This window comes from Drosophila kikkawai, chromosome 2L (assembly GCF_030179895.1).
Source record: "Drosophila kikkawai strain 14028-0561.14 chromosome 2L, DkikHiC1v2, whole genome shotgun sequence".
NCBI lineage: Eukaryota > Metazoa > Arthropoda > Insecta > Diptera > Drosophilidae > Drosophila > Drosophila kikkawai.
In genome coordinates, this window is record NC_091728.1 from 29,060,590 (window position 1) to 29,132,678 (window position 72,089).

The 72,089-nt window shown below is 42.6% G+C and overlaps 7 protein-coding genes and 1 pseudogene across 7 annotated transcripts; 3 read left to right on the forward strand and 5 right to left on the reverse strand.

The window, feature by feature from the left end:
* Nucleotides 1-34,310: 34,310 nt before the first annotated feature.
* Nucleotides 34,311-35,093, reverse strand: LOC121502795 (histone H1-like). Its single transcript, XM_041776526.2, has one exon. The coding sequence runs from the start codon at nucleotides 35,058-35,060 to the stop codon at nucleotides 34,311-34,313; it is 750 nt and encodes a 249-aa protein (XP_041632460.1). The 5' UTR covers nucleotides 35,061-35,093.
* A 1,787-nt stretch (nucleotides 35,094-36,880) lies between these two features.
* LOC138928596 (histone H3) lies at nucleotides 36,881-37,291 on the reverse strand. Its single transcript, XM_070285873.1, has one exon. It carries the CDS (start codon nucleotides 37,289-37,291, stop codon nucleotides 36,881-36,883), a length of 411 nt encoding a protein of 136 aa, XP_070141974.1.
* A 261-nt stretch (nucleotides 37,292-37,552) lies between these two features.
* LOC138927929 (histone H4-like) lies at nucleotides 37,553-37,893 on the forward strand. Its single transcript, XM_070283397.1, has one exon. The coding sequence runs from the start codon at nucleotides 37,582-37,584 to the stop codon at nucleotides 37,891-37,893; it is 312 nt and encodes a 103-aa protein (XP_070139498.1). The 5' UTR covers nucleotides 37,553-37,581.
* A 740-nt stretch (nucleotides 37,894-38,633) lies between these two features.
* Nucleotides 38,634-39,008, reverse strand: LOC121502796 (histone H2A). The gene has a single exon (XM_041776527.2). The coding sequence runs from the start codon at nucleotides 39,006-39,008 to the stop codon at nucleotides 38,634-38,636; it is 375 nt and encodes a 124-aa protein (XP_041632461.1).
* A 224-nt stretch (nucleotides 39,009-39,232) lies between these two features.
* Nucleotides 39,233-39,604, forward strand: LOC138928598 (histone H2B). The gene has a single exon (XM_070285882.1). It carries the CDS (start codon nucleotides 39,233-39,235, stop codon nucleotides 39,602-39,604), a length of 372 nt encoding a protein of 123 aa, XP_070141983.1.
* Nucleotides 39,605-40,051: 447 nt separating this feature from the next.
* LOC108081056 (histone H1-like) lies at nucleotides 40,052-40,908 on the reverse strand (annotated as a pseudogene).
* A 1,421-nt stretch (nucleotides 40,909-42,329) lies between these two features.
* Nucleotides 42,330-42,704, reverse strand: LOC138928599 (histone H3-like). The gene has a single exon (XM_070285886.1). It carries the CDS (start codon nucleotides 42,702-42,704, stop codon nucleotides 42,330-42,332), a length of 375 nt encoding a protein of 124 aa, XP_070141987.1.
* Nucleotides 42,705-42,779: 75 nt separating this feature from the next.
* Nucleotides 42,780-43,064, forward strand: LOC108081051 (histone H4-like). Its single transcript, XM_017176023.1, has one exon. The coding sequence runs from the start codon at nucleotides 42,780-42,782 to the stop codon at nucleotides 43,062-43,064; it is 285 nt and encodes a 94-aa protein (XP_017031512.1).
* The last annotated feature ends 29,025 nt before the right edge of the window (nucleotides 43,065-72,089 follow it).

Sequence of the window (72,089 nt, forward strand, 5' to 3'; positions counted from 1 at the left end):
CTCGCTAGAAATTTCTTGGCACAAGCTACACACAAGCATAAGAACATTTCCCATCCACCACCACCACACGAGTCGGCCAGGTACAAACCGTTCAGGCACAAGCCACACGATCTCACAAATTCATAGATCAACAGGTAAGCAAGTCTCACAACAACCCTCGCTAGAAATTTCTTGGCACAAGCATGAGAACTCACCCCATCTACCACCACACGATCTCACAAATTCTCACGCATGACAACAGAAACAAAACCGTTACAAGGTATTACACGTTTATACAAGTTAAATAACTGGGGTGACTTACACACACACCTGCTATCCTAATTGAATCACATTAACACAAGCCGGATACGCACAATAACTAACCCTAATAAATTCTTACGCATTATGTCTCATCCCTCCCTCCTTCACAAATTCTCACAAATTCCTTATGTCTCATCCCTCCCTCCTTCACAAAATCCCACAAATTCCCATGCTTGAACACACACACCTTATCCCTTTAACCCCTCCCAATCAGTTTCTCACGCTTAACAACACACAAAACTGCACATGATCATGCATGCGTAAAATAATGAGGGGGAGGATCTTACCCTAAACCCCTTCCCCCTAATAATTAATTGATTTTTTATGCTAATTAGGACACCTGCGCCCCCCTCGCGCGCAGTCATGCGTGACTAATGACCCCCCACCCCGTGTGCAGTCATGCGTAGCTGTGCTCAAATCAGCATTTCCTTTCTACTAATTCCTGCACCCATCCAAAGAATTTCCTCGTTCTCCACACGAGTGACCACTTCTGCCGATTCCAATTACTGGGTTCCGTACGACGACAGCAAGAGCAGACGTTCCCGAGGTATTTTATCCTTCCAATGCCGAGTCTGCCAAGGGAACCATCCTCTTCGGAAGTGCCACCGTTTTCTCCGGCTTGATGCGAAGAAACGGCTCCAGACAGTCATCGACAGGAAGTACTGCGTCAACTGCCTGGCCCACCACCATTCCGGAGGATCCTGTCGAAGTAGCGACCGATGCCAGTCGTGTGGACAGGATCACCACACCCTTCTACATGCCGACGAACGCTCAGCGTTATCCTACGCTTTCCAGAGCTGATACTTCCTGGTACCTTTGCTGCGTATCCTCGCAAGGGGGGGGGGAGAATGTTCACGAACGCTCTCATTTTCTCTCCCTCTTCCTCCGGACTTCCAGTCCAAAGAGCTTCCAATCCGCTCTTCCTAGCTATAGTTTCTTTTGTATAGTTAGTTGTTAGTTGTTGTTATAGTTGTATAGACATCGACGCACGTCGCGCAAAACCCCGAAAAGTTCTACGTGTTATTATTTATCGAGTGCATTTCAGACTTAAAGCCGCCCCCCTCCAACACAAATATATAAAACTAAAATCAAAATCACATATGTAAATTTCCCCATGTAAATATAGTAGTAAAATTATAGCCCGTCGACTTATGTGGTACGTAACACGGAATAACCTAATTTCTCAGAACCAAGTTGCATTTAAACAAAAACACAGCACTATGGACGCCTTGTTGCGTATTCAACACTTCGCGTCGAACGCTCTTTCATCTAAAAATCACGTCTCCATATTGGCGACGGATTTTGAAAGAGCCTTCGACCGCGTGGGGACTCATGCCGTGCTTTGCCAGCTTGAGCGCTGGGGCGTTGGTCCAAGGCTTTATAACCTTATAAAGGCCTTCATGACCAATCGTACTTTCAGAGTTCGGGTCAATAACAACACCTCCAACACCCACAGCCTCTACAATGGCATTCCACAAGGCTCCCCACTCTCAGTAGTGCTTTTCATTATAGCTTTTCATAAATGATATTGTAAAAAGACATAAGGATATACATGTATCAATATATGCAGATGACGCTATCTTTTTCACTAAACTAAAAAATGTAAACACTGTTAAAGATAAATTTTTAGATATTTTAAGTGATATAGATTCCTGGGGAGCTGTTTCTGGGGCTTCTCTAGCTATAGAAAAATGTAAAATACTTCATATTTGTCGTAAGCACAGATGTTCCCTCCCTGATATAGACTTGGAAAATAATAGAATAGAAAATGTAACAAATCTAACCATTTTAGGCATAACTTTTGACACCAAACTGCTCTTCAATGTACATTGTATCAATCATCGAAATACACTAGGATTCACATAAACACACTTATAGGAATAACTCGGGCCCTGATGCTCTCTGTTTACGCCAGGAGGCCCCTGCTCCCCCTCTGCCCACCGAGCGTCCAAAAGCTTAAGCGCTCCCAGCTTAGCAACGCTCGCCCGCTCTCCGCTCCTCGGTATTACCGATCGCACGCTCCCGTGTTCCCGATCGTCGCTCGCTTCTAGGGACGGCTACGCCGCTCTAGTTCACGGTTCTCCCGCTCTCGCGCCGTTAAGCTAGGCTTCTCGGCCGGCAGCGGGCCCTTAGGCTAAGCTACGTTTAGTTCCAATACGAATGTCAATAAATGCATGCAAAGGGCGCTCCATGCCAACGTCATTTTTCGACCCCCGAATTTCTGGACCTTTTTTCTGCGTTTCTTCTTCGTGGGACGGATTTTTCTACTGATCCTTTTGCGGAGGATATCCTAGCCACCCCACTCCTAAACATGGTCCTTCGAGCCGGATAAGGATATCGTCCTGGAATCCTTTTTTTCCATCAGCTTTGGTGGTGCCGCCGCAGAAAAGATAAGTAAAAAGTTTCCTCCCGTCTCTAATTGCCGGTCGTTTTTTTTTTTAATTTATTGGTAAATAAATTCCTAACGCTACAAGTTAAAAACTTATAAATTAGTGCGATAGTCACAACGGGTCAATTATAAAATTTTCATATCTGTCTTAAAACTACACAAGATTGAAATACATGTATATCTTATTCTAACAATTTGAATGTCCTTATGTTATAATTGAAGATTTATTTTATTATGTCTAGTATACGTATGCATTTCTATAAAACTTTATTAAATTATTCTTAAATTGCGGTGTGCTTCTTATTGATTTTAAATTTTGAGGAAGTTCATTTCACAAGCGAATAGTGTGAATAAAAAAGTGGCGTTCAGAAGACGAAAGATTATGACGAAAATTAATGAGATTATTGGTTCTTGCTGATGTTCCAAATTTTAGTTTTTCAAATAGATAACTGGGCTCTCTGGTATTTATTACCTTATGCAAAAGAATTAGATTTCTGCTATTAATTAATAATGGGATCACCTCGTTTAATATTGAATATGTATCTTGCAATGTTGTTAAATGCAACGTTTAATTTGTGTTGGGAGGCAGCATCACAGTTCCCGAAAATTTCTATCCCATAACTTAGGGAAGGTATGAGATACGCCTTTGCAATCATAAGCCGCATATCAGCCGATAGGTACTTTTGTGTCATGTAGAGTTGCCTAAGTAGGCCGTATATTTTCCCTGATACCCTTATGACGTCACTCGGCACACTTTCATGTGCACTCCATGAAAGGTTATTAGTCATGGTAATACCTAGATTAACAACTTGCTCAACATACTCAATACAGCCATTATTAATACGAAGACTAGGAAGATTCGGAATATTTGACGATCTTTTACTAACAATTAAACATTTACATTTTGACGGATTAAGGGAGAGTCCATTCATGTTTGCCCACTTACTAATATTTGACAATTCAAGGTTACATACATCTACACAGTCAAAAATTCTAGCAACAGGACAACTAACATACATTTGAACATCGTCAGCAAGAGAACCATTGGTTAATACACTCGGGAGGTCATTCACGTACATAGAAAACAGTAGAGGACCAAGAACAGAGCCTTGAGGTACACCTCGCGTCAAGATCATATCGTCAGATGGTCCAGTGTCAGTGATCACAGTTTGCGATCTGCCATATAAATATGATGAAATTAATTTAACAGCAGTGTCCGCGAATGAGAAGAACTTTGAAAGCTTCGTACATAAAATTTCGTGGTTAACCGTGTCAAAGGCTTTGCTAAAGTCCAAAAGAGTCAATAACGTCACATGTTTGTCATCAAGTTTTTGTCTAATGCTCTCAGTTATATCTATTATTGCAGTGGTACAGCTTCTAAATTGTCTAAAGCCAGATTGGTTATTGCACATTAGGGTGTTTTGTCTCAGAAACCAGTTGATCTGTTTGGCCAATAGTTGCTCAAAGACTTTGGATAAAAATGGCAGTATGGATATCGGCCTATATTCGCCGTTAGTTTTTGGGACAGGAACAATTTTGGCTGATTTCCAGCAGGTAGGGAAACTAGACAAACAAACTAGTCAAAACGGAATTGAACACATATGTTATTTGGTCTAAAATCTTTGGCAATATAATTTTTATAAATTTGGGATGAACATTATCAAGCCCAACCGCACTCGATTTTACAGAAAGGACTGATTCTAGTACGTCACTCGGCGAAACACACATAAAACTAAAGCTATTATCACAGATATTATTCACAGTCATGTCCAAATAAGGGTTAGTCAATGTTTCAGGTACGTTTGATTGCAGGAATTTTCTGTTGAGATCATTGGGGTCTATGTCTAATTTGCTATTGTGGTTTGATTTTCCGATTCCCAACATTTTAAGTTCTCTTCATTTTTGTTTCATTGTTATTGTACTGGTAAATTTTTGAGCGAAATAATTGCTCTTTGCATTGGCAATCATCAAGTTAGCAGTCATTCTCAAAGACTTAAATTCGTCATAGTAACTTGCAATTTTGTATCTTTTCCAGCGTCTATAGGCAATATCGCGTCGATTGATCATTGCAGCAATACCATTATTGAACCACAGATTATCTTTGGCTTTAAGAACCTTTTGCTTAAGTGGCACAAACCTTTCGTACATTGAGTCAATGCAGTACGTTAAATAATGCAGTTGGGAGTTAACGTCACTAAAAAAGTATCCAATTCATGACTTAGAAGTTCAAAGTCAATGTTCCTAAAGTCCCTATAGAAAAGTGTATGGTCAGTACAGTTAAGGTTAAATGCGTACGTCATATATATTAGGTCATGTTTTGAGAAAGCCGGCACTGAGACCTGGTCATAAAGAAGAATTTTGTCTGTATTGCTGACAAAGAAGACATCTAGAAGTGTATTTGAATTCGTCGTAAAATGTGTTGGGAGAGTCTTATTTACTAGTTGTAGTCCAAGGCTTTCCATTTCAGAGTTTAATTGTCGTTCCCTTAGCATATTACTATTCAGGTCCCCAGTTATTAAAACGTCAGTGTATTCGGAACATAAAGAAGATACCTCGTCAATAAATTCACTACAGTCAATCGTTCTGTTTGGCCTGTAGACACATCCAAGGAGCATATTCGATAAGTTTCCACGCCCATGCACTTCCAGGAAGAGATATTCTATTGAACTGCCAGAGGGTTGTTTGATTACTAATTTGGTTTTTAAAGTTTTCTTAATATAGATGACAACCCTTCCAGCATGCGGTCAGATCTATAAAGGTCATAACCATCACATTCAACTAGGACATCACTAAGTTGAGGGACAAACCAAGTTTCACTAACACACACAACATCAACATTAGATTTAATAAACAAATACCGGAACTCATCAATTTTTTTGCATAAGCTTTGAGCGTTAATATTGCATATACGCAACCCTTCTTTTTGTTTTGCAAGAACCCTAATTATTGCACTACTACTCGTTCTGGATGCTGTTAAATCAAAGCTATTGAATTAAAATAATAAATTAAGCACACACGCAATTTAAGAACTATCAAAATAATTACAAAAAAAGAATTCTATTAAACTGATCTCTCTTAAAGAACTTAGCCTATTAAACCTACATAAGAGACAAATACTAACGAAAAAGAGTTCCCTCTCTTAGTTGCTCTTCAGCATTTCCAGCAGACGAGATATCCAGAGATAGCGATGTATTAGCTTGCAGGTCGTGGAGCTTCTGCATGCTATCAATACGCATTATCTCTGCGTCGGCTCCCTCGTATTGGGTGACATGGACGACCGCCCGTCGTGTAAACACCCAGTGCAGACGCTTAAGCTTTTTTAAGCGCATGGCCTCTTTGAAGATAGCGTAGTTCTCTCTTGAAAGCTGCTCATTTAAGTAGAGGGCTGCTGGGGAATTGATACCCAAAAGTTTTAGGTTTAGTGGCTGCTTAAATTCTTTTCGGTATGCACCAGCCGCACGCAGCATCGCGGCCTTATCTCGCACGTGTTCAAATTTAATAATAATGGCCGGATCCACGGCTGGATTAGATCTCCGCGGCTTTATCCGGAAAATATCGCGGATCCTAGGTGGTGGCGTGAGTTTCAGGCTGAAGCATAGGGAGTGGATCAGAGTTTTTAAATTTTCGCCTTCACCCACCCAAATGTTGAGCCTCCTTAGCAGAGGCCTCCAGCTGCAACAACCGCTTCTTCAGCTGCTCCACACCGGCGACTTCTCTTTGAGTGAGTTTTTCAATGGTCTCACTCATCACATTTACCTTTTCGCCCAGCTCTTGTAGTATGCGGCTTTCGGATGCTTGAACCGCATCAGTTAATGTGGCTGATATACTGGCTGTTTTCTCGGCTAGCTTGTTCTCGATGATGTCCAGTAATTTAGGACACGGCACATCAGAGGGTCGATCCTTCTTTAAGTCCGTGGACGTAGCTTCACGCTGGCGCTTGGATGCTGGAGCCATTTGTTTGTGTGCGTGCGACGGATTATGCTTTGTCTTCTGTGTTCTGATAATAGTTGTCCGAAATTTAAATTTCGGTCAACCTACATACGATTTTTTGTCAACTCCTAGTCCGAGTTTTCCGACACAACGGCAATTAAACAACGTAAAAATCTACATACATATATCAAGTCCAATTTTCCCCACTTCCATTTGCCTGCACTTCGTTCTGCAACGGCATAATTATCGCCGTTTTTTTTCTTCCACTTCTTCGGCCCGTTGTACATTTCTCCGTACATACATACATACGTCCTTATATTCGGCCGTACATCAACGACTAAAACGGTCTTGATATACGCACATACATACGGCGCGCATTACTCCGCGAGTTGGTTGGTCATTTACTTACAGTGGTAATTGACATCCGCAAACTGCAGCCGAACAATATATTAAAAAAAAGGAATATACATAACTAGTGAACGTGTGTTTCAAGTCGAGCGCCGCGGCAGTGAAAATTCTACAGTGAATATTTCGTGTTGCCGAATTCGGCCCCCTACCCGAGATTTTATTCTTATATGTATATTCGGTCACTGTGTGTTTCTCGCCGCCTCGATATTTTCTTGAACACAATTCCTTCAACTTCAAATAATACAGTCCACTTCTCGACGCTCTACTGTACTTATGCCAATATATAAATATATTTTCGGCCTCCAATATTTTTGTACGCCCTCACAACTCCAGTCCAGTTATCGGGTTTCCACTGTACAAAATAAAGACAACTTTTCCATACATATTTTGCATGCTCATACAATTAAATACGTATTTATATTTTCTTCCCTTACATACAGGAATTAAATAACCATCAACAATAACAAACAACCAAGATTTTATTTCTCCACATCCGCACAACCGCCGCAGCAGGTGTGTTGTTATTGTTGTTGTTCCTTGAGTTCCGTTTTGTTCTCTCTCCTGAGCTCTTCACTTAGGCTGTGTTTTGCCGACGGCTTTTCTTAAACCAAACTTCGATTTATGGTTGTTTTCGGACCCCCGCACTAACCGCCGTATCAGCCGTGCTGTTGTTGTTGTTGTTTCGGTTTCTGTGCCTTTGCGCCTCATTTATGCACTGCTTTGCCGACGGCATAGCCCAGTGAGTTTTCCCCGAGTCAAAGCCAAGGTTTATTTTTTAATTCCGCCTTTCCGGCTCCGTAATAATTACGTGCAAGTACTTAATTAATTCACAACAAGCTCCACTTCCGAGCCACGGAATATATATAGACATCTCTGCTTCCTAATCCACCACCATCACGGACATTCCGGTCTACGTTCGGGTTCCCGACTCTGCTTTCCACTTCGAATCAGGCATCCTTCGCCTGCAGCAGCTGTCGCCGTGTCTCTTGTCCGTCCTTATTGAGTTTTCTTTGCGCCTCTCGACTCACGCTGTGCGTTTCCAAAATGGCTCAAAATGCAGTGGACATCGCCTTAAGAAAGTTTAGTGCCACGATAGCCCGTGTTAGCCAATTCGAAGCTAACATTCACACTCCGAGCGGTCCTGACACTGAGAGATTTTCCCCTGCCATGTGCCGGATCCATCGGGACCAAATTCGGGCCCTGTGGGAAAAGGTGGAGAACAGCTATGAAAGCTGCTCCGATCTTCTTTCCGTGTCCGCCGACAATACCGCCGCCTCGACAGTCCTCGAATCAAAATATAGCGACTGTTACTCCATCTATTCGGGGTGTGTTGTCCAACTTCAGGACGTTCTTGACAAGGCCGCCTCCCAGGCCAATCACGCTTCCGTCAGTGTCCAACCAATTCCTTCTACGGGTTGTCGCCTGCCACCAGTGGACACCGCGGTCTTCACAGGCGATTATCTTCGGTGGCCCACCTTCCGGGACCTCTTCACGGCGATTTACATTAATAATTCCCGACTCACGCCTGTGGAGAGGTTGTTCCACCTACTTTCGAAGACAAGCGGCGATGCGCATGCCATCGTTTCAAAGGCCTCTCTGACCAACGAGGGTTTCGTCTCAGCATGGAGAAGCCTTTCCGACCGCTTTGAAAATAAGCGATTGTTAGTCAACAGTCAGTTAAAGATTCTTTTTAACATCCAGGCTGTTCCTCAAGAATCCGGAGTCGCTCTAAGAGAGCTGCAAGGTACAATTCAAAGTTGTTTGACCGCCTTACAAATGTCCTCCATTGAAGTCGAGGCGTGGGACTGTCTTCTTGTGTTTATGGTCTCCTCAAAGCTTCCCAAAATTACGCTTTCCTTGTGGGAGCAATCAATTCGCAATAAAGCAGAAATTCCAACCTGGAAGGAGTTGGACGCATTTCTGACTGAGCGCCATTGCACTTTGGAGGCCATCGACGACGTCAGGCCTAGCGGCTCTGGGCATCTTCCGCCAAGGTCATCAAATGCTAATCCACTGGTGCGAAGGCTCAATTCACACGAAGTTAGGGTGGCTCCAACACCGAGAAGGTGTAATCTATGTTCCAGAGAAGACCACCCTATCCGTATATGTCCGCTTTTCCTAGACATGAATGAAAATGAGCGGTCAGACTTCATCCGAAAAAAGCAACTCTGCTTGAATTGTTTTTCCCGAGGGCACCAGCAACGGGACTGTACTAGTGCCCATTCCAGCTTTACGTGCCACAGCCGGCATCACACTCTGCTGCACCGCGACAATCCTACTACTAATGTTCCAAGACCCTCCGCTCCATCTAGTCCTCGACTTGCACCCACCCAAAGAATTTCCTCGTTCTCCACACGAGTGACCACTTCTGCCGATTCCTCCAAGTACTGGGTTCCGTACGACGATAGCAAGAGCAGACGTGCCCGAGGTATTTTATCCTACCAATGCCGAGTCTGCCAAGGGAACCATCCGCTCCGGAAGTGCCAACAGTTCTTCAAACTCTGCGCTGAGAAGAGGCTCCGAGCGGTTCTCGAGCACCGATATTGTTCCAACTGTTTGGCCCACGAGCATTCCGAGGGAACCTGCCGCAGCGGTGACCGATGCAAGACGTGCAATCAGCACCACCATACTCTCCTGCATCCGCATGACCGTCCAGAGCATTCTCTCCGCTCGCAGCATCGGTCACCCCCATACTTCTAGTTCGCATTTACTTGACCATCACTCATCTCAATGTCATCTTCTTTCATCCAGATCACATACGAGGGCTTCATTTCCACACACCGCGATCGCTCTGGAAAACAGACGTACACGAGGTACTTAGTCCTACCGTAGCCGAGTCTGCCAACGTTCGTCCGCTACGGAAAGTTCGACGTCTTCTAGCGCACAGTGATGCGTCCTGGTCACGGCATTCGACGGCTCCGCCTTGTTCAGCAAGCTCCTTGCGACAAGCTCCCGCCTCTCCATGGCAATCAGCCGCCTCTCCTTGGCACTCATCCGTCCTTCATCGCTACTCGTCGCTCCAGCATCAACGATCTACGCAGCGCTCTGACGCCCCTTCATACCATCGTCCTGTACGGGTTTATTGCAACCCGAGTGATTGCAAGGGGGGGGGAGAATGTTTACGCCAGGAGGCCCCTGCTCCCCCTCTGCCCACCGAGCGTCCAAAAGCTTAAGCGCTCCCAGCTTAGCAACGCTCGCCCGCTCTCCGCTCCTCGGTATTACCGATCGCACGCTCCCGTGTTCCCGATCGTCGCTCGCTTCTAGAACGGCTACGCCGCTCTAGTTCACGGTTCTCCCGCTCTCCAGCTCTCGCGCCGTTAAGCTAGGCTTCTCGGCCGGCAGCGGGCCCTTAGGCTAAGCTACGTTTAGTTCCAATACGAATGTCAATAAATGCATGCAAAGGGCGCTCCATGCCAACGTCATTTTTCGACCCCCGAATTTCTGGACCTTTTTTCTGCGTTTCTTCTTCGTGGGACGGATTTTTCTACTGATCCTTTTGCGGAGGATATCCTAGCCACCCCACTCCTAAACACTCTCTAAAATTGATTACGGCCTTCCAGTCTACGGTTGGTGTGCAAAATCCCACTTGGACAAGTTGCAGGCTCCATACCATGGCGCAATCCGACGAGCTATAAACGCCTTTCCCACTTCTCCCACTGCATGCATATTAGCCGAGTCTGGCTTACCGAGCATTCAGTCCCGGGGGGAAGATAATGACTATGCAGCTCATTTCCAAAATACACTCAACAGATAACCTCCTGTTATGGAAAGAGTACACAGCAATCTTCAAGCAAAAGCGAAGATACAAATGCACTTCTGCGCTAAGGCGATGTGCAAACTACACAACCCAACTTGGCTTAGCTCTGCCCAAGCCAAGTACAATGTCTAAGCCACCTGCATATTGGGATTGTAATAAGCCCAATGTGAATTTTGAGATGTATAATTACTCAAATGCGCAGAAAGCGGAAGCTTTTGCTATCAGCTTGGAGGAGAGGTTCAAACCTTTTGACCTTACAACGCCAGATATACAAAGAGCAGTTGAAATGAGAATGGAAGAGCCATTTCAAATGTGTCTGCCAGCACAGCCAGTAACGCTTCCAGAAGTTGCGGAGTTAATAAAGAAGCTAAAAACCAAATGAAAGAGCTCATAAATGAGAACTCTTCATCTGCTGAGTTTTTGTAAGAAACTGATTTTATTTCATTCAAACCCTAGCTTATATAGCTAACATGAGAATGTACATTGTAGATCTTAGTTCTAGACCCACGCATCGGACAGTTCCCGATCGTGAGAAATATTCTAAGCGATAAGGGTGCACATGTCAACCCGATCGTACATATCTTAAACAAACCCAGACCGCTCACAGGAGGTCATATTTCGGGTTACTTGTTACATAGGCCCAAGTGGCAGTTTCAAATAGCTATGCACACAAGTGCTAGACAGTGCACTGTGGCCGGGACTTAATCGCTAACAGATGCGTTCTTATTTATAACCGTGTTCATGTTTGAACATTCTGCCAAGGGCCAGCAAGGTGTAGGTGTACATTTAAATTAGTTGCAATAAAACATAAGTGGACTGTATTTATTTATTCGATATTATCAATTTTGCAACTAATATTTTACAACGGCCTCTGTATCATGGCTTAATAAACAATTACAATTTCATTTCTTTTAATTCATGTTCCTGTGTGAACATTCTGCTAAGGGCCAGCAAGCTGTAGAATTTTAGCTTATCAATTTCTCAAACAAATACAATACAATTCAAAACGATTTTTTACGAATTACAAATTTTAAGATTTTGTTTACGGACATCGAAAGCATCAGCTTGTAATTGCCTGCTTACGAAATTATAATAATTTTTTATTATTATTAGCGGAGTGCCTTTAGTACTCCCAGATACCTCCAAAGTGAGGTCCTGCCGGCGGAATAGGTGGAATAAAATGCCACTCAATTCCTTCTTTTAATGGCCTTTGCCAACTTTCTAGCTGCGCCTACAAAATTTGTTCCGCTTATCGTAATAAATAATTAGTAGCGCATTTTCCTCTTCTTGCGACAAACCTTCTTAATGCTGCTGTAGTCAGTGTGGAATGCGTAGAGGTGCCGCCTGAATCCTCGCTGCTGCTGTCGTCGCTGCCGCCTGTGTCGTCGCTGCGACTGTAGTGGTTGTTGCAGACTTATTTGTAGTTGCTGCCGTGCGTTCGTCCCTCCTTCTCCTTATTCTCCGTCAAGGGCTGGGTAACTTCCACACAAAATTTGTTTATATTTTGTCGTTTACTCGACAATAAAAAATTTTTCATTTTTATTCTCTTAAAAAACCAACCAATGGCGATGGAACAATTGGCAATTTCGAATACCACAAAATAATTTTATTTATTATTTTCCAATTTAATGCACTTTTTTTTTTTAGTACATTCACTACTGATGTTTTTTATATTTTTCTCATAAAAAGGCCTCAGTACGCCTCCAAACCAAATATTTTTTTCATAAAAAGGCCTCAGTACGCCTCCAAACCATATATTTCAATGGTATTACAGCAACCTTTAGCTATGTCAAGCCTAAATGGTGCTTCAATTTAAACATAAAAAACTCTTTTGTGTTTTTTTGTTTTATAATATTATTCTCTGTTCCTTACCACGGGTGGGGGGAAACAAGAGATCTTTTTTTTGCAGCCTTAATCTTTTAAGGTGCTAGTTTAAAACTCTGAACCTCTTACCACAGGGGGGAAAGTTGCAGAGCGGTCGAAGGACCAAAATGAAAACTGTAAACCTCTTACCACAAGGGGGAATGTTACAGAGCGGTCGAAGGACCAAAATGAAAGACCCCAAATAATTGAGAAGTCTTCATCTGCTGAGTTTTTGTAAGAAACTGATTTTATTTCATTCAAACCCTAGCTTATATAGCTAACATGAGAATGTACATTGTAGATCTTAGTTCTAGACCCACGCATCGGACAGTTCCCGATCGTGAGAAATATTCTAAGCGATAAGGGTGCACATGTCAACCCGATCGTACATATCTTAAACAAACCCAGACCGCTCACAGGAGGTCATATTTCGGGTTACTTGTTACATAGGCTCAAGTGGCAGTTTCAAATAGCAATGCACACAAGTGCTAGACAGTGCACTGTGGCCGGGACTTAATCGCTAACAGATGCGTTCTTATTTATAACCGTGTTCATGTTTGAACACCAAAAAAGCTCCTGGAGAAGATGGCCTGGACAATAGAACATTAAAGGTTCTACCTAAGAAAGCAGTCCTTTTCTTGATACTATTGTTCAACAGCGTTTCGCACTCGACCTTCATCGAGTGCAGACGTGCTTACGGACGACCGCTACGCGGGGTTTATTCTCGAAGTGTTTTTTCATGGTGAAAAAGTAAATTCGGAACTCTAAACTACGTACTGTCAGCTAGGCCAAGCCCTACAGTGCGTATGACATACGGACACTAGTTCGTGAGACGTGTTTTTGAGCTGCAAAGTTCATTTATATGGTGCCACGCGTAACAAGCTCAAACTAATGAGCGGCGATCAAAAGAATGAGCGTAGAACCTCTGTAAACCAAAGAAACGGTGTTTTCACTTATTTCTCAACTCGCGATAACGAAGCAGAAAAAACGTCTACCAAGCCCAACCCGACTCTACTGACCGCCGACGGCACGAGAGCGCGCTCTTGCTCACCCGCCCTACTTATTCCAGCTCCTACATCTTGGAGCTCCCAATGCCAAACCCCACCACCACCGGCTTCGATGGAAGACGCACCAACAACAAGCAGAGCTGCAATTTCAGCAAACGCAACGAAAGCAACAGCAACAACTAAACCAACAAACAATATTGCGAAATCGGTGCCAACGGCCGCAGCGCAAAATACAATGGTAACAAAAACCGTGAGCTCCGATAAGCAACAAGCGGCCATACAGACTGGCATGGATCGCTACATCCAAATTAAGCGTAAGCTTAGCCCCCATAACACGGTTGGTAACAAACCTAAGATCAACTGTGTCACCAAAAGCTACGACCCAAACAACTCCAACAGATTTTCTCCGCTAGCAGCTGGTGAGAATAATGAAGCAGAGCTGGAGCAGGAGACTCAAAAACAGCCAAAGCCCCCACCTATATATATAAGGGAGAAAAGTTCAAACGCCCTGGTCAACAAAATTGTTGCGGTGGTCGGGGACAGAAACTTTCATGTTGTTCCGATTATTAAAGGGAACATCTGCGAAACCAAAGTTCAAACCAAAACAGAAGAACACTTTCGAGCTGTGTCTGACTACCTGCAGGAAGCAAAAAAGAGCTTTTACACCTATCAACTAAAAAGCAGCAAGGGACTGCAAGTCGTGCTGAAAGGAATTGAACCAGATGTCGCCCCCTCCGAGATACTAGAAGCCCTGAAAGGCAAGGGTTTCTTTGCCAAGAATGTTAGCAACATTATCAACAAAAACAAAAAGCCGCAACCTCCCTTCAAAGTCGAACTTGAGCCAGACAGTAAAGCCCTAAAGAAGAATGAAGTTCACCCGATCTACAAGTTGCAGTTCCTACTGCATCGAAGAATCACCGTGGAAGAACCTCACAAACGCAACGGTCCTGTGCAATGCACAAATTGCCGGAGTATGGTCATACAAGGACATACTGCACCCTTCGGTCAGTCTGCGTAGTCTGTGGAGACTTCCACAACTCCGCACACTGCCCTGCGAACAAAGAAGACCCCAACACGAAAAAATTTGGAAACTGCGGAGGAAACCATACAGCTAACTACAGAGGCTGTATGGTCTACAAGGAGCTGAAGAGTCGCATGCGAAGAGCGACAGCAACACGCCAACAAAATACACAAAATGTGTATTTTAATTCAAAAACTACTCCAGATGTATTTTTTGCCAAAGCAGCCAGATCTTCTTTTGGTCCGCTAAATGCCCCCACGGGCATCTCCTACGCCGAAGCTCTAAGGACAGGTATGCAAAATCCACTCCCCTCAAACTCAGTAAATGCTCAGCAGGCCCCAGAGCAGCCACAAAACAACATGGAATCCATGATGGTGACCATGCAACAAAGCATGATGGAACTCATGTCATTTATGAAAACGACCATGCAAACGCTCGTCCAGAATCAGAATATGGTGATACAGCTGCTCGTAGCACAACAGTCAAAATAATCAATGTCCAATCTACGTATATCCACGTGGAATGCCAACGGCGTCTCACGGCATAAACTTGAACTAACACAATTTCTAAACGAAAACCACATCGACGCCATGCTACTGGTTGAAACGCACCTCACAAGCAGATACAACTTTCATATAAGAGGTTATACCTTCTACCGCACAGATCATCCAGATGGTAAAGCCCACGGCGGGACCGGCATCCTTATCAGAGAACGCATCAAACACCACTTCCACCAAAGGTTTGCAACAAATTACTTGCAAGCTACGTCCATAAAAGTGCAGTCAGGTGACGGCAACCTTTGCATTGCTGCTGTCTACTGCCCACCTCGCTTTACAATCTCTGAAGGTCAATTCATGGATTTTTACAACTCACTTGGAGATCGATTTATAGCTGCAGGAGATTACAACGCCAAGCATACGCATTGGGGATCCCGCCTCGTGACCCCCAAGGGAAGACAACTGTACAACGCTCTCATCAATGTGAGAAATAAGCTGGACTACGTTTCCCCTGGTAGCCCCACATATTGGCCAGCAGACCCCAGAAAGATACCCGATCTAATTGACTTCGCGGTGACAAAAAATATCCCACGAAATCAAAGCCCAGAAACTACGGATCGCCCCTATAGGCTGACGTCGCACAGAACCAATTGGACAAAATACAAAAAGTATGTGAGTTCCCACATTGAGCTTGCCCCCCAGCTCAATACTGAAACCGACATCGACTCCTCCACCTCCGCACTGGAAGAGGTTGTAAGGAAGTTCGACGGCTGGGGTAAGCCTCAGTCACGTCCAAGGTCCTCTTTAACAGAAAAATTTGTAAAGATGTGGGACAAAGTGTTTTGACGCGCGGTAAACTGACGTGAGATGGTGGCTGTCAGTTACCGGGATACGAAGCCAGAGAAATGACTTGTCCGGTCTTTGCAATAAAGCGAAATAATCGTCGGAGCGCGTTTTGGGTCGGGCCCATAGCAATCGCTAGAAGGAGACCGAGAGAGGGGTCGATTTTGGGGACCACCGTTTCCTCGATGCATGTCTCGGTTGGCAAAACTTGGCGTAGGTCAGGGCAATTGGTTGAGCGACAGCGAGGGGAGTTTTAGTTTTTTTTAAATCGAAGTGTAAAGATATACGAGTTTATGTTCAAGTTTTATTTGAGTAATTTCAGTTTTCTTTGTTGAGTTTTCTTTATTTAATGAAGTTGTATTTTTCCTTTCAGAATTTCCTTTTCCATTCCCCGCAAGCACCAAAGAAGAAAATATAAATACGTACGAGTTTAGGTTTAATTAGTTTTCAGTTTTTCTTTGAGTTTTCTTTATTTAATCAAGTTGTAGTTTTCTTTCAGAGTTTTCTTTCGCTTTCGTTTGTTTTACTTAGTAAAATTTTCAGGGATTTTTAACAAAAAAATAAGGTTAGATTTCGGGGCATTATTTCTAGCCTACTCTAGCGAAAACCGCATCTCGGCCATCGAGAAATTTCTATGCACACGTGTACCCGCTGGCCAAAATGCGATCCTCCCTATACACTCACCCGTCTCCGTATTTCCGCACACACACACGTGCCTGCCGGTGGCTGCTGCTTCCGCCACGTCCTCGCCGTCCGTTTTCCAAAAGAAATTTGCCTCCTTGGCCGTCGAAGGAAAGTAAAGCTCCTCTGCTCTTCACTGGTCACCGTCACGATCGTTGGGCACTTGGTTTTAAATTGTCACTGTCAATATGCACTTTCTGCCCTCGTTGGTCGCAGAAAAAAATAAAGAATTCCGTCGCGTGAAAATCACTCCCGTTTTGGCTTCGATGAAAAAACTACGTTGTCGTCCGCTCGCACGTCTCTTCGATTTCGTCGCCTCCGCAAAAGTAAAACAGACCACGCGGCTTTGCCAAATTTTCGGCCGCGCCGGTAACTTTCCGTTGCTCATTGCATTGCGGTGCATCAGCTTCCCTCTCGCTCTCTCCCGTTGGCGCGTGCCAATTTTCGGGGGTTGCTTTGCGCTCGATCGTATGCTCGCTCTCCGTTGCTCTCGTACGGCGCTAACTCCGTGGCCACTTGTTCGTGGTGAATAACTCTCTCTGCTCTCCGAGTGTAGGTGTGTGTGTGTGTGTGTGCGGGATCTAGAGATGTGAGAACGGGGAACCAAAGATAACTACTAATTCTTGACTACGCTTAAATTCTGTACAACTAGAAGATGATTATAGTGCGAAACTTGGCTGCTTAAATATACAGAGCTTATTTTACAAAAACAATAGAGAATGATTATATACAAAGCTTATGTTTACAAAGTGCGAAGTGATTAAAGTATTATACGAAATTATTTTATAATTTGGGCGTTTGCCGGTTTGTTTTTTTTTTGATTTCGCTGCTGGCTGCTGCGGCTCTCCATGAGCGTTGGCGGCAGTGGTTATTGCCGTCGGCTACTGTTGTTGTCGCTGCCGGCTCCTGACCGCCGTTGTTGTTGTTTTTGGGCGCTGCTGACGCTGTTGTTGTTGGCTGCTGATGCTGTTGTTGCTGTCGGCGGCTGGCGCGGTTGGCCGGTGTTAAGGCTGATGTTGGTGCCGCCGCCAGTATTGGTGGGGAGTCAGACGACTCCTCACATCCTCCCCTTACTTCGGGGTGCGCTGTGAGATGGTGATCACGTTCCCCTTGCTGAAGTGGACCCTGAATTCCACTGTGCCTGCGTAATACAGGAACTTCCTGCTCACCCGCCTGTTCGCTGCCTCCTGGGGTTGGACGCGCTCGACCACAGAGCGTGGGATTCGTCCTCCCGGAATCCGGATCCGCCAGTGGCGCGGCGGTAGGACCCAGTCCTCATCGGCAGGGGGATATTCCTCCTTCTCGACTGCGGGGGTGGCAGGCGGGCCCTTGCTCGGCACCGGTGTAGGGCGGTTGCGTTGTTCCGCTCGCTCTCGGCGGGCCTTAGCGACACAGTCCTTGTCGTACTGCACACACCAGGGATCAGGGGGCAGCTCGTTCGCGCTGCGCTTGGGCTTCGGCTTCGGCTTCAGGCCGCAGATCACCCCGGACGCGGAGAAAATGGTGCGTCGGGCAACGTCGGCCGGGTCGAAGTCCGACATGCTGCTGGCCCGCCGGTGTCTCGCGTAGATGGGGCCCACGTCGTCGTCCTCCTGACTGCCGTCGTCGTCGGCTGCGCTGCCGTTGCTGCCCCTGCGGCGAGGGCCTGTGGCGACTACGTCGTCGCTGTTGCTGCTCCCGTCCGGTCGACCGTGGCGGTTCTCCTCGGGTGTCGCCGACCTCGAGGTCCCCACGGCCGACGCGAACACCACCCGGCGACGTGCGACTGGCACCCTGTTGGGCACCGCCGCGGCTGCGCCGGCGTGGCTAACTGCGCGCTGGAGATCGGGCAGTGGTCTACGGCCCGCTAAAATCTCGTCAGCGTGCTCCATCGCCTCGCTGAAGGCCTCCCAATCGATGTCCTTGGGCAGGAATCCCTCGGCTGGATATCCCAGCACCACGTCATCCGGGCGGGGAACTTCCACGGTGGCCGCGGCTGATGTCGCTGCGCGCCACAAACGGCCAGGCTGGTTCGATGCCATTGTCTCTGTAGAGGGAGAAAACAAAGGTTTATTAGCTCGCGGCTGTGATGCTTACTAACTAAGGTTTTAAGGAAAGTTAGTAATAAGAGCAAAGATTCGCTGTGCTGGCACTGGGAGCGTTGAGTTTCCACTAGGGAAAGTGGGACGTTGGGAAGGCGCACCCTCCAGCAAGTGGCCCCACTGACTCAATTGTTGGCTCCTGTATCAGTGTTCCTAGGTGGCTCTTGCCTCGGCCGGATCGAGCGTGACTCGTCGGCTTCTTTGGCGCAAGTTGGTTGCTGTTTTGCCGTCTTCATACGGACTTCCGTGACTGCTGCTGCGTGGCTGTCGCCGTGTGTTCTCCCGCTGTCCGCGGGTATCCTTGTCTTCTGCGTCTCTGCTGCTGCTGCTCCGCTGCTCAGGGGTTTAGCGCTCCTCGATCGCTAAACTTGCTCCGTAATCGGTGTGTCTTCTACGTGGTCCAGTCTGCTGGGCACCAGATTCTGTGTTTCTGGCTCGTTGACTGCTTCCTTCAAGTCTCCAAGGGCTGCTGTTCGACGTTGCCGGCTGTGAAGATGCTGCAAGCGCACTATGGTGGGAGAGAAAAATTTGATTACTTTGTAAGGGCCTTCATATTTGGGAGCGAGCTTGGCGGCAAAGTTATCCGCCGCCTTAGACAAATGATGCTGCTTTACAAAGACCAGTGATCCTATGGTTGGCCTCCATGATCGTCGTCTGAGATCATAATGCTTGCGCTGTTCCAACGACGCCCGTTGAGTGTTCTCTCGAACCACCTTGAAAATATCCCGCAGCAATTCCGCCTTTGCTTCTGGTGAATGTGGCGCTTGGCTTGGTCCCGGAGTCACTTCATCATACAAGGCTCCTGGGAGTCGTGGCTCTCGGCCTTGAACGATGAACGCCGGACTAAATCCGGTGGAGTCGGAGACGCTGCTATTTATCGCCAGGTTCAACTCGGGCAGGAGTTCGTCCCAAGTCGTCTGCTTGTCCTCGATATACTGGGCGACCATTGTTTTAATGGTTCGATTGGCCCTCTCTGTCGGGTTCTGCTGCGGGGTATATGGCGCTGTGTACTGGATCTCCATCCCTGCCTGCTTACAAAAGGATTTAAATGAACGACTCGTAAACTGTGTCCCATTGTCACAGACAAAAGTGCGAGGAACTCCGAAGTGATTTAAAATCCTCTCCCTAAAGGATTTTTCGAGATGTGCTGAGGTGGCTTTTCTAAGTGGGACCAGCTCGACCCACTTCGAGAACGCGTCGAAAAATACGAGCAACATTGTATTCCCACCTTTTGATCGCGGAAGAGGCCCAATAAAATCAGCGCAGACAGTATCGAATGGCTCACTCACCTGCCTGGTAAACATTTTACCCGCTGGCTTGGCTTGACTAACTTTGAATCGCTGACAAGTGTCGCACTTGCGAACGTACCTGGAAATATCGCGAAAGAGGCCCGGCCAGTAGTATCTCTGGGCGATCCGGGCGGTTGTCTTCCTGATTCCGAGGTGCCCTGCCGTGGGCTGGTCATGGCATTCCGCCAGTACTCGCTGTCGGTGTTCCTTGGCCACACACAGTTTCCATGGCACGGAGTCTTCGTCGTCGGGTCGAGATCCGATGTGTCTATACAGCTGCTGGTTCTCATATACGTAGTCCGGGTAATCCTCAGGTCTGTCCTGTACAAGCTTCACCATCCGCTGGTACCATGTACTCTCCGGCTTATCCTCCTGGATCATCTGTAGTACCTCCAAAGGCTGTCGAGAAAGTGCATCAGCGACGACGTTCTGGCTCCCGCGTCTATAGGTGACATCGAACTGGTACTGCTGGAGCTCTAGCGCCCAGCGCGCTACACGGCCGGTGGGATTCTCAATCGAGTTGAGCCACTTCAGAGCGAGATGATCGGTTATCACCTCAAATCGATATCCTTCCAAATAACATCTGAGCTTCCTGATGGCCCATATGATAGCCAGACACTCCTTTTCCGTGGCGGAATAGTTCTCCTCTGCAGCGATGAGGCGTCTGCTGGCAAATGCGATGACTCGTTCTTCCCCTTGGATTGTCTGGGTTAACACTGCTCCGAGGCCGATGTCGCTGGCGTCCGTTTGTAACACGAACTTCTCGTTGAAATCCGGGCAGGCAAGAACCGGTGCCTCCGTCAGTTTACTCTTCAGGTCATCGAACGCATCCTGCTGCTCCTTCTCCCATTGCCACTTCTTGCCCTTCTTGAGCAGTAGAGACATGGGCTGCACGACGCTAGCAAAGTTTGGTACGAATCGCCGATACCAAGACGCGATACCCAAACACCTCCTAAGCTCCTTGCACGTGGTCGGTGGACTCAGTTGCCGTACTGCTGAGATCTTTTCGGGGTCGGTGTGAATTCCCTCCTCGCTGATAACATGTCCCAAGTATACCAGGCTGCGCTTAAAGAAGCTGCACTTCTTTGCGTTGAGGCGAAGGTTCGCCTTTCGTAGCCGTCGGAATACTTCTCGCAGATGCTGTACGTGCTCGTCCAGAGTGCGTCCGATGATGATGATATCATCTAAATACGCAAACGCGTTGGGCTCCATGTCCGGTCCTATGACGCTGTCGAGCGCCCGCTGGAATGTGGCTGGTGCTGAGTGGAGGCCAAACGGCATCACTTTCCAGTGGTACAGGCCCCTCCCGGGGACTGTAAAGGCAGTGCATTCGCGACTAGACTCGGCTACAGGAATTTGCCAATATCCGCTCTTCAGATCGAGCGTCGATATATATTTGGCATGGCGCAGGCGTTCCAAGATGTGTGTTATCCTTGGCAGCGGGTATGCATCTGGAATAGAGTGGGCATTTAATTGGCGAAAATCCACGCAAAGTCGCATCTCTCCGGACTTCTTGCCCACGAGTACGATCGGGGCGCTGTGGGGACTCCGTGAGGGCTCTATACAGTCGTTGCGCAGCAGCTCGTCGATCTGTTCATCAATAATCCTCTGCATCGCGGGATTCTTCGGAAAGTATCTCTGTTTGATGGGCTTGTCATCCCGCATCGTGATCGTGTGTTCCGCGATATTCGACACTCCTGTCAATCCGTCGAATTTAGCCAATTCCTCCTGTAGAAACTGGTTCACCCATGGTTCCAAGTCTGCGTGCTCCGTGTGTTCGGTGATGACAGCTAGTGCTCCTCCAGCGTCAGATCTAGGCTCCGGGATGGCTGGTGAAGGGGCTCGCCTTTCCGCTACGGGTTCCACTGCCGGCTCCACTGGCCTGGTGGCTTGTCTTCGTCGAAACGGATTGTTTCGTACGGCGTTGTCATCCCGAGGCCCTAAGACGCTGCTGGTCGGGGCATCTTGGGTCTCCTGATCTGGTTCGTTGCTGGCTGGTGTGGCTTCTACGGCTTCGATGGGGTCTGCTGCTTTCGGAGTGAACGCGTTTGTCAAGACCGACGGCGTAGCTAAATTATAGGTGGGGCTAGTTAACACGAAAGGGCTCAGCTGCAGTGATGCGCGGCCACATTGAATGCTGGCAGATACGCCACAGAGGAAGTCCATGCCTAGAAGCACGTCTTCCATGATTGAAGGCAGAACTAGCAAAGGAAAAGTTACCCTACGTTGGTCGAGCTGGACTTGGGCGACTAGAGACGTTGTGATCTCTTTGCGGGAGCCTTCAGCCAGGTTGACGTGAGTGCGTACCGACCGTACGTTATGTGTTGTTCCTACGAGCTGAATCACTCGTTCACTCACAAAGCTCCTACTGGCTCCTGTATCTATAGTCGCGCTGAACTTCTGCCCCTCGATCTGCACCTGCGCGATGATCCGACCAGCCTGCACCTGTAATATCTCTCCTAATTCCGGGGATTCCTGGAGGCAGTCTCCGTCCGCTCCCCGAGTGGGCGAAGACTCCTCTCGTTTCCCGGCTGTGTGCGTCTGCAACACTCGACTGTGCGTATTCCCCGACGCCCACAATCCCAACAGAAAAGAACTCTGGGATTGCGGCACGTTGCCTGCTGGTGGCCCTCTTGAGCACAATTCCTACACGCAAACCTGAAATTTGTGATCGTTGACCGATTCCCTACTCGAGGGCCCTGTGGGGTCGTAGCTGGGATGGGTGGTCGCCCGACTGTTCGCGAGAAATTTTGTTGAACTGCTGGTGGCTCGTATCCGCTCCTCCTTGGCGCGGGTTGTGGCTCAGCTACCATCCTGGCATGGCTTCCAGTGCTCCGGTCCCGAGTGACCTCGAAATTGACCGCCAAACTGGTGAGTTGCTCCAATGTGGTAAAGTCGTGCCTCCTGGCGTACATCTGGTACTCCGGTTGGAGGTTCTCGTAGATGCGCTCCAGCTCTTGTTCCGCGCTGTATCCCGCTCGGTGCATCAACAGTTTGATGTTGACGAGATATTGCTTGAACGTCTCCCCTCGACGCTGATCCCTAGTGCGGATCTCATCCTCGAGTCGCTGGAAATACCTCGGCGGCAAGAAGAAATCCAAAAACGCCTTTTTGAACCTCGTCCATGATTCTCCTAGCAGCTGGCTCGTCCGGAACCAGTGCTCGGCCGTGTCCGTCAAAAGGCCAGGGATGGCCTGCGGCATCTTCTCCACGTCGACTTCGTAGGCCGTTGCTCGTTCCTCGAGATGCTGGATGAAGGTGATGGGATCCGTGGTGCCATCGAAAGTTATTCCCCAGTTCCTGAGTTTCTCCGACAGTGTCGCTGCCGACATCTCCGCCTTCTTTGGAAGAGTCTCACGCCTGGCCGGGAGGGTCTCCACGTCTCTGGCCACGTCGGCGGTAGCTCTGCCCTCCAGTACTGGTACTTGCAGTTGCGTGGGACCCGGTGGGTGTGGTTGTGGACTCGGCGATCGTTGTTTCCTATCCGCTAGAGTGGCGTTGATTTCCGCCTCACATTCCTGTAGTCGTTCGATGACTTCCAGCACGTGATCATCTTGATTGTTGAAGGCAGCCAGCCGGCTCCGCATTTCCTCCACGGTTCCGGTTGCTTCCAAGGAAAACTCCTTCAAAATCGCCTCCAATTCCCGCTTCCGCAGATACGCGATCCAGCGTGCGCCCATATTGCTGTGAAAAATTTAATCGACTGGCAAACGACAGGAAAAATTTCGAAAGGTCGAGAGAAATATTTCAGACGAGGGTCAAGCGACGGTTGAGTTGATTAAACTTCAGTGAACTATTTGGTTTTTATTTTCCGCACAAAAAAAAATCACCAAATGCCCACGTGCAACTAGGTTAAACTCGAATTTGATGTAAAACGACGATTTAATGTTGCTGCTCTCCTCGACGGGGATTAAATTTATTCGACGACGATGCAAGCTTGTAGAAATTTCCACGACGATGAGTCAAATTAGGCGACGGCGATGTAAATTTAATTCGACGATGATGCAAAGTTTTATTCCACGATGCTGTAAATTTTATTCGACGGTGATCGCGACTTAGTAAAATTGGTACGACGATGGCTTTTATTTCCGTTGAAAACTGCGACTGTACGTGTTGACTCGACGGCGGTTGACAAGAGAAGAGACTCCGATGCGTATCTGCAGGCTGTATTCGATCCCCGCCGGTGTGAGAGAGACGACGATGAGAGTGAAGGGTGAAACAAAATGGCTGCGCTGTGGGGAATTTGGGTTAGCTTTTCCCTGCCTCGTGCTTTCGAAATTCTCGCGACCTGACTTGGCTACCTAGAGGGCTTTTCGCTCTCGCTCTCTCTCTCCTTTTTTTTTTTTTTTTTCCTTCCCTCTTTGCTTTCTTTGCTCGATTCTATTTCTTGGCTCACGTGTGTTTCTGGTCACGTGATCAAATAACCTCTCGTTTTAGGTTATGATCTTTTCACGGCTGGGGGTATAAAAATTTTCGCTGCGTGTGCCACGAGTTTCTGAGAGTGGGTATACTTTTTGGTTAAGTTCTCCCGATTTTTGCCATGTGCTTTGAGAAAAAAAAATTTTAAGTTTTTTTTTTTTCCGATTTTGAGGTTATATAAAATGCCCGGTATATATTCTTGTCGATATATATATATATTCACGTAGTTTTCTGCCCTAGAAATTTTTGGTGTCCCTCGACATCCGACTCTCCATACGTTCCGACTTAGAAAATTTTCTCTAAGTGGCGGAACCGAAAATTTTTCAAACTTGACGTATCCGAATGGGTCTTTAGGCCATATTTTCGACGTCTAAAGTTCGTAAACCCCATGTCCCTGCTCGGGCGCCATTCTGTAAGGAAGTTCGACGGCTGGGGTAAGCCTCAGTCACGTCCAAGGTCCTCTTTAACAGAAAAATTTGTAAAGATGTGGGACAAAGTGTTTTGACGCGCGGTAAACTGACGTGAGATGGTGGCTGTCAGTTACCGGGATACGAAGCCAGAGAAATGACTTGTCCGGTCTTTGCAATAAAGCGAAATAATCGTCGGAGCGCGTTTTGGGTCGGGCCCATAGCAATCGCTAGAAGGAGACCGAGAGAGGGGTCGATTTTGGGGACCACCGTTTCCTCGATGCATGTCTCGGTTGGCAAAACTTGGCGTAGGTCAGGGCAATTGGTTGAGCGACAGCGAGGGGAGTTTTAGTTTTTTTTAAATCGAAGTGTAAAGATATACGAGTTTATGTTCAAGTTTTATTTGAGTAATTTCAGTTTTCTTTGTTGAGTTTTCTTTATTTAATCAAGTTGTATTTTTCCTTTCAGAATTTCCTTTTCCATTCCCCGCAAGCACCAAAGAAGAAAATATAAATACGTACGAGTTTAGGTTTAATTAGTTTTCAGTTTTTCTTTGAGTTTTCTTTATTTAATCAAGTTGTAGTTTTCTTTCAGAGTTTTCTTTCGCTTTCGTTTGTTTTACTTAGTAAAATTTTCAGGGATTTTTAACAAAAAAATAAGGTTAGATTTCGGGGCATTATTTCTAGCCTACTCTAGCGAAAACCGCATCTCGGCCATCGAGAAATTTCTATGCACACGTGTACCCGCTGGCCAAAATGCGATCCTCCCTATACACTCACCCGTCTCCGTATTTCCGCACACACACACGTGCCTGCCGGTGGCTGCTGCTTCCGCCACGTCCTCGCCGTCCGTTTTCCAAAAGAAATTTGCCTCCTTGGCCGTCGAAGGAAAGTAAAGCTCCTCTGCTCTTCACTGGTCACCGTCACGATCGTTGGGCACTTGGTTTTAAATTGTCACTGTCAATATGCACTTTCTGCCCTCGTTGGTCGCAGAAAAAAATAAAGAATTCCGTCGCGTGAAAATCACTCCCGTTTTGGCTTCGATGAAAAAACTACGTTGTCGTCCGCTCGCACGTCTCTTCGATTTCGTCGCCTCCGCAAAAGTAAAACAGACCACGCGGCTTTGCCAAATTTTCGGCCGCGCCGGTAACTTTCCGTTGCTCATTGCATTGCGGTGCATCAGCTTCCCTCTCGCTCTCTCCCGTTGGCGCGTGCCAATTTTCGGGGGTTGCTTTGCGCTCGATCGTATGCTCGCTCTCCGTTGCTCTCGTACGGCGCTAACTCCGTGGCCACTTGTTCGTGGTGAATAACTCTCTCTGCTCTCCGAGTGTAGGTGTGTGTGTGTGTGTGTGCGGGATCTAGAGATGTGAGAACGGGGAACCAAAGATAACTACTAATTCTTGACTACGCTTAAATTCTGTACAACTAGAAGATGATTATAGTGCGAAACTTGGCTGCTTAAATATACAGAGCTTATTTTACAAAAACAATAGAGAATGATTATATATACAAAGCTTATGTTTACAAAGTGCGAAGTGATTAAAGTATTATACGAAATTATTTTATAATTTGGGCGTTTGCCGGTTTGTTTTTTTTTTGATTTCGCTGCTGGCTGCTGCGGCTCTCCATGAGCGTTGGCGGCAGTGGTTATTGCCGTCGGCTACTGTTGTTGTCGCTGCCGGCTCCTGACCGCCGTTGTTGTTGTTTTTGGGCGCTGCTGACGCTGTTGTTGTTGGCTGCTGATGCTGTTGTTGCTGTCGGCGGCTGGCGCGGTTGGCCGGTGTTAAGGCTGATGTTGGTGCCGCCGCCAGTATTGGTGGGGAGTCAGACGACTCCTCACAAGGTACTTGTGACTGCAGCCAGAATCTCAACACCACAACAAACGGATGTGCAAAAAATCAAATTCAAAACGAACCAGCAAATTGAACAGCTTATCCAAGAAAAGAGGCGTCTGCGACGGGCGTGGCAAACCAATAGGTCGCCATGCTCAAAGCAACGTCTAAATGAAGCCACACGCAAACTAAGCGGGGCCCTGAAGCAAGATGCCGAAAAAGCACAATTAAGATATATTGAAAAACTCTCGCCAACCAGCACAAAGCATCCCTTATGGAGAGCTCACCCAAATTTAAGCTCACCGGCTGAAACCATCACCCCGATAAGAAAGTCATCTGGTTGCTGGGCCCGCAGCGACAAAGACAGAGCCGAAACTTTTGCCGCACATCTCCAGGGCGTTTTCCAGCCGAACCCTGCTGCAAATCCATTTGAACTACCGCAAATCCACACTGAAACGGAATCTACTCCAGCATCATTTCGTCCGAACGAGATAACGAAGGTCATCAGGGAACTGAAGCCGAAAAAGGCTCCCGGCGATGACCTAATAACTCAAAAAATGATAATTGAACTTCCGAACTGTGCTATTGAGGTCATCTGTAAAATCTTCAATGGGATCATAAGTCTCGGCCATTACCCAACAAAATGGAAAAAATCTATAATTATAATGATACCGAAGCCCGGAAAAGACCACACGATTCCGTCATCTTTCCGACCAATAAGTCTACTATCATGCTTGTCCAAGTTATTTGAAAAATGCCTACTAAAGCGCATAATCCCTTATCTGGGAGCTCACAACATTATCCCAGCTCATCAATTTGGCTTCAGAGAAAAACATGGAACTATCGAGCAAGTTAACAGAATAACATCAGAAATTCGCACAGCCTTCGAGCATCGAGAATATTGCAGCGCGATATTTCTCGACGTTTCTCAAGCATTCGACCGCGTCTGGCTCAACGGCCTCATGCACAAAATAAAAACACTCTTGCCGGTATACACACACAAATTACTTGAGTCGTATCTCTATAACAGAGTCTTCGCAGTGAGGTGCAACGCAACAACATCCGGCACCTATTCAATCGAAGCTGGAGTCCCACAAGGACTCCCTATTTGTTCTATACACAGGGGATATCCCCACAAGCGACCAGCTAACATTATCCACTTTCGCTGATGACACTGCGATCCTCAGCCGCTCCAGATGCCCAGTCCGTGCAACAGCCCAGCTCGCCAACCACCTCAAGGTAGTCGAGAAGTGGCTATCTGACTGGCGTATCAAAATAAATGAACAAAAGTGTAAGCACATAACGTTCACTCTCAACAGACAAACATGCCCCCCGCTCTACCTGAACAGCACACTGATCCCCGAAGTCAACGTGGTAACGTACCTGGGCGTCCACCTGGACCGACGCCTGACATGGCGAAGACATATTGAATGCAAGAAACTTCATCTAAAACTAAAAGCCAGCAGCCTCCATTGGCTCATAAACTCCCGATCGCCCCTGTGTCTGGACTACAAGGTCCTGCTCTACAACTCCACACTAAAGCCAATATGGACGTATGGCTCCCAGCTCTGGGGGAACGCGTGCAGTACCAATCTAGACATCATACAGCGCGCCCAATCAAAAATCCTGAGAACTATCACTGGGGCACCATGGTATATTCGCAACGAAAACATCCACAGGGATCTCGACATTCCTGCAGTTAAGAACGAAATAGAAAAACAAAAAGCGTCCTACAAGGAAAAACTCTCCACCCATCCAAATCCTTTAGCAAGGGACTTGATACGAGTTTCCAGAAGAAGCCGCCTACTACGTAACGACCTCACAACGTAAGCCTCACAACGAAGTGGATGGATATCGCCCTATAAGCCTGCTTCCTGCTCTTGGGAAAATGGCGGAAAGAATTGTACTTAATCGGATCCTGTAACTTGAAGCGGTGAAGCGCAATATACCAAAGTGGCAGTTTGGGTTTAGGCGAGGTCATGGAACTCCGGAGCAATTGCATCGAGTGGTGAACTTCGCCCTAAGTGCAATGGAGGAGAAGCAATATGCGGTAGCTGTGTTCATGGACATTAAGCAGGCTTTCGACAGGGTGTGGCATGAAGGCCTCCTCTTTAAGTTAAAAAACATATTGACCCCGCAACTGTTCCAGCTGGTTAGCAGCTTCTTGCAGGCCAGAAGCTTCAAAGTGGTTGTAGATGGAGCTGAGTCCTTTCAGCGCCCAATATGTGCAGGCGTCCCACAAGGAAGCGTGCTTGGCCCAACACTTTACACGCTATTCACAGCTGATATGCCAACCGCTAACACGATAGCAGGGATTGAAGAAGACGACGTACTCATTGCAACGTTTGCCGACGACACTGCCGTGTTGACAAGAAGCTCGTGTATATATACGGCTTGGCGAGCTCTACAGAGCTATGTTGACACCTTCGAAAATTGGACAAAAAAATGGAATATAGGTGTCAACAGTAGTAAATGTGCAAACGTAACCTTTGCAACAAGGACCAAATCCTGCAGCGTGATCACGATGGTGGGCTCTGAACTGGAGCACAAAGCCTCGCATAAATACCTGGGGGTCATACTTGACAGGTCGCTCAACTTCAAAGCCCACACCACAATGGTCAAGCACTCTGTCTTGCAGAAGGCAAAGAAAATGGAGTGGCTACTCTCACCGCAAAACAAGCTAACTCTACATAATAAAGTTGCCATATACAAGACGATTTTATCTCCCATATGGAAATACGCTTTTCAAATATATGGTACTGCAGCTAAAACGAACTTGAACAAAATTAGGGTAGCACAATCCAAGATCCTAAGAAAAATTTCTGGTGTTCCCTGGTATGTCAGAAATAAGGACATCGAGAGGAACCTGAAGGTCCCGATGGTCGGAGACGTTCTCCAAGATTTGGCAATCAGATATGCGCAACGCCTTGAAAACCACCCTAATGCTTTGGCCAGACACCTTAGAGGGAGACCCAGAACAAGACGATTAAAAAGATGCCATCCAATCGACCTTCCTAAAAGGGTCATAACATAATACACTTAACAAATTCACATAACATAATACACATAACATATTACACATAACATAATACGCATAACATCATATTACACATAATAGACAAAAATTATAAATGTAAAAATGTATGTAGAATATTGTATAGGTTGTACTTTATCTTTTTGTTTTTGTTTTTAATATGAAATTAGATTAAGTTGCCTCAGCGGTATCAGAAAGCTAATTAAAATCAAATAAACATTTTTAACAAAAAAAAAAAAAAAAAAACAAAAAAAGAGATGTATAATTCCTGTAAACAGAATACCACCAGAGCTGAATTCCAGACTCGCTTTCTATCTGTACAAGAAAAACTTGGTTCAAAATCATGGCTCTACACAGACGGATCAAAAACAGATCTCGCTACAACCTTTGCCGTTGTCGATTGCAACGGTAAAATGATCTCAGGAGGAATGCTGCCTTCTTACAACTCCATCTTTACTGCTGAAGCCTTCGCCATACTACAAGCTTGCCTCTTCGCCACCAAACAAACCGGACGCTTTGTTATCTGTACAGATAGCCTTTCATCTTTATCATCTCTACGGAACTGGGGTAACACCGATCCCACAATCCAAAAGATACGAAAGCTAACAACCACAAATTCAAACAAGATTACCCTTTTATGGGTCCCCAGTCACCAAGGAATAAATGGCAACGAACTAGCAGATCGTGCCGCACAGGACATAAGACTCAAACCGTCTTTTCTTTTCACTCCATTTAACAACAAAGACGTAAAAAACTGTATCCATCTTCACCTTAAGGACAATCAAATTTTGGAACGGGGCAGATACGACCACCGATATTTCTCCATCAACACCACCTTCTCAAAAATTTCTTTGCCTGTCTACCTCGGTAAGCAGGCCTGTTCAACATTCATCCGCCTACGCATTGGACACACTTGTGCGACACACCAACACATTCTCACAGGAGCACCACGGCCGTCTTGCCTTTGTGGCGAACGGCTTGAAATCGACCATCTACTTGACTCCTGCCGGCTTTTGGAGGGCGTCAGGGCTTCCATTTTTGGGCAAAGGAAACCTTCAGAAACATTAAAAATAGTATCACCAGAAAACATAATGAATATTTACAAATTTATCATCAAAAACAAATTGAAAATTTAATTCCTTCTTATAAATCTCGAGTCGTAGGCCTTAGCAGCTAGTACTCATTATACCCTTGCAGGGTATTATAATTTCAGTCAGAAGTTTGCAACGCAGTAAAGGAGACGTTTCCGACCCTATAAAGTATATATATTCTTGATCAGCATCAACAGCCGAGTCGATCTAGCCATGTCCGTCTGTCTGTCTGTCTGTTTCTACGCAAACTAGTCCCTCAGTTTTAAAGCTATCTGAATGAAACTTTGCACATAGTCTTCTATATGCTCTCACTGCTATATATGTCGGAACGGGCCGGATCGGACGACTATATCATATAGCTGCCATACAAATGTTCGATATATTTTTCGAAAAAAAATTATAACTTTGCTGTTTTTTAATATTTTTGCACAATTTTTTAGATGTGGCCATTTTATATTATTTCTGAATTTTGGTAAAAATTTTATGAAAATCGGACGACTATATGATATAGCTGCCATAGCACACTGGACGGAAAGCCCGATTTTTTGGCATAAAGTCCAAATTTTCATGAAAAGCTTTTGTGGTTTTGATTTTTTATTTTCAAAGCAGATACTCCAAATACATTAAATCGATAACATAAATTTGTATAGTTGCAGCCCTGACTTTGTACCAGGGTGTCAAAGTCAAACATACGATATGAGCTTTGTTTACTTTTGCCGTGCACGAAATTTTCTAAAAGTTTAAGGTTGTGTCGTATTTTGTAGAAAACACCTTTGAATTATTTTTAGGATGGAAAATGAAGAGCAAGGTATGTTTAATATAAATCCCTAGCAAGAATTGATTAATATACGTTATTTGTTGTGTATGTCCCTTGTGTTGTTAAACCGATTTATGTTGAAAAGTAAACCAGAGCCCTCGTGTATTCTGGAGTAGAACTAACACGTTGCGAATCTGTGCCAAAAAGTAAACATGTTTCGATTTGATGAAAAGTATACAGTTTTAGAGAATAATAATCTTATTTGCGCATTTTTGCGCGTTTTCCGGATAACTGAATGTATTGCAGCTACCTTTGTCGTCAGTAATTTACAGTTGCTCGAAGAATGGAGCAACAAGAGAACGGAAACGTCAATTTCGGATTGGATTTTTGGTCAAATCGGCGTTGATGAGGTTAACTTAAGTACGAGAACCGAAATTAATCGAAAAGCCAACAGTTTTCACAACTACATGCGAAAAAATTTGTCAAAATGTGGTCGAAATGTTTCTACTTTTAAAATAAAACACTCTGAATGGCTTTCAAACAAATGGTCAATTAAACTAGGTCCTGAAAGGCATTCAACAACTTCGCAAAGTAAATTGGGACGTCCCCGTCTAGATTACTCGGAAGCTGGCTCAAGACTGAAGAGAAAATTGGCTGCCGACATGGCAGAAAAAAATCCTGCAGCGCTGCTGATACACGCGGCAGCAGTCTCATCTAAAAAGTCAAAAGACGAAGACACTTTATTAGTCTTAAGGAAATGCATGCAAGACGAAAATCGTGGAAGCAATATAAAAGATAAATTATTATTGTCGGTTCCAGTTCCGCTTACGCCACATAAGGCTCTGGCATTTTTATTGGAAAATTCATTTACCAGTATAATAATATACGAGAGATGGGAAAAAAACAATTTTCTGATATATATCCCTCATATGATAAGGTGCAGAAAGCCAAATTAGAATGCAGGCCCAAAGAAATATCGGTGACGGAAATCAAAGCGGAAGTAACTTTGCAAAATTTATTAAACCACACTGTCAGCCGTATTCTACTTATGCAAGAAGATGTGATCAAACGGTATAGAAATATCACAAGCGCCAAACTAGTGGTTAGTTATGGATTTGATGGATCAACAGGGCAAAGCCTATACAAGCAACGATTTTTAAATGAGGAGCCCATATGCAATGACCACTCACTATTTGTGACAAGCATGATTCCACTTAAGTTGGTGGGAAATTTTGGAGAAAACTTATGGATAAATCGCTCACCTCAATCAGTACGATTTTGTAGACCACTAAAACTAGAGTTTGTTAAGGAAACTAATGACCACATTCTTTCGAAAAATAAAAATTTGGACACACAAATACAGAACTTGTTAAACTTTGAGTATACAATTGAAAATCGGAAAATCTCTGTGAGTTTTGAATTGTATATGACACTAATAGATGGAAAGGTGTTGAATACTCTAACTTCTACAAAGTCATCTCAATTATGTCCAATTTGTGGAGCAGGCCCAAAAGATTTTATGAGTATTACCAACCCATCTTCATTTAAATATATGCCAAAGCCTGGAAGTCTTCAGTACGGGATTAGTCCGCTCCACGCCTGGATACGAGTCTTTGACTTTGTTCTGAAATTATATTACAGAATGAGTTTTAAAAAATGGCAAATAAGAAATGAAGAGGACAAATTAGAAATGTCCACTAAAAAAAAATATATACAGAAGAGACTTCGTGCTGAGATGGGAATACTTGTAGATCAACCAAAACAAAATGGTTGTGGCAATACGAATGACGGTAACACTGCGAGAAAAGCATTTTCAAATCCAGTCCTATTGACGTCAGTATTAGATAATGTATTATTTATTATAGATAGGCTCCACAAGATTTTAATTACAATTTCTTCTGAATTTACGATTAATCATGTAAAATTTCAACATTTCTGCGATGAAACTTTTACGTTTTACATAGAAAAGTACCCTTGGTTTCCAATGTCTCCTAACGTACATAAGATTTTTGGCTCTCAAATAATACAATCTTCTGTTATGCCTGTTGGATGTCTAGGAGAAAACGCTTCAGAAGCGCGCAACAAATTGTATAAGCGTGATCGGAGGTCACATGCTCGCCAAAATAGCAGGCTAAACAATTTGACGGACGTTTTTCAAAGATCTATCGACTCATCGGATCCTCTTATGTCAAGCATTTTCTTAAACAAGAGATCACGTCAAAATCAAAATAAATCTTTACCAAAAGAGGTCGTCGAACTTTTGGAAGTGCCCGCAATTAATAATTGTGATGAAAACAACAATTCTCTAAGCGACGACAGCGATGACAGCGATGACAGCAATGATTTTTAGTAAAATGAATTTAAATGTTTGGTGTTACATTTTAAGAAGCAGATCAATTAAAATTACAGGTAAGATGCTCGATGCATCGATGTTTTTAGCATCGGACATGACTCTTGACTGCGATACGCTATTTTCCTCAGAAAATTAATTTATTAGTATTATTATTTATTATCAAATAAATAAATACTTCTGGGTTTTAAAGGAAGCGGGTCCATTTCAACGGGAACACTATTTGTAATTTTAAAAAATTGATAATTTAGCTCTCTTTTAAAAAAGGTTTGTAGCCCTGAAAAGGGCTTGTTTAAATCAATTTCAAATTTCAGATTTCGAAATCTAAAATTGCGATAATTAAGATTATCTTAATTTACTTCTTCGACGCCGTGGTCTTGGCATTCGGCTTCTTAGCGGTAGCCGGAGCAGTTGCTTTCTTCAATGCCTTCTTAGGCTTGGCGGACGCTGCTGCCTTGGCCTTCGGTGCCTTGGCTGCCTTTGGCTTCGCGGCGGCCGGCTTAGCCTTTGCTGCTGCTGGCTTTGCCTTTACGACTCCAGTTTTCTTGGCATCCTTGGCCTTTGCCTTCTCAGTTTTCTTCTTCTCGGCAGTCTTCTTGGTGGCAACGGCCTTCTTAGCCTTGGGTTTCTTGTCAGCAGCTCCGGCGGCTTTCTTTGCGGTGGCTCCGGCTTTCTTGGTGACTACCTTCTTGCTTTTGACTTTTTTCTCAGCAGCCACAACCTTTGGCTTGGGCTCCTTTTTGGCGGAGGCCGACAGTTTGAAGGAACCAGACGCACCCTTTCCCTTTGTTTGGATCAGCTTTCCATTAGCCACTGCCGACTTCAAGTACTTCTTGATGAATGGAGCCAGTTTCTGGGCGTCGCATTTGTAGGTGGCAGTGATATATTTCTTGATTGCCAGAAGCGATGAGCCACCACGCTCCTTCAAGTTCTTGATGGAAGCATCCACCATTTGTTGAGTTGGCGGATGTGATGGTGGAACTGCTGCCTTCTTGGCCTTGGTAGCTCCTGAACCAGATGCCTTTTTGGCGGCCACCTTCTTCTCAACTGGCGCTGGTGGGGCAGCCACTGGGGACGCGGATGTTGCCACTGCAGAGTCGGACATTTTTGCTTCACTAATTATTTTCGAAAGCTAACGAAAAACACTTTTATTTGTATAGAAATGGCGCGAGCGGTCTAGACCCGACGTCCCTCGTTGATATGAGAATCGAGGAGGAGAGCAGTATAACTATGTGTTTGGCAGCGCTCATTTACGTTGCCTATGTTTGATCGATGTGCAGTTTTATTTTCTTCTTTTCTCAATGTTATATTTTTAAATGGTAGAATGTTTTAATTATTTTAAGCACTTAAATGTTTCATAAAACATGTTTAGTTATTTTAATGTGAAATTATTGTTTGGATCATTTTGTAAAAGTGTCTGAAGTTCAAGATTTGCATTTTTGACCAAAGCATTTCGTGAAAAATCATCTGTTAGAATATTAAAATTTATGAATATTATGAATATTTTTTAGAAAGAGTAAAATTTGAACCTTTTACTTGCGGGAACACTCAAAATATTTTCGTTTTAAACAAATTATGGTATTTTTTGACCACTTTCAAATTGGCCCTTTCATACATAAATTGTCGGCTTTCTTGGTACTTTCGGGTATGGTTTTGGCTACCTAAAAAATATTAATATTTTAAAATATATTAGTTTTTGTCAATTTTGTAAAATAAATAGGACACATGTTTTAGTTAATAAAAGTTTAAACTGAATTTATGCATTTGTTTCTTGGAAATGGCCTATTATGTTCCCCATACAACGTTTATATTCGAGTTTTCTTGAGCACAGTACCCAAGGAGACGGGAAATTAAATCTTTTAAGCATTTAATTTGATGGATTTTTAGTTTATAAGTGTAATATTAATATCTTAAGAAAAATAGAAAAAACAAATTGATTTGTTTTTTATTACTTAAATAAAATGTTCAAATCAAGCAGTTTGAATACATTTATTTCGAACTTAATAACTTAAGTAAATATTTTATTTATTTATTATGAAATTAACGCGTAATTCAAATTGCGCGAAATTTTAGTTTAGCTATACCAACTTCAGGCCTTAAGGGGGATATACATGTAAACGGTCAAAATGTAGACATTTTTCGTGAATTTTTTAATGTAGGAAATAATTTCCTAAGGAAAAATGCCATTTTCAGGTAATCAGATTTCACTTCCCACCCTCTTAAAAAATAGTAATACTCATTTGTATTACCCGCATTTAGGTTCAAATAGAAGATAATTTCATGCTGATCATAATAATTTTTATTCACTCCGATATGTTACATAGTTTTTTGTGAATCGTGCCCATAGCATAGGTAAAAATGCAAAAATTTTAAGCAGAGAAAAATACGTTTAACACTTATATACCTTGCGTATATAGTTGATTTGAGGCACTTGGAGTTGGAATTCGATAATGAAACTTACACAGTATATTCTTTAAGTAACAAACTATTTTTTAAACCAAAAAAAATTTTGGTTTACATGTATATCCCCCCTTAAGCTAATTAAAGTAAATATACTGGATTGTGTTTGATTAAAACCACATCAATTTGATCAAACACGGTACAATTTGGTTTTTTAATATACCTTTTTAATCTTTTAAAAATTCCCTGAATTAAAATAATATAAATGTCCCTACATTCCGTAGATACCAATAGAGTATCGCACTATCTAAATAATTGTAAATATTTGTATTTATATATTTTAGGATCGATCTCTGACTATAAGATATTTAACCATAAAAACGCAAAACCGGGAATGTTTTATTTGTAGTATGTAAATTATATATGAAAATGTATAATCTCTATTATAAATATGTTTGTGGTCCTGAAAAGGACCGATTTGTACAAAATGTATTGACGCTATTTGCTAGTCGAAGCAATCTCAACTTAAGCACGCTCGCCACGGATACGACGGGCCAGCTGGATGTCCTTGGGCATGATTGTGACTCGCTTGGCGTGGATGGCACACAAGTTGGTATCTTCAAAGAGACCAACCAGGTAGGCTTCGCTAGCTTCCTGCAGAGCCATCACGGCCGAGCTCTGGAAGCGCAGGTCAGTCTTAAAGTCCTGAGCGATTTCACGCACCAAGCGCTGGAAAGGCAGCTTGCGGATCAGCAGCTCGGTACTCTTCTGGTAGCGACGGATCTCACGCAGAGCCACAGTTCCGGGGCGATAGCGATGGGGCTTCTTCACACCACCGGTGGCTGGGGCACTCTTGCGAGCGGCCTTGGTTGCCAGTTGTTTGCGTGGCGCCTTGCCACCAGTCGATTTGCGAGCGGTCTGCTTCGTACGGGCCATTTTAGATTCTTCTTATTTTCACTGTCTGTCCACTGTTTACTTCACGAGTCTGAAAACACAATAAACGAGCTGCGCAATGCCTATCCTCTTATATAGCAAAACGTGGAGGGTGGAAAAGAGAGAGCTAGTCGAAGCACATGCCATTTCGTTTGTCGAGCACAGAGCGAGAAGGCCATAGCGTTCGGGCTCGCTCGTGCAGAGCAGAGTTTAGGTATAAATAGGAGCGGCCGACGCGGCTTCTACATTAGTTCAGTGGTGACTTTCGAAGTGTAAAAATAAAATAGTGAAAAATGACTGGTCGCGGTAAAGGAGGCAAAGGCTTGGGAAAAGGTGGCGCCAAGCGTCATCGCAAAGTGCTGCGTGATAACATCCAGGGTATCACAAAGCCAGCCATCCGTCGTCTGGCTCGGCGTGGCGGCGTGAAGCGCATTTCGGGACTCATTTACGAGGAAACCCGTGGTGTTCTGAATGTGTTTTTGGAGAACGTGATCCGTGATGCCGTCACCTACACTGAACACGCCAAGAGGAAGACCGTCACAGCCATGGACGTCGTCTACGCCCTGAAGAGACAAGGCCGCACCCTGTACGGTTTCGGCGGTTAAAAAATCAGTACAGTCTGTACTTCTGAACAATCGGTCCTTTTCAGGACCACCACTTAATTTCATAAAAGAGAAAAATTATGAAGTTATATTTCGCATATATCTTAACATTGAATATTCTAGCCCAAGAATGGAAATATCTTTATTTGAATTGGTCGGGGTTTCCGTAGGAAGACAATCACATCTTTAGGTAGCGTAAACTGTCTTGCAATGACAATGTTCATTGTCCATGTCCTGGAATTTCTCTGACGACTGTACTATTGGTTTCTGCATAGCGATAACCAAAAATATAAATATTATATGTATATTATATATATATAAATTTATTTATTATATAATTATTAATATTGTTTAAACTTAGCTAGGCATATTTGAAAATGTAAGTTTCTTTTAAAATAGTTTGGTCGTCCTGAAAAGGACGTTTGGGTTTGAGTTTGTTTTTATGTACAAGGTTGCTGGCACGCTTTTTGAACGCTTAAGCCTTCTCGGTCTTGTTTCGTTACTGGAATTTCCCTGGCGACTGTACTATTGGTTTCTGCATAGCGATAACCAAAAATATAAATATTATATGTATATTTTATATTTATAAATTTATTTATTATATAATTATTAATATTGTTTAAACTTAGCTAGGCATATTTGAAAATGTAAGTTTCTTTTAAAATAGTTTGGTCGTCCTGAAAAGGACGTTTGGGTTTGAGTTTGTTTTTATGTACAAGGTTTCTGGCACGCTTTTTGAACGCTTAAGCCTTCTTCTCGGTCTTCTTGGGCAACAGAACAGCCTGGATGTTGGGCAACACACCTCCCTGGGCAATGGTGACGCCGGAGAGCAGCTTGTTCAACTCTTCGTCGTTGCGGATGGCCAGCTGCAGATGACGCGGGATGATCCTCGTCTTCTTGTTGTCACGAGCAGCATTGCCAGCCAACTCGAGAACCTCAGCGGCCAGATATTCCATCACGGCAGCCAGGTAAACTGGAGCGCCGGCACCGACGCGCTCGGCGTAGTTGCCCTTGCGGAGCAGACGATGGATACGGCCGACAGGGAACTGAAGTCCGGCACGGTTGGACCGGGACTTTGCCTTTCCCTTAACTTTGCCACCTTTTCCACGACCAGACATTTTCTCTTATTTCACTTTATTCACTGCACACACACGAAGAACGAATGTTGCCGGCTGCCCAGCTTGTCACGAATTTATACTTTTAGTTCTGCCTGTGCGTTCAGTTAGGGGTGGGTCGCCTTAGACCTGAAAACATTGCTTGAAAAAAAGTATAAGAGCGAACACCCAAGCCCGACTGCTATGAAAAGTGAGTTAATCGCAAAGTGAAGTGAAGTGAAAAAATAATGCCGCCTAAAACCAGTGGAAAGGCAGCCAAGAAGGCCGGCAAGGCCCAGAAGAACATCACTAAGAACGACAAGAAGAAGAAGCGGAAGAGGAAGGAGAGCTATGCTATCTACATCTACAAGGTCCTGAAGCAGGTCCATCCCGACACTGGCATTTCCTCGAAGGCGATGAGCATCATGAACAGCTTTGTGAATGACATCTTCGAGCGCATTGCTGCCGAGGCTTCTCGTCTGGCGCACTACAACAAGCGCTCGACCATCACCAGTCGGGAAATCCAAACTGCTGTTCGTCTGCTCCTGCCCGGAGAGTTGGCAAAGCACGCCGTCAGTGAGGGAACCAAGGCTGTCACCAAGTACACCAGCTCCAAGTAAATTTCCCCGCGGATGCGGCCCTTTTCAGGGCCACAAAAAGTTTTACCAAAGAATCTGAATTTTCAAAAGCCTAATTTTTCTTTAAATATATAAAGCTTCCATTTTAAAACCAAAAGCTGTCCTGTAAAATATAAAATCTATTTCGAATTAAAATTTTCCTGGAATAGTACAATTTAAATGTGACCCCTTTAAAAAATTTGGAAAAAAAAAGTAATTCTACCAAAAAATCGACTTAGATCGATATGCTGACCAAAAATTAATATGGTTTATAGGGTCGGACATGACTCTTGACTGCGATACGCTATTTTCCTCCGAAAATTAATTTATTAGTATTATTATTTATTATCAAATATATAAATACTTCTGGGTTTTAAAGGAAGCGGGAACACTATTTGTAATTTTAAAAAATTGATAATTTAGCTCTCTTTTAAAAAAGTTTTGTAGCCCTGAAAAGGGCTTGTTTAAATCAATTTCAAATTTCAGATTTCGAAATCTAAAATTGCCATAATTAAGATTATCTTAATTTACTTCTTCGACGCCGTGGTCTTGGCTTTCGGCTTCTTAGCGGTAGCCGGAGCAGTTGCTTTCTTCACTGCCTTCTTAGGCTTGGCGGACGCTGCTGCCTTGGCCTTCGGTGCCTTGGCTGCCTTTGGCTTCGCGGCGGCCGGCTTAGCCTTTGCTGCTGCTGGCTTTGCCTTTACGACTCCAGTTTTCTTGGCATCCTTGGCCTTTGCCTTCTCAGTTTTCTTCTTCTCGGCAGTCTTCTTGGTGGCAACGGCCTTCTTAGCCTTGGGTTTCTTGTCAGCAGCTCCGGCGGCTTTCTTTGCGGTGGCTCCGGCTTTCTTGGTGACTACCTTCTTGCTTTTGACTTTTTTCTCAGCAGCCACAACCTTTGGCTTGGGCTCCTTTTTGGCGGAGGCCGACAGTTTGAAGGAACCTGACGCACCCTTTTCTTTGTTTGGATCAGTTTTCCATTAGCCACTGCGGACTTCAAGTACTTCTTGATGAATGGAGCCAGTTTCTGGGCGTCGCATTTGTAGGTGGCAGTGATATATTTCTTGATTGCCAGAAGCGATAAGCCACCACGCTCCTTCAAGTTCTTGATGGAAGCATCCACCATTTGTTGAGTTGGCGGATGTGATGGTGGAACTGCTGCCTTCTTGGCCTTGGTAGCTCCTGAACCATATGCCTTTTTGGCGGCCACCTTCTTCTCAACTGGCGCTGGTGGGGCAGCCACTGGGGACGCGGATGTTGCCACTGCAGAGTCGGACATTTTTGCTTCACTAATTATTTTCGAAAGCTAACGAAAAACACTTTTGTTTGTATAGAAATGGCGCGAGCGGTCTAGACCCGACGTCCCTCGTTGATATGAGAATCGAGGAGGAGAGCAGTATAACTATTTGTTTGGCAGCGCTCATTTACGTTGCCTATGTTTGATCGATGTGCAGTTTTATTTTCTTCTTTTCTCAATGTTATATTTTTAAATGGTAGAATGTTTTATTTATTTTAAGCACTTAAGTGTTTCATAAAACATGTTCAGTTATTTTAATGTGAAATTATTCTTTGGATCATTTTGTAAAAGTATTTGAATATTTTTTAGAAAGAGTGAAATTTGAACCTTTTACTTGCGGGAACACTCAAAATATTTTCGTTTTAAACAAATTATGGTATTTTTTGACCACTTTCAAATTGGCCCTTTCATACATAAATTGTCGGCTTTCTTGGTACTTTCGGGTATGGTTTTGGCTACCTAAAAAATATTAATATTTAAAATATATTAATTTTTGTCAATTTTGTAAAATAAATAGGACACATGTTTTAAAGGGGGGAAATACATGTAAACGGTCAAAATGTAGACATTTTTCGTGAATTTTTTTAATGTAGAAATAGTGAAGCTTTTGAAATAGTTAAAAGTATCATCGGAGATGATAAAAAAAGTTTGTTATAAACACGATATAGCGCGTAATTTGTGTCGGGAATCCTAAAAAAAAAAATGTTTTTGTATTCATTCAGGTAATGAGATTTCACTTCCCACCCTCTTAAAAAATTGTAATACTCATTGGATTACCCCCATTTAGGTTCAAATAGATGATAATTTCAGGCTGATCATAATAATTTTTGATTCACTCCGATATGTTACATAGCATAGGTAAAAATGCAAAAAATTTAAGCAAAGAAAAATACGTTTAAAGTTTTTGATGCGACCACGTTTACACTTACATACCTTGCGTATATAGTTGATTTGAGGCACTTGGAGTTGGAATTCGATAATGAAACTTACACAGTTTACTCTTTAAGTAACAAACTATTTTTTTAAACCAAAAAAAATTTTGGTTTAGCTAATTAAATTAAATATACTGGATTGTGTTTGATTAAAACAACATCAATTTGATCAAACACGGTACACTTTGGTTTTTTAATATACCTTTTAAATCATTTAAAAATTTCCTGAATTAAAATAATATAAATGTCCCTACATTCCGTAGACATATGTAGTATCGCACTATCTGAATAATTGTAAATATTTGTATTTATATATTTTAAGATCGATCTCTTACTATAAGATATTTAACCATAAAAACGCAAAACCGGGAATGTTTTATTTGTAGTATGTAAATTATATATGAAAATTTATAATCTCTATTATAAAGATGTTTGTGGTCCTGAAAAGGACCAATTTGTACAAAATGTATTGACGCTATTTGCTAGTCGAAGCAATCTCAACTTAAGCACGCTCACCACGGATACGACGGGCCAGCTGGATGTCCTTGGGCATGATTGTGACTCGCTTGGCGTGGATGGCACACAAGTTGGTATCTTCAAAGAGACCAACCAGGTAGGCTTCGCTAGCTTCCTGCAGAGCCATCACGGCCGAGCTCTGGAAGCGCAGGTCAGTCTTGAAGTCCTGAGCGATTTCACGCTCGGTACTCTTCTGGTAGCGACGGATCTCACGCAGAGCCACAGTTCCGGGGCGATTGCGATGGGGTTTATTCACACCACCGGTGGCTGGGGCACTCTTGCGAGCGGCCTTGGTTGCCAGTTGTTTGCGTGGCGCCTTGCCACCAGTCGATTTGCGAGCGGTCTGCTTGGTACGTGCCATTTTAAATTCCTCTTATTTTCACTTCTTCATTATTTCAGTGGTGACTTTCGAAGTGTGAAAATAAAATAGTGAAAAATGACTGGTCGCGGTAAGGGAGGCTTGGGAAAAGGTGGCGCCAAGCGTCATCGCAAAGTGCTGCGTGATAACATCCAGGGTATCACAAAGCCAGCCATCCGTCGTCTGGCTCGGCGTGGCGGCGTGAAGCGCATTTCGGGACTCATTCTGAAGGTGTTTTTGGAGAACGTGATCCGTGATGCCGTCACCTACACTGAACACGCCAAGAGGAAGACCGTCACAGCCATGGACGTCGTCTACGCCCTGAAGAGACAAGGCCGCACCCTGTACGGTTTCGGCGGTTAACAAATCAGTACAGTCTGTACTTCTCAACAATCGGTCCTTTTCAGGACCACCACTTTATTTCATAAAAGAGAAAAATTATCAAGTTATATTTCGCATATATCTTAACATTGAATATTCTAGCCCAAGAATGGAAATATCTTTATTTGAATTGGTCGGGGTTTCCTTAGGAAGACAATCACATCTTTAGGTAGCGTAAACTGTCTTGCAATGACAATGTTCATTGTCCATGTCCAAGCATCTTTAAGATGCAAACTGTATGGAGGACGCAGATTTCAATAGAGTGACATAAACATCAGTATGCAAAGGACGCTTTGTATTAGTATTAAGTATTATTAGTTTTAAGGAAAAAACACAAATCTTAAGTAAAATATTTATTTTTTAAGTTAAATAATGATAAATAATAAATAATGATAAGCATAAATAAATGCATGTTTTATTTTGTTATAACCCAACAAGGTCCTGCATGTGCAGCCATCGGCTCGGGCCATGCCTCGGCTAGCGCTCTCTCAGGCATTGGTTCTTGGCTGACACACGTAACAGAAAATTTTTTTTTTTTTTTAAATCCCGCCCTAGACTAAGACGAGACGTTGCACAACACTAACACTTGCACAACTTCGAAACTGGACGAAACATTCATTAACGACACATACTTTTTAAACGGTCAGACTCCTTTGAGACTCCTGGATGTTGTGGAGCTCATCTGCCTTGCCCACCCTTGCCTTTGCAGACTGCCAGCAGAAATTCTTCATGCAGCTGCCCCTATTATGATTCACACAATCACCTCACGCCATAGATCCCTTACTCCTTCCCAGAAAAAAAGGACTACTCCATATTCATATTTTAAACCTTACTTTTAATTATAATCATAATTTTTACAAAAAGTACAATTGGGTAGTTTGGTCTCCGTTGAACCGCCTAACTCCTTTTTTCCTGTTTTGTATCTTTCCGCAATAAGAATAGTACGTTACATTTTCCTCGACATCAACAAAATACTCGACCTACCCGTTTGAGCGCTCAGAAGGGGGACGAATTTTCGAGGGGAAGCAGATACACAAACCAAAGAACATAAAAATATAAATTCACAAGGAAAAATAAGTTGGGGCACAACAAGAAAATTTAACAAAAAATGAATAAAATATATAAAATAAATGAGGAATAAATATGAATAAATAAATAAATAAATAATAAAAAAAAATTAAAATAATAAATACATAAATAAGGAGACTAAATAGATGAACAAATCAATATAAAACAAACATAATAAATAAACAAAAAAAACTCAGACTGAAGCCTTAGGTGGCTCCCGTTGCCGCCCCTTCTGGGCGTGCCGGTCCAACGTCGGACGCACTATATAACCGCCTATCTTCGGACATACAGTGGCGGGAATAAGTTTAGTGCGGTTTCGGTAGCCGGCAAAAAAAAAAAAACCCAAAGGGCTTGGTGAGGAAACTCGGCGATGTAGCGCAGTCCAAAAGAAAATGTATGCGGCCATAAACCCATGTACCGCCGGCTCCAAAAATATTCGGCCACCAAGGGAACTTGCGTCAGCATAAAAAAATTGTGCAGGGAGAAAAAAAATTATGCTCCAGTACCAAAAAAAAATTTTCGCCAGGCCCAGATCTTGGCCTGGCGTTCCTTTATTGGGACCTTGTCCTGGTCGGCTTCTATATTTAAAAACAAAAATATATATATTCTAAAAAAAAATTTTATTGGAAAAAGATATCAAAAATGTATATAAAACTTATCGTCAAACGATTTTAAAAGTTTTGGAAAACATGCACAGACTTGCATACATACATGTGTAAAAAAAACATACACTGGTAAATTTCGCGGGAAAGAACGCACACACACAGAAATTTAAGTACATATGTATGTACATCCCAGCATATTGCATTTACTTACCTTTGAGCATTTTAAGAAAGCATCTTGGTGCTTATTTTTTAATTGTGAAAGTAGTTACTTCCATTACTTTTGATTACTTTCAGGCCCAATGTGCATTTCGCTGAAGTTGCATTTACATCAGAATAAAAATCTTTTGCCGCACTTATTTTATTCACACGCGTCGTTTTTAATTATGTCCGTCAAATTAGCGTCGGTGAGTCGAAATGGAACGGTGGGAAATGGAACACGGAGGAGGTTTTTTTATTTTTTAATTATTTCGCTATTAAGGCACTAATTCGAACAAAATAAAGTACCTAATTGTTAAGAATTAAATTTACTATTGATTTATTTTGGGTTTGGGCAGTTTTGAGCAACGCTGGTACCTAAATTTTCCATTGGAAAAATCGTGTCAATCGTGTCAAATCGCTCAACAGTGGCCGGCAGCAAACCGGGAGCAAAAAATTAAGGTCGCCAAGCTTAGCTCTTAGAGGATGTACCACTATAACTGGCTTATGGGCATATTGGGGAGCGAAAATAGAATATTTAGTGAAAATTTTATTAAAAACAAAACGACAGATTTTGGGAAAATTCGCTTTACAGTTTTCCATTCAAAATGGCTGTTAGGAAGGCGCGAACTCCGGAACTGGAACCGGTCGTGAGCCAGTGGTTCAGCCCGCCACTGAACCAATGTTATGCATTCAAACAGTTGGCGGGAATAAAACTGAGGAATGAATGAATAAACTAACTACAGTTTAAGTATTAGTATTATAATTCTAGAAAAAAATGAAATTCCTGGAATAGCGAAATATGTATTTCGCTATGCTCCTGAAGTGTGTTCGCGCAAACGATTAAATCCAGAATAATAAAGACAATCCAGCTATGCAAGTTATGTATCTATAATATTTCCCAGTGTATTTTTTCTCTTAGTTTCTTTTTGGTCTCATTTGTTTGTGCAAAACCACCGCTTATCGCAGGCCTAGCAACCTAATATTAAGCTTGTGATAAACGCTGATTTGCCTACGTGCAATCAGCCACTTTTGTCGATTACCTTTTACCAGCAATAAAAAGCTTTTGTTAGAATTTGGGAGTACAGTAGAAGTTTAAGTTGGAGTTCCTAAGATGATGTGAAGCTGAGCTGTTGAGTCGACAACCAAATCAATTATAAAAATAAATATAAATTACACTAAAATGAACTGAAACGAAATCTACAATTATTCTTATTTAAAAACAAAATAAAAAATTACAAAACCAAAACTACAAAAATAAATATATACAATTGGCGCAGTCGGTAGGATCTTGAAAAAATTTTTTTTTACAATTAAATTACCCTGCATAAAAGTGATTATTACCCTAACAACGGATAATATCATGCCCAAGTCTGAATGAAAATCAGAAGGGTTTCCGCGTAAAATTTTTTTTTTAAGATCCGCAAAAGAACCTCGTGATTTTTCTAACTGCAAAAGTGATCACGAAAACGTGTACCCCACGGCACGGTAAAGACAAAATTTGCAAATAAAATTTCAAACAAAAATCAGCCAGCTGAGTAAAAGTTTAAATCGCGAATAATTAAAATATTAAAACCAAGAAGGATGGCCGAACCAGTACTAACTGATCAAGCGTTATCGCAATGCTTAACCCAGATCCGGCAAATTCCTCCATTTGATGGTGATACCCTCTATTTGGCCCTATTCATCAAAAGAGTCGAGCAACAACTTGGATTTTACTCGGCTAAACTTCCAACCCAGATTAATATTATATACGGTGCTATCGAGAACCTCGTCGTTGGACCTGCTCAACGTTTGCTTATGATGTCAACACCGCAGAACTGGGCAGAATTAAAGAGCCTTTTAATCGAAGAGTACAACACCCAAATACCTCTTTCCCAGTTGCTCATAGATATTTATAAAACAAAATATTCCGGCAGCTTAAGAAAATTTGTTGATGAGCTGGAGTTAAAGTCGTCCGTTATTTCTAATAAATTGCATTTAGATGGATTCGTGAATGCCAGACTAATGTTTCTCCAAGCGATGAATTCAGCTATTAGTGAAACTATTCGAAAAGAATTACCTGACAGAATTTTTATGTCCGTTTGTCGATATGATATTAGTACACATAGTAAATTAAGACGTGCTGCTCAAGAGCTAGGAATTTATGAAAATTGTAAAAATATAAATTATAACCAAAATTTTCCAAAACAAAATTATTATAATAATTCTCACTTTCATTATATTGATAATTACCGATATTCGAGCGTACCCCCTAATAATAATAATCATATATATAATCATACTAATAATAATATTAATAATCATAGCAATCGTAATAATCATAACATGAATTCAAATCCGGGTCACAATATAAATAATATTTTTCCATATTCAAAAGCAATTCCACAGGCTGAAACACAACAACAACATTTTTATAGAAACCATTCTCGCCAAAACAGAAATCAACATTTTGATAGTAATAGGTTTCAACAAAATTATAACTACAGAAATTATCCAGAACAGCAACAAAATAATTCAAGACAGTATAGACCAACAGAAAACAACAGTAATAAAAGAATGCGTGAGTCAGAGTCGGGTCAATTTAGGCGACCAGAACCAATGGATATTTCTGAAAATTTTCAAGTACAAGCCTCGGTAGATCAAAGAATTCCACTATTAAATTAAAAATAAATAACATAGAATTTAATTGCCTAGTATATACTGGATCTAGTATAAGTTTAATTAAGCCAGACATATTAAAAAATTATCCCCTACATGAAACCAATCCTAAAATAATATTTACAATGATGGGAAATATAACATTAAACAAACTAAAAAAAATAGATGCTTATCCATTGACAGGTAAAATTGGAGGATTAAAGCTATTCGTTTATGATTTTTCCGCTAAATACGATATTTTGATTGGAAGAGATATCCTAGAATTATCAGATGCCAAAATAAACTTTAAAGAGGAATATATTCAATTAAATAACTTTACTTTTTATTTCACTTCTAAAAATATTTATAAGCCGGAAAATATTTTAGAAAATAGAGATGAATTAAAAAATATAGATAAGCCTGAGACTAGAATAGAAAATAGAAATAAAACAATAAATGGGAACATCAAATTAACTAAGAACGTCGAAAATTTGGACAATACCTTAGAAGATTCTGATTTCAATTATTCTATAAATGAAGAATTACATTACTCAAATAAGATACGAATCGAGCACTTAAATAAAGAAGAAAAAATTTCTATTACCCATTTAATTAATAAATATAAGGACTTACAATTTTTCGAAGGTGACGATTTGACCTTCACACATACTATTAAACATATAATAAAAACTGAACATGAGAGTCCTGTATATCAGAAACCATATAGATATCCCTATATTTACAGAGATGAGGTAAATAATCAAATAGATGATGCGACGACCCACGTCGCAACAACAAATATAATCCATAAGTAGAATTAAGCTTTCAAATAAGATTAAGAATAGTAGTGGCAACGCCGGCCAAGGAATAGCGCGTCCAGCCCTGAACAGCTGACGATAATCGAATGGATACGATCGATCTGGCAACGCCCTGCCTATCGGCCATCGGGGAATTATCGATTATCGATCGGGGGAGAACAGCTGTCGACCGGCTATATAAAGCGACGCACCGGCCAGTGCAACTTCACTTTTGCAGAGCAGCCGAGCAGTGAACTGGTGAGTTAACAAGTAGTACTAATCGTAGACTTAGCAGTAGAATAAGGTTTGGCCCTGGCGGCGGACCTTAATAGCCAAGAAGGTAGGAAAGGTGAAGGTAGCGATAGGTCTAGATCTGGCCCCCTGCAGGCGGATCTAACGAAGTAGCTGGGAGGAGCGGAGTTTGGCCCTAGTTGGCGGACTTCGCACAGATAGTCAGCCGTGGGACGAGGTCGGGCCCTTGCATGGCAGATCTCGCGGAAACAGGGTATCGAGCGCGGTCCGTATGACCACGCCGTACAGGTAGTATAGACTTGGGGTTCTGACCTGGCCCTTGGATGGCAGATCAGGAATAGGGGAGGGCGTCGAATGAGGTTCGCCACATTCGCCCAGCAAGCATAGGAGGGGAGAAGATCTGGCCCTTGCCGGCGGATCTTGATAGCAGAAAGGCGTTAGGGACGGTGCGAGCTTAGGCACGACGATCGCTCACCGCGAGTGACGTCACCCGGACCCACCTATCGTGACCACGACAGCGGCCCACCGCACCAGTCACGCACCCTAATCGCGTCGCCCGAACAGGGTATCCTCAAGCCGACTCCGAGATAGTCGCGTCGCCCGAACAGGGTATCCTCAAGCCGACTACGATACAGTCGCATCGCCCGAACAGGGTATTTACAAGCCGACTACGATACAGTCGCATCGCCCGAACAGGGTATTTACAAGCCGACTACGATACAGTCGCATCGCCCGAACAGGGTATTTACAAGCCGACTACGATACAGTCGCATCGCCCGAACAGGGTATTTACAAGCCGACCACGAGACAGTCGCATCACCCGAACAGGGTACTCACAAGCCGATCACCGACGATCGCATCACCGATACAGGGTATCGCCACACCGACGATCAGCAGTCGCATCGCCCGAGCAGGGTAACCACAAGTCGACCCACTGGACCCTAGTCGCAGCGTCGCATCACCCACCACCGGGTATCATCGTCAGCCAGCCGGCTGAACACCATCGAAGACCGGGACACGGATCTACCCGCAACCAGGGTATCAACAAGACACCCCCACAGCAGCAACCACACTGTATTCTTTCCACAGGTTCCACTATATATCTTGATCAATAAAGCTTGTATTAAAATTACCTCTCGCCTCTTGCCTATTTACTGATTATTGGGACACGAGGGACTCGGACACTACAAATTTTCTGTACGAACCCCGACTCCGGCGAGCTAGGCCGAGCACCCCAAAAGAGGGTCGTTACAGTGGCGCCCAACGTCCTGAAAACCTCGTAGTCCTGAATAACAAAGTAAAAAACCATGGCAACAGAGAAGTTAACCCGCGGATGGGTAGCAAGTCTAAACAAGACCCAGCTGGAAGAATACATAAGGGAGTTTGGAATGGAACCAGAGCTGATAGTGGAAGACCTACGACGCCAGCTATCGGACTTCATAAAAAACGGAGACCACGACGAGGGAAGAGTCAACAGGCTGAGAGAACTAAGCCAGCGACACGCAAAGAACAAACAAAGCCCCGTAGTGGAGGTAAACTGGGAAGTGATCACAGCAATGCTACAGGCGGAAAAAGAAAGGAAACCAACAAACAGCGCGGATACAGAAAGAGACTTGGAGGAAGCAAGCTCCGAAAAAACTCAAGAAGGCTCGCCAAAGCCGGAACACAAAAGGAACAGCCAATCGGAACGCGCGTCAGCCATAAATACCATCCGAGGATGGGGCGAAACATTCGACGGGTCAGGAGACGCGTTAGAGTTCATAACACGGTTGGAAGAACTGGCAGCAGCCTACGATATAGGGCTAGAAAACATTACAGCGGCAGCAGTGGTAATACTGAAAGGTGCAGCCCTAGACTGGTGGCGGACAAACCCAGAAAAGATCCACGATTGGGCAACGTTCAAGGCACAGGTTACGCGGTATTACGTACCGGCGGACTATAGGGAACGAGCAATGGAGCGGATAACGAGACGTCAGCAGTACGCACAGGAACCCGCAAAAGACTACGTACGGGAACTACGGAAGATGATGTCGCACACCACACTAAGCGAGGAACAAAAACTAGAATGGACATATAGGAACAGCACCGTGGAGTTCAAGAGATATGCCAAACGTAGTGAAGTACAGTCGCTACAGGACTACCTAAGGCTAACGGAGGAATTCGAAGCCTTAGGAACACAGTATCCACAGCAGACACAAGCAAGAACGGCAGGAATACCCAACGTAAACAACCTGTGCAGACGATGCAAACAACCAGGGCATATGGCGCATCGGTGTAACAACCCGGCGAGACTGTTCTGCTGGATATGCGGAAGGGACAACACAAGAACAATCGACTGCTGCAGAAGATACGAGGGAAACGGAAGAGGCGCTGGGAGACAGGTGGGACACCCAGTGCCAACCCAGACATACCACCAGAGACGATGATCAGGTTTGACGGCCGGAAGATCATCGCCCAAGTCAAGGTGGCAGGCGTGCAGGTCGAAGGAATAGTCGACACAGGCGCAACGAGAAGTTTCATAAGTGAAAAACTAGCAGACAAACTCCGACAGTATGGCGAAGTCCAACCAACAGACGAGGTAATAAATCTAGCGGATGGAACTACAACAACGGCCACAGAAGAACTACGTCTAAAGATCGAGCTAGGGGAAAGAAAAGCAGAAATAACGCTACTAATTCTGGACGACGTTATCGGAGGTATACTACTAGGGGTAGACTTCTTGGCACAGTGGGATACGACACTGCGGTGCGGAGGATTAACCACTCAGCTCAAGCCACAGACTGGAAAACAGCAGAAACACCAGAAAGTAGGAATAGCGGCAGCCGAACCGACAGAGGCAGAAGTCGAGGAATTCCTAAAAAGGCAACTAAAGCTGATGGGTGAAATCCACGGAACAAGTCACATTGCAAAACACAAGATATACATGAAACACGACAGACCACTGAAGCAAAGGTACTATCCGAAAAACCCGGCAATGCAGAAGATAATTCACGACCTAGTGGAGGAACTCCTACAACAAGACCTGATCGAACCCTCACACTCAGCATATAGCTCACCGGTAGTGCTCGTTAAAAAAAAGAACAACCAGTGGAGGCTATGTATTGACTACCGGCAGTTGAACACGCACTCGGAACGAGACGCATACCCAGTACCACGGATGGACCACATCCTTAACCAACTGAGAGAGGCAAAGTATATCAGCACACTGGACCTAAAGAACGGCTACTGGCAAATACCCATGGAAGAAAACAGCAAACAGTACACGGCATTTACAGTACCGGGACGAGGATTATTCCAATGGAAGGTCATGCCATTCGGTCTGCACACCGCACCAGCAACGTTCCAAAGGGCACTGGATTCAGTGATAGGCCCGGAGATGGAACCATTCGCGTTCGCCTACCTCGACGACATTGTAGTGATCGGTAGAACAAAGAGAGAACACCTGGAAAAGCTCCATGAGGTACTGGCAAGGCTACGGAAAGCGAACTTACGAATCAACCCGGAAAAGTGCCATTTCTTCCAGGACAAGTTGAAGTACCTAGGCCACGTAGTAAGCGCGAGGGGGATACACACAGACCCCGACAAAATAGCCGCAATCAAGGACCTGCCCGAGCCGACAACGACAAAACAAGTTCACAGCTTCCTGGGAGTCGCCTCATGGTACAGAAGGTTCGTACCCAGATTCACCGAAATCGCGAAGCCGTTGTTTGAGTTGATAAAGAAGAACGCGAAGTTCGAGTGGACAGAAGAACACGGAAGAGCAACAGAAGAACTAAAAAAGGCACTGACAGAAGCACCAGTACTCGCATGCCCAGATTTCACAAAGACATTCATATTGCAAACAGATGCAAGCAACTGCGGCTTAGGGGCAGTACTCACGCAAGAAGACGACGACGGAGAACACGTCATCTCATATGCGAGCCGCAAACTAAGGAAGGAGGAAATGAACTACTCAGCAACAGAAAAAGAATGCCTCGCGATACACTGGGGTATACACAAGATGAGGATGTACCTGGAAGGATACCACTTCGTGGTAATAACGGATCACCTGGCGTTAAAGTGGCTGAACTCCATAGAGAGTCCGTCAGGACGGGTGGCGAGATGGGCACTAGCACTACAACCATACTCATTCGAGGTACGATATCGGAAGGGTAAACTCAATGTAGTAGCCGATACACTGTCAAGACAACCTACCGAAGAGGCCCAAAGTGCCGAGATAGCGGAAGACAAATGGATTAGAGAAAAACGAATAGACATTGAGAAGAATCCGAGTCGGTGGCCAGACTACTGTGTCGAAAACAACAAATTATATAGACACCTACCGTCATGGGCAGCAGACGAAGACATACAACCCTGGAAACTCTGCGTAGGCAAACACCAACGAGCGAGAGTATTGGAAGAAAACCACAAAACAGCAACGGCAGGACACCTGGGAGTAAGAAAGACCAAGCACAGGATTGCTACGCGATACTACTGGCCAGGAATGCATCGGGAAGTCAAGAATTATATTGACCGATGCACGACATGTCAACAATACAAGGTGTCACAACAGCAGTCATCCGGAAGAATGCTCACACAGATAGCGGAGGCACCGGGTGAAACACTATGCGTCGATTTCGTGGGCCCATTACCAAGGTCAAGTCACGGCAACAATATGCTACTGGTATTCATTGACAAGTTCACAAAATGGGTAGAGCTGACAGCAATACGGAAAGCGACCACAGACGCAGTCCTCAAGACGTTTCGAGAGAAAATACTAGCACGCACCGGGGCTCCAAAGGTGTTAATCTCAGACAACGGAGTGCAGTTCACAAGCCACAAATTCAGGATGCAGATGTCAAAATGGGGAGTACACCAGCAGTTCACGGCTCCATATACCCCGCAAGAAAACCCGACTGAACGTGCGAACCGAACCGTAAAAACCATGATCGCACAGTTCGCGGGAGAAAGGCACGACCGATGGGACGACGTACTACCGGAGCTGACCCTAGCATTTAACAGCAGCCGATCGGAATCAACTGGATACAGCCCGGCATACCTCACGTACGGGAGAGAACCAAGGCTGCCGGGAAGTCTGTTCGATGAAACAACGAAAGGCTCAGCGATAAACGAGGAGACCACGGAAGAAAGAATGGCGCGAATCAAGGAAACATGTGAGCTAGCAAGAAAGAACATGGAAAAAGCAGCGCAGGATCAAGCCAGAACATATAACCTGAGGAAACGCGAATGGAAGCCGAAAAAGGGGGACATGGTGTGGGTTCGACAACACCCACTGTCAAAAGCGTACGACAAGTTCTCTGCCAAGCTCGCACCGAAGTTTGAGGGTCCATTCAGAGTCATAAAGCTAGAGTCCCCAGTAATAGCAGTAGTAAAAGAGATAGGGTCGGGCAAGACACAAAGAGCATATGTAAATAACATGAAGAAATACTTAGGAGAACAGGGAATAGCACTCGACAACACCGAACCTAATAACACAAATACACTCACACAGGAACACTAGCACAATGGTCAAATTCAATAACGGGTCAACCCAGCTAGATTGGCAGGAGAAGTCATCAGAACCACCTCGAAAATTTAAACTGGCAAAGGAGGGGGGAGTGCGACGACCCACGTCGCAACAACAAATATAATCCATAAGTAGAATTAAGCTTTCAAATAAGATTAAGAATAGTAGTGGCAACGCCGGCCAAGGAATAGCGCGTCCAGCCCTGAACAGCTGACGATAATCGAATGGATACGATCGATCTGGCAACGCCCTGCCTATCGGCCATCGGGGAATTATCGATTATCGATCGGGGGAGAACAGCTGTCGACCGGCTATATAAAGCGACGCACCGGCCAGTGCAACTTCACTTTTGCAGAGCAGCCGAGCAGTGAACTGGTGAGTTAACAAGTAGTACTAATCGTAGACTTAGCAGTAGAATAAGGTTTGGCCCTGGCGGCGGACCTTAATAGCCAAGAAGGTAGGAAAGGTGAAGGTAGCGATAGGTCTAGATCTGGCCCCCTGCAGGCGGATCTAACGAAGTAGCTGGGAGGAGCGGAGTTTGGCCCTAGTTGGCGGACTTCGCACAGATAGTCAGCCGTGGGACGAGGTCGGGCCCTTGCATGGCAGATCTCGCGGAAACAGGGTATCGAGCGCGGTCCGTATGACCACGCCGTACAGGTAGTATAGACTTGGGGTTCTGACCTGGCCCTTGGATGGCAGATCAGGAATAGGGGAGGGCGTCGAATGAGGTTCGCCACATTCGCCCAGCAAGCATAGGAGGGGAGAAGATCTGGCCCTTGCCGGCGGATCTTGATAGCAGAAAGGCGTTAGGGACGGTGCGAGCTTAGGCACGACGATCGCTCACCGCGAGTGACGTCACCCGGACCCACCTATCGTGACCACGACAGCGGCCCACCGCACCAGTCACGCACCCTAATCGCGTCGCCCGAACAGGGTATCCTCAAGCCGACTCCGAGATAGTCGCGTCGCCCGAACAGGGTATCCTCAAGCCGACTACGATACAGTCGCATCGCCCGAACAGGGTATTTACAAGCCGACTACGATACAGTCGCATCGCCCGAACAGGGTATTTACAAGCCGACTACGATACAGTCGCATCGCCCGAACAGGGTATTTACAAGCCGACTACGATACAGTCGCATCGCCCGAACAGGGTATTTACAAGCCGACCACGAGACAGTCGCATCACCCGAACAGGGTACTCACAAGCCGATCACCGACGATCGCATCACCGATACAGGGTATCGCCACACCGACGATCAGCAGTCGCATCGCCCGAGCAGGGTAACCACAAGTCGACCCACTGGACCCTAGTCGCAGCGTCGCATCACCCACCACCGGGTATCATCGTCAGCCAGCCGGCTGAACACCATCGAAGACCGGGACACGGATCTACCCGCAACCAGGGTATCAACAAGACACCCCCACAGCAGCAACCACACTGTATTCTTTCCACAGGTTCCACTATATATCTTGATCAATAAAGCTTGTATTAAAATTACCTCTCGCCTCTTGCCTATTTACTGATTATTGGGACACGAGGGACTCGGACACTACAAATTTTCTGTACGAACCCCGACTCCGGCGAGCTAGGCCGAGCACCCCAAAAGAGGGTCGTTACAATGATATGATGAAGCAAAGAATAATAAGGAAATCATCTTCTCCATATTGCAGTCCGATATGGATAATTCCCAAGAAAGATGACAGTTCCGGAAAAAAGAAATTTCGTCTAGTAATTGACTACCGAAATTTAAACTTCATTACTATCGACGACAAATTTCCAATTCCAAATATTGATGAAATATTAGACAAATTGGGAAAATGTCAGTATTTCACGACTCTTGATCTTGCCAAAGGATTTCATCAAATTGAAATGGATCCTGAGTCAATTGAGAAGACTGCATTTTCGACACAAACTGGGCATTATGAATATACCCGAATGCCGTTTGGGTTGAAGAATGCGCCCGCTACCTTTCAACGATGTATGAACGAGATTTTGAAAGATTTAATTGGGATTCATTGCCTCGTTTATCTCGACGATATCGTCATTTTTCTACGTCGCACAGTAGCGCCTTTTCTCATTTAACGTTTCAAAAATCATAACTTTTGAACAAAACAAGATAACTAAATAATTTAAACGCCATTTGACAGGTAATTGTTGTAAAATTAACATATGTATTGGAAAATCTGCCACGCCCACTCATTCGCCTTTTTAAAGGGTATCAAAGTAAAGAAATATTTTTTTCTCAATGAAGACAATTTTTTAAAAATATTTTTTATTTAATTTTTTATCTTTATTTTAATGTATTTGCTTAAATAAAAATAATTTGAAAACTGAAAAAAAAATTTTTTTTTGTTCTAAGTTTAACCGCCACAGAACCGTGAGCGCTACAGTTAGTATTTTTTGTTGGTTTGTATGAAATTGTGTCGGTATTTTGGTATATTTTACCCTGAGTTGTTTCAGTGTTTTGCTTCGCAATGCCAGAGTCGCAGCTGGACGCAGACTTTCTAAACGGATTCTGATTCAGGAAAGACACACGCAGTGCGTAGTCATAGTGTAGTCGCCGGCTCTGGGCAGCTTCAGAAGTTATAGACTACTTTAGCCAGAAAAAGGTGAAAAAAATGGACACCTGGCAGGAAGCGATTTACCTGTACAAGCCCACGCAAAACTACCCTTTTTTTTAATTTGAATAAGAGGTAATGAATATACCTGTCTTTTAAAAGAAAAATCAAGACCATTGGTTATGTAGTTTTTGTGTAATATTACCTGAAAGTCGACTAATTTACCAATTTTTTGTTGTATGACGCATACACGGAAAACAATTTCGACTTTGAATGCTCATATCTTCCTCAAAAAAAATCTGAAAATTTTTTTGGTTAAAGATTCGGAATCCTTGGGAAATTCTCTGTCGATTTCTTATGGTTTAAATCGATTTTGCGATTATGACTTTTTCGATTTTTGCAACGGCTTTTGTTCGAGAGGCGCTACTGTGCGTCGTTGCAGGAGCACATTCTCTCTATAGAAAAAGTTTTCGCAAAACATAGGGAAGCTAATTTAAAATTACAATTAGATAAGTGCGAATTTTTGAAACGAGAAACTAACTTTTTGGGACACATAATTACACCTTCTGGTATTAAACCTAATCCATGCAAAATTAAAGCTATTATTGAATACCCAATTCCTAAAACAGACAAACAAATAAAATCATTTCTAGGTTTATGTGGCTTTTATCGAAAATTTATTAAAAATTTTGCTAAGATCGCTAAACCTATGACTTAGTATTTAAAAAAGGGAAACGTAATAGATATAAATAATAGTGAATATAAAAACGCCTTTAACAAATTAAAAATATTAATAACTAGTGATCCCATACTTATTTATCCCGACTTTAATAAAATATTTACATTGACGACAGATGCCAGTGATTTCGCAATAGGCGCTGTTTTGTCTCAAGATTCGAAACCTATTTGTTTTGCAAGTCAAACTTTAAATGAACACGAATGTAAATATTCAGCGATAGAAAAAGAACTTTTAGCAATTGTTTGGGCAACCAAATATTTCCGTTGCTATCTATTTGGAAGAAAATTTAAAGTCCTTTCCGACCACAGACCTTTAGCTTGGCTACATAATGTAAAAGAGCCCAACATGAAGTTGCAAAGGTGGAAAATAAAACTAAATGAATATGACTTTACCATCGAACACATTCAAGGAAAACAAAATTTTGTAGCTGACGCTCTCTCTAGAGTAACAATATTTAACAGCGAACCGGATGAGCGAGACTCAGATACCAATTTTATGAACAGCGAAGCCACAGATAAAAGGGTTGCAGAAGATATAGACTCTTTAGCAGCAACAATCCACAATGCAGAGGAAGATGAATTTTTGGGAATTCCAATTACTGAAAGACCCCTTAATATCTGTTCATGCATTTCAGTGCATTTCAGACTTAAAGCCGCCCCCCTCCAACAATATCTATAGGAGACAAATTATTTTCATAAGACATAGTGAAGAAAAAGTTGAAGTAGAAAAATTATTTAATCGTACTATAATAAAAATCTATTATATAAATATGACAAATGAAATAGCAAAGGATATAATATTAGAATCCATTTGCGGAAAAACAACAACCATATTATTTGAAAACACAGCAGACTTTGTTATATTTCAAACTGCATATGTAAATATTATTAGACCTAATACAGGAACAAAACTTCTTAGAGCGACTAAAAATCTTATAAATATTAAAACTTATTCTGAATTTAAGGAACTAATATTAAAAATACATGAAGATAAAATTCACCAAGGAATACAAAAAATGATTATTGAATTTAGAAATAAATACTTTTATCCAGACTACATTAAGCTAATTCAGAACATAATAAATGAGTGTTACACATGTAATTTAAGTAAACATGAAAACAGACGAACAGATTTGCCATACGAAATTACACCCAAACCCGAGAATATAAGAGATAAATTCATCATAGACTATTTTCTTACAAATAATCGAACTTTTCTTACTTGTATAGATTTGAAATCAAAATTTTTATCAGCTACTGAAACTTCTTCTACTGACTGGCTTGAAACAAAAAAGGCATTCTTAAAAGTGTTCAATTTTTCAGGTAAGCCGAAAATATTAAAAATAGATCAAGACCCTGGTATGACAAGTAGAGCATTAGGTTTATGGCTAGAAAGTGAAAATATAGAAATTGAAATTACGAGTAGTAAAACTGGAATTGCTGACATTGAACGTTGCCATAGAACAATAAACGAAAAGATGCGAATAATTAGAACAGAAGGCAAGCTGGAAACTATTGCAATGGATATGGAAGAAATTATTTATAACTATAATCATAAAACAATCCACAGTGCTACAGGCAAAACTCCTGCTTCAATATTTTTATTTAATGAAGAACCCACAATTGATGTCCAACTAAGAAAAGAAGATAAAATTAAAAAACTAAATAAGAAAAGAAAAGAACATGAAATTGATACAGCTTTTGCTAAAGTAGATTTACAATTAAAACGAAAATTAAAAATTGACAACCCATTTAGAAAAACGAAACAAATAGAGCAAATAGATGATACTCATTATAAAGAATATATTAATAATAGAAATATAAGGCGACATACTAGATCTAAGTTCAAACGAAAGAAATTAATTAGAAACTTGAAGTACTCCAATGATTGCACAAACAATAATAATAATAATGCAGCAACTAACACTGATCCATAACCTTAAACAATTTAATCTTTAAAATTAATTACATTTAAGATACACTGAAAAAAAAAACAATTTTATATATTCCTAATATTTGTAAGCCTTATCCAAGAATCTCCTACCTCATACAGATATATAATATAATTTAAATCATACTTATATAAGTTAACGAGGACGTTAACATTTTTTAAGAGGGGAGGAGTTATGTATCTATAATATTTCCCAGTGTATTTTTTCTCTTAGTTTCTTTTTGGTCTCATTTGTTTGTGCAAAACCACCGCTTATCGCAGGCCTAGCAACCTAATATTAAGCTTGTGATAAACGCTGATTTGCCTACGTGCAATCAGCCACTTTTGTCGATTACCTTTTACCAGCAATATTTAAAAACAAAATAAAAAATTACAAAACCAAAACTACAAAAATAAATATATACAATTTGCATGTTGATCCAATTATATTCTCTTCTTTTATTTATGTTTTATTTGCACGGCACTTGGTTCTTTTTGATTTAAACTTTTATGTTCACAAAAACACGTCCACGCCGTTTGGTTGGTAGAAAGAAGAGACCAGAAACGAGCGAAACACTAATAGTGTTGGACAATATGAATATATTGTTTTGTCAAATATCGATACTGTTAATACCGATATTTATATCGATATCTTAACACACCTCCTCAAAACAATATATTCAAATTTACATTTCTTAAAAAAAAAAAAAAAATTATAATTGAGAATTGAGAAGTGTACAATGATAGTCCAGCATTCGCTGCAAGGATTGGGGAAAACCCATAAAAACCCAATCAGACTATTTCAGTTAAAAACTACTTTAAACAATATATATGTATAAGCAAATTCAATCAATTTCAAATAAATTAAAAATTAAGTTCAAAGATATCAAATAAAAAAAATATATATAACTCCTTCTTCGCATGGCAGTTCTATTCCATAAGACCCATTTGGTTTCTCAGCTCGTTGAAGCGTAGTGCTGGCAGCGTCTTCGTTAGCATATCGGCAATCTGTTTATCTGTACAAATATATTCAAGACAAATTAAATTCTTTTCAACTTGTTCTCTCGAAAAATGATACTTTATGTCTATGTGTTTTGAACGCTTATGACATGAGGGGTTCTTGGCAATACTTATACATCCTTGGTTGTCTTCATATAGTTTAATTGGATCTGTTAAATCTATATTTAAACTTGATAATAATGATCTTAACCAGATAGCCTCCCGAACTGCTTCAAATAAAGCCATATATTCAGCTTCTGTATATGAGGCTGCCACAGAACTTTGTTTTCTGGTATTCCAGCAAATAACATCAGATTCAAACAATTTAAATACGTATCCAGTTGTACTTCTTCTATCTGACTCACTTCCACCCCAGTCTGAGTCTACATAACCAACTAAGTAATTATTAAATGTTTCTTTCTTAAAGATTAATTTTAAATTAATTGTGCCCTTAATAGGGTCTTCCTACACAACATTAAAGCGCATTTAGCATCCGTTGAACAAATGCTCCATAAGGTTTTGCCGTTCCGAATTTTCCCAAATGGGCCGGCGTTAGTTCAGCATTAAAATCTAACCACGGTTTGTTTGGCGATAGTTAGGCGATAGTTCTTCGGTGCAACTCTGATTCTTCTTCTTAATTTGACCATTCACCACGAAAATGTAAACAAATTGGCGTGGAACAAATGAGATATGGAATTTAAAACGTGGCGCCAAATCTACAAGCATGCCCAAAATAGATGTTGGCGTTTTTTCTGTATATTCTTGCCCCAATATGTCCCCAATTGTTACTATTTAATATAAACCGCCTGCCTCTACCTTATTTTAAAGATTTTGGATGCCTATACCACCTATAGACACTCTTCTGGGAATTTGCTCTTTGTTAGAGAAAAATCATTAGAAAAACTAAAATTCCTTGTCATTTAATTCATTTAAATTTAGTGCGGATAAATTCTGACGCAATCTTTCCTTTTTGCTGTTGTACAACAGCCAAAATAGTTGGTAAATGCTCCATTTCAAATTTGCAACTGCCAATTCGACAGCCTTTGTTTACGTTTTCATGAGCCACAGCTGATCGATCAGCTGTTCGGATGCTAAATGCGCTTAATACTGTCTTCCCACACAGCGCATTTGTGAGGAACGTTTGGGATTTTTCACAAATGTGAAACTCGTGTTCCCACACAACATTAAAGAGCATTTAGCATCCGAACAGCTGATCGATCAGCTGTGGCTCATGAAAACGTAAACAAAGGCTGTCGAATTGGCAGTTGCAAATTTGAAATGGAGCATTTACCAACTATTTTGGCTGTTGTAGAACAGCAAAAGGCACAGATTGCGTCAGAATTTATCCGCAATAAATTTAAATGAATTAAATGACAAGGAATTTTAGTTTTTCTAATGATTTTTCTCTAACAAAGAGCAAATTCCCCGAAGAGTGTCTATAGGTGGTATAGGCATCCAAAATCTTTAAAATAAGGTAGAGGTAGGCAGTTTATATTAAATAGTAACAATTGGGGACATATTGGGGCAAGAATTTACAGAAAAAACGCCAACATCTATTTTGGGCATGCTTGTAGCTTTGGCGCCACGTTTTAAATTCCATATCTCATTTGTTTCTCGCCAAGTTTGTTTACATTTTCGTGGTGAATGGTCAAATTAAGAAGAAGAATCAGAGTTGCACCGAAAAACTATCGCCTAACTATCGCCAAACAAACCGGCGTTAGTTCAGCATTAAAATCTAATGCTGAACTAACGCCGGGCCATTTGGGAAAATTCGGAACGGCAAAACCTTATGGAGCATTTGTTCAACGGATGCTAAATGCGCTTTAATACTGTCTTCCCACACAGCGCATCTGTGAGGAACGTTTGGGATTTTTCGCAGATGCGAAACTCGTGTTCCCACAGAGCGTCAAAGTGCATCTGGCATCCGAACAGCTGATCGATCAGCTGTGGGCTCATGAAAACGTAGACAAAGACTGTCGAATTGGCAGTTGCAAATTTGAAATGGAGCATTTACCAACTATTTTGGCTGTTGTACAACAGGAAAAGGCACAGATTGCGTCAGAATTTATCCGCACTAAATTTAAATGAATTAAATGACAAGGAATTTTAGTTTTTCTAATGATTTTTCTCTAACAAAGAGCAAATTCTCCGAAGTGTGTCTATAGGTGGTATAGGCATCCAAAATCTTCAAAATAAGGTAGAGGCAGGTGGTTTATATTAAATAGTAACAATTGGGGACATATTGGGGCAAGAATATACAGAAAAAACGCCATCAACTATTTTGGGCATGCTTGTAGCTTTGGCGCCACATTTTAATTTCCAAATCTCATTTGTTTCTCGCCAAGCGTGTATACACTTTCGTAGTGTTGGTCAAATTTTCAGAGTTGCACCGAAAAACTATCGCCTAACTACCGCCAAACAAACGGTCGTTACATTTAGATGCGCTTTGATGCAGGTCCAATTGAGAAAATTCGGAACGGCAAAACCTTATGGACCGTTTGTTCAACGGATGCCAGATGCGCTTTGACGGTGTGTGGGAAGACCCTATAACGCTGTGTGGGAAGACCCTATTAATGTTGTGTGGGAACACGAGTTTCACATTTGTGAAAAGTCCCAAACGTTCCTCACAAATGCGCTGTGTGGGAAGACAGTATAAGGTACCTCGAAACTAGTTTTAAACATTGCCAAAGTTCGCTATTGTTCTTTTCACAATAACGACTTAAAAGATTAACAGAAGTGCTTAAATCTGGTCGTGTACACAACATGATATACATTAAACATCCAATTAGGTTTCTACAAGGAGCATCACATCACTTATCAGAACTTAAAGCAATATGATTTAGTTTATTTGGAAGCGGACAATTCACTGGATTACAGTCATCCATATTAAATTTTGAAATAATACTTTTAATATATGCAGCTTGACTCAAACTTATTTGATTTCCAATTCTATCAACTTTAATTCCCAAGAAAAACTTAATCTCTTTTAAATCTGTCATTCTGAATTTATTATTTAAATAGTCTTTGAAATTGTTCAATGTTTGCAAGTCTCTAGTCGATATTACTAATTCATCTACATATAAAAGTACATATATATTCTTAGATATATCCCCTTTATCGAGGAGATATATACATGTACATATATATGTACACCGGTCTACCGGTGAATTTACAAATCCTTTTTCTTTTAATGCACTCTTAAACATATCAAACCAATATCTAGCCGCTTGCTTGAGACCGTATATTGCTTTATTAAGCTTACATACTTGATTTTGTTCGGCTTTAAGACCTTCCGGTACTTTCATATATCTCTTCTTTTAGAAAACCATTTTTTTTTTACATCCATGTGATGTACTTTAAGGTCATATTGATTAGATATACCATAGACATAATTAATCTATAACTTGAAATTCTCGCCACTGGAGCAAATGTTTCATTATAATCAATTAAATATTCTTGTGTGAAACCTCGCGCCACTAGTCTAGCTTTATATTTTATTGGCTTCCCAAATTCATTTTTTTTTATTGTAAAAACACATTTACAATCTACTATATTTTTATCTTCTGGCTTCTGTACGAGTGACCATGTTTCGTTTAAGAAATGTGAATTGAGTCCTTCCTTTACGGCATCTTCCCAGTTAATTCTATCCTTATTGAATCTTATTTCATAAAACTTATTAGGAATTGAATACAATAAAGATTGAGCATTCATTATACTGTAAGGAAGCGTCTGGGCGGCCGGGGTGATCCTCAGCGGCCCAGAGTCCCCTCACAAAATTTATAATTTTTGAGACACCCAGAACAGAGAAGCGCCGATAATTTTCTGGCCAGCTAGCGGGGAAAATGGGGAAGAAAATATTTGCACGTGATTATTTGGCCAGGGAAACTGGGCGACCCGGAATAATCCAGCGGTCAAGCCCGCGTCCGCGCCCGGAATTATCCAGCAGCGGGACGAGCGGCCCGGAATTATCCAGCGGCCACGCCCACGCCCACGCTCGGAGTGATCCAGCAGCGGGGCGCCTTCGGGACAGGACAAAGGCTCGGAGGAATCCAGCAGCCAAGGCCTGTGTCCACGCTCGGAAGAATCCAGCAGCGGGACCACTGGCTCGGAGAAAATCCAGCAGCCAGCCCCAAATCCTCGCCCGGAAGAATCCAGCTGCAGGATTGCTCAGAGGGCTCGGAATAATCCAGCAGCCACGCCCACGCCCACGCTCGGAAAGATCCAGCAGCGCGGCGTCCGTTAGGACAGGACAACGGCTCGGAGGAATCCAGCAGCCAAGGCCTGTGTCCACGCTCGGAAGAATCCAGCAGCGGGACCACTGGCTCGGAGAAAATCCAGCAGCCAGCCCCAAATCCTCGCCCGGAAGAATCCAGCGGCAGGATTGCTCAGAGGGCTCGGAATAATCCAGCAGCCACGCCCACGCTCGGAAAGATCCAGCAGCGCGGCGTCCGTTAGGACAGGACAACGGCTCGGAGAGATCCAGCAGCCGATACCTGCGTCCACGCTCGGAAGAATCCAGCAGCCACGCCCACGCCCACGCTCGGAAAGATCCAGCAGCGCGGCGTCCGTTAGGACAGGACAACGGCTCGGAGAGATCCAGCAGCCGATACCTGCGTCCACGCTCGGAAGAATCCAGCAGCGGGACAGTTGGTTCGGAAAAATCCAGCGACCAACCCCAGATCCTCGCCCGGAAAAATCCAGCGGCGGGATGGCTCTCTGATGGGCAAGGGGGAGCAGCTGACGAAACCAAAATACGAGATATTCAAGCGAGCAATGCATCTCAACGAATAAGGCGCTTATCAGCTGTTTTCACTCGGCGAGGGGAGATATACGTAAAGGAACGAGTAGGTGCAGAGGCTAGGTGCTTGCAGAGCTTTGGCGATCTGGATCATCTGGAGTTGGAGTCGGGGCTCGGTAATGAGTCCCTTACTTTAGAAGTTTCAAGTGTTGGAGCTTTACAAAATAGTTCTTTTCGCGCCTAAACGTAATTTAAAATGCATTTTTTATTTAAAAAGTTTAGTAATATTTAAAAACAGTCGCTGTAATAGGAAGCTTATATTTATTGTGGGAGTCTTTAAATTTAGAATAATTCTTGATAAAATGCTAATAATTTTAAAATTTATTAATATAACATGGAAGACAACATAAATCAAAATAGTCAAAATAGCCGCGCGTTACTGCGCATTCTTGGAAAGCAGAGATCTGGTCTAAAAATCTGTCATATAAATGCTCAAAGCCTGACTAAAAAAATTGGTATCTCTTTATCGACTCAGAAATAGATGTTATATGTATATCTGAAACATGGTTTGTCCCGAATATTTGTGATGTCTTAGTTGAATGTGACGGCTTTATCGTTCTGATCGTGAAAGTCATGGTGGAGGGGTTGCAATGTATGTGAACAAAAAATTGAAGTCCAAATTTGTATGTAAACATCCTGCTTGTAGTTCTGTGGAATATTTATTTGTAGAAATTAAATATAAGTTACAACAGACTGCAAAAATGCTGATTGGGTGCGCCTATCATCCTAATTGTCGGACCAACTATGACAACATTACAAGTATCCTAGCTGATTTGTCAACAAAATATGCAGATGTTATTCTTGCAGGTGACTTTAATAGTGGTTTAATAAGAGAATCACATCTTACAAATAATATGGAGTCGCTAGGGTTAAATGTAGTAAACACTACTTCCCCTACGCATTTTTGCAACACTCGCAGCTCATTACTAGATGTGTTCTTTGTGACTAATACTGACAAAGTAGCTTTATATGACCAGCTAATCGTCCCGTCTTTTTCGAAACATGACCTCATCTTTCTGACATACGCAATTGACCTTTTATATCATGACAATACCATAGTCTTTAGGGACTTTAGAAATATAAATTATGAACATTTAAATGAAACCTTTAACTGCTGTAATTGGGATGGCCTATATTTACTCGCAGAAGTTGACGATCAAGTAAAGTACCTTCAGGATAATATACTTAACTTGTATAACAGCTGCGTTCCGGTTCATAGAAAAATAATTCGTGCAACGGAGAAACCATGGTTTCATAATGGCATTCGGAATGCGATCAATGAACGCGACAAAGCTTTCAAAAAGTGGAAGAGGTATAGGACATCACATGAATATAGGAAATTTAGTTTGTTGAGACAATCTGTAACTAAGCTCATTGACATTGCTAAAAGCAGCTACTATTCCCGTAAATTTGTAAGAACATCTTCTACTCAAGAAACATGGAAAACAATAAAAAGTTTGGGAATAGGAAAATCCAAAGGGAGGGTGGAACAGGACATATATGTGAATGAACTAAATAAACAATTTATAAAATGCTCAGTACCTGAAGTTCTTGACAATCAATACTTACAATTTGCACCTGAAATCGTCTGTGATAATAGGTTTAGGTTTGTGACTGTTAATCAATGTGATATTCTACAGACTATACTTGACATTAAGAGTGATGCGACTGGACTTGACGACATTAATCCGAAATTTATCAAAATTTTGTTACCTAGGATTCTGCCTTATTTAACTCATATATTAAATAAAGCATTAACAACCTCGACTTTTCCTGACTGCTGGAAAACGGCAAAGATTATTCCGATTCCAAAATCAAATACTGACTACAGACCTATATCGATCCTGCCGTACCTTTCTAAAATATTAGAAAATATAATGGCAAAACAAATAAATAAATTTCTCACTGACAATGAAATGCTAAATAATAATCAGTCTGGATTTAGGAAAGGTCGAAGCTGTACTACAGCTATATTAAAGATTACTGACGACATAAGGAAACAAATGGACGATAGCAATGTCACATTTTTAGTTTTACTGGACTATAGCAAGGCTTTTGACACTGTAAACCATAATATTCTATGTTCAAAGTTACGTAATATGTTCCATTTTTCAAAAACTTCTGTTAAGCTTGTGTCTTCGTACTTAAATAATCGTCGTCAATCAGTTGTTCTATCTAATGTATCGTCGGAATTTGGAAATGTCACTCGTGGTGTCCTACAAGGTTCAGTACTTGGTCCACTGTTGTTTACACTGTATGCTAATGACCTACCATCTGTGTTGTCAGAATGTAATGTGCATCTGTATGCCGATGATGTCCAAATGTATGTGAGTCGTCCTTTAAATAGATAGGCCACACAGAACGATTGACTGTAGTGAATTTATTGACGAGTTATCTTCTTTATGTTCTGAATACTCTGACGTTTTAATAACTGGGGACCTGAATAGTAATATGCTAAGGGAACGACAATTAAACTCTGAAATGGAAAGTCTTGGACTACAACTAGTAAATAAGACTCTACCAACACATTTTACGACGAATTCAAATACACTTCTAGATGTTTTCTTTGTCAGCAATACAGACAGAATTCTTCTTTATGACCAGGTCTCAGTGCCGGCTTTCTCAAAACATGACCTAATATATATGACGTACGAATTTAACCCTAACTGTACTGACCATACAATTTTCTATAGGGACTTTAGGAACATTGACTTTGAACTTCTAAGTCATGAATTGGATTCTTATGATTGGGACCCTATGTACAATTTTAGTGACGTTAACTCCCAACTGCATTATTTAACGTACTGCATTGACTCAATGTACGAAAGGTTTGTGCCACTTAAGCAAAAGGTTCTTAAAGCCAAAGATAATCTGTGGTTCAATAATGGTATTGCTGCAATGATCAATCGACGCGATATTGCCTATAGACGCTGGAAAAGATACAAAATTGCAAGTTACTATGACGAATTTAAGTCTTTGAGAATGACTGCTAACTTGATGATTGCCAATGCAAAGAGCAATTATTTCGCTCAAAAATTTACCAGTACAATGACAATGAAACAAAAATGGAGAGAACTTAAAATGTTGGGAATCGGAAAATCAAATCACAATAGCAAATTAGACATAGACCCCAATGATCTCAACAGAAAATTCCTGCAATCAAACGTACCTGAAACACTGACTAACCCTTATTTGGACATGACTGTGAATAATATTTGTGATAATAGCTTTAGTTTTATGTGTGTTTCGCCGTGTGACGTTCTAGAATCAGTCCTTTCTGTAAAATCTAGTGCTGTTGGGCTTGATAATGTTCATCCCAAATTTATAAAAATTATATTGCCAAAGATTTTAGACAAAATAACATATGTGTTCAATTCTGTTTTGACTATGTCTAGTTTCCCTATCTGCTGGAAATCAGCCAAAATTGTTCCTGTCCCAAAAACTAACGGCGAATATAGGCCGATATCCATACTGCCATTTTTATCGAAAGTCTTTGAGCAACTATTGGCCAAACAGATCAACTGGTTTCTGAGACAAAACACCCTAATGTGCAATAACCAATCTGGCTTTAGACAATTTAGAAGCTGTACCACTGCAATAATAGATATAACTGAGAGCATTAGACAAAAACTTGATGACAAACATGTGACGTTATTAACTCTTTTGGACTTTAGCAAAGCCTTTGACACGGTTAACCACGAAATTTTATGTACGAAGCTTTCAAAGTTCTTCTCATTCGCGGACACTGCTGTTAGATTAATTTCGTCATATTTATATGGCAGATCGCAAACTGTGATCACTGACACTGGACCATCTGACGATATGATCTTGACGCGAGGTGTACCTCAAGGCTCTGTTCTTGGTCCACTACTGTTTTCTATGTACGTGAATGACCTCCCGAGTGTACTAACCAATGGTAATCTTCATATGTATGCTGACGATGTTCAAATGTACGTTAGTTGTCCTGTTGCTAGAATTTTTGACTGTGTAGATGTATGTAACCTTGAATTGTCAAATATTAGTAAGTGGGCAAACATGAATGGACTCTCCCTTAATCCGTCAAAATGTAAATGTTTAATTGTTAGTAAAAGATCGTCAAATATTCCAAATCTTCCTCGTCTTCGTGTTAATAATGGCTGTATTGAGTATGTTGAGCAAGTTGTTAATCTAGGTATTACTATGACTAATAACCTTTCATGGAGTGCACATGTCATAAGGGTATCCGGGAAAATATACGGCCTACTTAGGCAACTCTACATGACACAAAAGTACCTATCGGCTGATATGCGGCTTATGATTGCAAAGGCTTATCTCATACCTTCTCTAAGTTATGGGATAGAAATTTTCGGGAACTGTGATGCTGCCTCCCAACACAAATTAAACATTGCATTTAACAATATTGCAAGATACATATTCAATATTAGACGAGGTGATCCCATTACGGCAATGGCCAATAGCATATACGGATTTAACTTTAAAATCTGGAGCAATACCAGAAATTTAATTCTTTTGCATAAGGTAATAAATACAAGAGAGCCCAGTTATCTATTTGAAAAGCTAAAATTTGGAACATCAGCAAGAACCAATAATCTCATTAATTTTCGTCATAATCTTTCGTCTTCTGAACGCCACTTTTTTATTCACACTATTCGCTTGTGGAATGAACTTCCTCAAAATTTAAAAACAATAAGAAGCACGCCGCAATTTAAGAATAATTTACTAAAGTTTTATAGAAATGAAAACTAGACATAATAAAATAAATGTTCAATTATAACATAAGGACATTAAAATTGTTAGAATAAGATATACATGTATTTCAATCTTGTGTAGTTTTAAGACAGATAAGAAATTTTTAAAAAATTGACCCGTTGTGACTATCGCACTAATTTATAAGTTTTAAACTTGTAGCGTTAGGAATTTATTTACCAATAAATTAAATTAAATAAATTAAATTATCCGTGAACTTGCTCGAGTAAATGAATGGGCAATCAAAAATGGACTAGGCATTAACCCAAATAAGTCTAAGTGCCTCGTAATAAGCAGAAAATAAAGCTAGACAATATCGAACCTCTTCACATTAATAACAGTCCATTAGAGTATGTCGAAAAAGCCGTAAATCTTGGATTTACATTCAACAGGACTCTTACATGGAACGATCACATTGCAAAGGCAATAGGAAAAGTATTTGGAATACTGAGAGCATTGTCTGTGACTAAGGGTTGCCTGACTATAAATGTTCGTATGTTAGTAGCAAAAACATGTTTAGTTCCGTGTTTATTTTATGTTTTAGAAGTTTTTTCAAATTGTGACTCGATTAGCCAAAATAAAATAAAAATAGTATATAATAGCATCGCAAGATATATATTTAATTTGGCACGAATGGAACATGTGTCGGGTTATGCCTATAAAATTTTTGACGTAGAACTTAGCGGATGGATAAAGATGAGAATATTGACATTTCTTCACAAATGAATATTTAAGAAAGAACCAGCATACTTATTTGAAAAATTAACATTTACTGCGTCTAGAAGACTAAACAATCTAATTTGTATAAGGCCCAGATCCCTGACATCCGAAAGACAATTTTTTATTAATGCTATTAGATTATGGAATCAGCTACCCAACAACATTAAAAATATTAGCAATGCTACGCAATTCAAGGAAAAGGTACTCTCACAGTTTAAATAAGTCCCATAAATTAAATTAAATTACAGCGACTTAGGAATAGGATTAGGATTAAGTTAAAATATACTAAATAATAAAAATAATAATAAACTTTAAATTGTTAGATTAAGAATATCATATGCACAAATTTTGTTTAGATTTAAGCTTTATGACAGAATGTATTGTAACCCTTTGTGACTAGCGCTCTAATTTATAAGTTTTAAACTTGTAGCGTTAGGAAGGCAAATAAAATCAAAATCAAAAGATCAAAAAATCAAAAGGGGACCGGCGGCCTCGCTGCAAGTCCGGACTCGGAAAAATCCAGCAGTCACGGGCTCCTGTTCCCGTCCGGCTTTCGCCCGCACCCGGAATTACTCCCGTGCTACGGGGAAAGCAGGAGGGGAATTGGTCACTGCCGGCGAGGGGCGCCGGCCCGCGAACGAAGACAGGAAAAACGCGCAATTTGATTTGGGCACATGTTTTCTAATTGGTAGTTTTATTGGAAAAAATAACTTCTGGCGGCGGGTGTGGGATAAGTTCCCCAATATATTTATACTTAATGGCCGGCGGCCATGCTCACCCTGGCGGGTTGTCCTTCGAGGTCCTGCAGGATAATTATTCACGACGCGGACACGTGGTTTCTCAGCGACACTTTTCACTTAACTTCGGGAGCGGCACAACTTGCGAGATCGAGACTTTGGCAAGGATTAAATTGACCTAATTTCCGCAGTGTGGCCGTGACCTAATTCCTGCCGGCAGCGCTGCCGCGATCGATCCTGGCGTTGCCAGATGCTGACACTATCGCCGACAGCGTTGCCACTTGCGCGCGTAACTTCAAAGCTTAGTGCTCGTTTTGAACTTCCCTTCGCGGGGTTTATTTGGCTTCATGCCGTGGGCTTCATGCCGGGTGATGTGTGTGTGTGAGTGTGTGTGTGTGTATGGCTTCATGCCGGGTGTGCGTGTGTTTTTTTATATTCCATTTATTAACAACATCAAATCTTAGTAATATACAAATAACAACAAAAAGAACGAAGACTGCGAATTGTTGGTTTGAAGGCTGCTTTGTTTTACAGTGTAGAGGGCCTTGGTCGCGCGGTACCGCCGCTAGGCATTGCTTCGCGCGAGGTACGGGCCACCTACTCCGCACGCATCCTTCTCTCCGTCTCCAGGGTCCTCAGCGTTTTCATGACGCTTGCCACAAAAGTTGCAGTCGCGTCCCAGGCCTTCTGGCTGCCAAGCATAGTGGGGACCAG

Bases quoted from the DNA above. Each gene is read 5' to 3' on its own strand.
- LOC121502795 (XM_041776526.2), bottom strand. From the start codon at position 35,060: ATGTCCGACTCTGCAGTGGCAACATCCGCGTCCCCAGTGGCTGCCCCA.
- LOC138928596 (XM_070285873.1), bottom strand. From the start codon at position 37,291: ATGGCCCGTACGAAGCAGACCGCTCGCAAATCGACTGGTGGCAAGGCG.
- LOC138927929 (XM_070283397.1), top strand. From the start codon at position 37,582: ATGACTGGTCGCGGTAAAGGAGGCAAAGGCTTGGGAAAAGGTGGCGCC.
- LOC121502796 (XM_041776527.2), bottom strand. From the start codon at position 39,008: ATGTCTGGTCGTGGAAAAGGTGGCAAAGTTAAGGGAAAGGCAAAGTCC.
- LOC138928598 (XM_070285882.1), top strand. From the start codon at position 39,233: ATGCCGCCTAAAACCAGTGGAAAGGCAGCCAAGAAGGCCGGCAAGGCC.
- LOC138928599 (XM_070285886.1), bottom strand. From the start codon at position 42,704: ATGGCACGTACCAAGCAGACCGCTCGCAAATCGACTGGTGGCAAGGCG.
- LOC108081051 (XM_017176023.1), top strand. From the start codon at position 42,780: ATGACTGGTCGCGGTAAGGGAGGCTTGGGAAAAGGTGGCGCCAAGCGT.